Raw genomic sequence first — 72,089 nt, forward strand, 5'->3', positions numbered from 1 at the left:
CCTACCGAAAGTATTGGTCAATCCAAGGTAGAGAATCTGCAAAGACAACATTGAAGACTTACAACAACGCACGTGGCTCAGGAAAAGTCTTTGGATTTGACCTTATTGATCGTGATAGAGAGGAGATCCACCTTTCCACATTTGCTGAATTGGCTGAATCTCTTTATAATCTAATCCAAGTTGGGCAGCTATACATTGTTTCAAATGGCACAGTTAAAGAAGCAAACCCAAACTACAACCACCTAAAGAACAAATGGGAGATTTACTTGTTTGCTGCATCCACTGTCAATCCATGTTTGGTAGATGATCCAACCTTTCCTTATCAGAGCTTTCATTTCAAAACTATTGCTGAAATCAAATCTGCAAGCCCAAATACCAATGTAGATGTCATTGGTGTTGTTACCTCCACCTCACCCGCCTCGAAAATTCAATGAAGAGACGAAACTGAAACACTAAGGAAAACACTCACATTAAAGGACAAGTCGGGTTTTAGCATTGATGTAACACTATGGGGAGATCATTGTGACTCTATAGGACAAAACCTTGCTGAATTGTGCTCTTCTGACAACCCACCAATCCTTGTAATCAAAGGAGGTCGTGTATCTGAATTTAATGGAATCACCATAGGGACAGTCTCAACTAGCACTCTTGTCATAAATCCAAAAATTGAAGAAACTCATCAAATCCATACATGGTTTCGTGAAACAGGCTATAGCTCTTCCTCTCCATCTTTGAGTAGAAACTATGGTGTTGCTTCCAAACGAGCCCTAGCACAAAAGATGATTCATGAAATTACTTGCATGCAAGCCTCCGAGAAAGAAATATGGGTTTTGGTTCGTGCAACTGTGACTGCTCTTCACATGGACGACTTCTATTTTCTTGCATGTCCATTAGATTTCAACGGAAATCAATGCATGAAAAAAGTGTTGCACCATTCTAACAATATTTGGCATTGTACAAAGTGTAATGATGACTTCTTAGAATGTGACTACTGTTACAAACTTAAAATTGAGTTACATGACCACACCGAGCACCTAGAAAATGTCACAGCTTTCAATGACGTAGGAAATGAGCTCATGGGCATCACAAAAAAAGACATGTTCCTTCTTTCTATCGAACCAACTGATCTCCAAGAAATTTGTGGCTAGATTTCAGGTCGACTCTTCCTGCTGACACTTTCCATCAAAACAACAAACTTTAATGGTGTTGAGTGCTTGCAACCTATACTGGTGAAATCATAAGAAATTCAATATGACTCTGCATGCAAGGAGGCCCTCAAGGACATTCAAGCAATGTTCACTGCACAACAACCTGTTATTCGCCGCCTTTGAATTTTCTTCATGGTTGCAAGGAACACTACTGTTTTGTACATGAAGTATCATTTCTACATGGCTTATTCTTCAATAATATTGTAAATTATGTCCATTTTGTTGTGCTACACACTTTCTTTAACAATATTATTTTTCAATTATTCCAAAATATGTATGTTTACCCCTTCACAAGTTACATAATATACATATCAACATCTTTAGAAATTTCAACCCATTAATTTTCCTTTGTTGTTTATATGTCTATAAATTGGTTTCTTGCTTGTTTATCTATTCATGCTATCGTTCAATGGCGTTCAAATAAAAAAAAAAATGAAAAATTGCTTATCTTGCTCTTCTCTTATCAATGATTGATGCCACAATAACGTATATTCTGGCAATATTCTTGTTTAATAATTCCAACATATGTATGCTTACCCCTTAAAATTTTACATAACCTATATATCAGCATCTGAAACAATGTCAAATCATTCTTACTCCCTTGTTTATGTGTATAAATTGCATGTTTGTCCTTTTACCTATTCTTGCTATCGTTCAACGATGTTCAAATAAAAAGATGGAATTCTAAGACTTGTAACACATTTTCTATGCATGAAAAACTCGTTTATGATTCACTCTAAGTTGCTTATGTCTCCAAACTAACGATAATTATTTCTACTTGCTTAGATTTTCCAAGCAACAGTCAAAATACAGATAAAAATGAATGAAAGCGTCTTCTTTATGCACAACACAAAGATACAATAAATGCATGTTGACGACTTCTTTATAAAAACGTAACAACCCTACTACTTCCACTACATCTTTGCCCATCTCAATTGCTCTCCCAACTATGCAAACCAGCTCACCTCACCTTCATCAAAACCAATATAACCCTCCCTTTAATGATGAACGTCATCGCTTTCGACAAAGGATAGATAAACTTTCTACCATGTATGTTTGCAAGAAAAAAATGATACCCGTGTATGAAAACAATAATTTTACACAGTAGTCGTTCTTGCTTTCGTTGTGCATCATCTAAATCTACTAATCGTTTTTCTCACCTGAACAACATGGACCCTAGCGAACAACCATATGTCCTTCAAAATTTAACACAAGTTGAGGAAATGCTCATTAGACGTGTGAATCCCATTCTACAAGTCACTCATGCCCGTGGTGGTAAATACAAATATAATGGCCATACAATCATCTTCCCTCAAGACATCACTATTATTTCCAAATACTTACCTTGAATGGTTTCTGGATTAAACATCCTCATTGTGAAAAGGCATAGTCCTTCTGAAAAGGCTTATGAATCCTTTGTTTGCAAATCATGTGTACTGGAAACACTTGAATACAAAATAACTAATGATCCTTACTGCAAGGATGTCCAATTCAACCCATCTGCAATTTATGCTCTACCAGATCACCCTACATATATTTCTTCTCTTCTTCATAATGCAACCACCTCCTCTTTTGAACCCCACCAAACCAATGTCGATTCTACTTACGATCCTGATGTCATGCTAACTCCATTAGAAATCCAACCTTCTTTTGTTCCAATACTTCCAAATTCATGTACTGAACTTGAGCACATTTGTGCTTATTTGCACTTGACCCATCCAAATTCAACAAGCTCAGTTGACTGGACTATAGTATCTTTATAAGCTATGAATGAATACAACACCAAGGGCCTCTTGTCCATGGCATTCCCCACACTCTTTCCTACAAGCATTTCCATGATCACACAATCAAGAATTACAAAAGTTGATATGCATGCATATGCTTTGCACTTGTTGCACTGCCATGATAACCAATTAGGCCAACATCCAAGATTTCGCTACTACCTTTATAACATTCTAATGCGCCACATTAGCCAAGAAACTGAGACTATTTTTGTGAAGAAATACATTGAGAACAACTTGCCAACAACTGTTTCAGATCTATGACAATGTCTTCATGACTTCCCAGGTTCAAAATCTCCTAAGCAAGTGATGTGTTTCAGCTTAGGCCTATGAGGAACGCTATCTTTCTGGAACAAGTGACAATGTGAACTAACTAACATGATCACACAAATTGGAAGCTCGACATTCTTCTTCACTCTTAGTGCAACTGATACCAAGTGGCATGACTTGCACATGATCATGCCTACCAATGTTCCCTCCAGTTCAAACAACCACTTCCAATGGAGAATTCAAAACATAATTAAAAACCCACATCTAACATCCCAATATATGCATTGAAGATTTACAATTTTCCTCGAAGAAGTCCTACAAAAGGCCTCCATGCAATAGATTATTGGTGCAGGTATTTTTTAATATCCATTTCTCTCTGCATTAATTTATACATTGCAAATATGTTTGAACCAACTTTTACTTTCATATTGTATTCAGATACGAATGGAAACATAGAGCATCCACACACATACATGGCTTCCTTTGGTTGCAAAATGCACCAAATATGTACACTCTTGATTGGAACAATGAATCAGAAGTTGCTGATGCTCAAAAATATTTTGATCACCATGTAACTGCCTGGAATCCGCAACACCCCTAGCATCGCAATCTTGCGCTTTACCATTCAGCAATTCATAACCCATGTCTTCTTGACTCAACATCAATCTTCAGGTCAACCCAGTTTGAAGACTATGAAGAGCTTGTCAACTGTGTTCAACATCACACAAAATGTCATGAATCTTCTTGTCTTCACAAAAAATACAATATTCTTAGTTGGCGATATGGAGTACCATGGGAGTTAAACTCCACATCTTCACTTTTCATTGACGATAAAGGTCGAAAACCTATGTCCCTTCTTGCAATGATGATAGATTGAATATCCACAATGTCGATCTACTTTCTGTCTGGAGAGAAAATGTTGATTATCAACTAGTTCTATCTCGCCGTGCTTTGTTAAACTATATTTAAAAGTATGCAGCAAAAGTAGAAACAAGATTAGAGAGGTACCAGAAAATGCTATCACGTCTCTCGCAAAATTCCACTTTAGAAGCACCTACTGTTACTATCATCTGGAAACTCCTTACAGAAACCATTGCAGATAGAGACATTGGGTCGCAATAAATATGCCATATGTTACAAAAACTACCCCTGTCTCTATGTAGTCGTACATTTGTTTCTTTGAATGTTAACATAACTGTTTTCAAATGTGTTTCTCAAGATACTGAGAATCCCCTTTCGACACCAAACTTTATCCTTGCATACATGAATAGACCTATTTCATTGGAATCATTGCCCCTCCTTGAAGCTGCATGCTCTTGGTCATTTTCTGTCTGTCAAAAACAAAACCAATGGAAACACATATTCCCTCCAATGATTGTACATGTCTTGCCACGATACATTTCCATCCCTTCCTCTAATGATCCTTGTTATGCCACTTTCTGTTGGAGTGAACTACTATTGTATTTCCCTTTCCACACACTCCCCAATGACATTGGTTCAACTGATGAGGAAATAATTGCACACTGGGAACAAAAGAAAGGGACATATACACCATGGCATGTCCATCGAGAAATTGAAAACCCACAAACCCCACATACCAAAGATCAATCTACTTCCAACCCCCCTCCTGACCCCATGCAAATGAATGAATGGAAAATCCTCTCTCAACTCCACCCAGGTTACAATATTGAAATTGATGACCTTGAAATGATTGGCCATCATGACTTTGATGCTAACCACAATTGGTCACATACTTCTATCCCTCTCCACTTGCAAGAAATTGCCATAAATTTCATTGAATTCAACCGCTCAAATATTCAAAACCAACATCATCCTTTTTCCAACCTCCCCCAAGATCACACATTATCTCCCACCCAAAACACAACTTTTACCATTGTTTTTCTCACTTCAAAACCCCTTCACCAAAACCCCCACACAGAATCATCATACAAGGGATAATTGGGATAGAAAAATCTCATTTAATTAAATGTCTACAACATGCATTTATGGAAAACTCACCAACAAACACAAACCCTTTGCTGTTACTTTCACCCACTGGCGTTGCAACTTTCAACATAAATTCCCTTACAATCTGTTCTACCCTTCATATCCCTATCCAATTAATGCATCCTCTTGAAGGGAAGCCACTCCTACACTTGCAAGAGCAACTTCGTCATGTAGAGTACATCCTCATTGATGAAATGAGCTTCATTGGTTCAAAAATTCTTTCTCGCATTGACGATCACCTGAGAGAGGCATTCCCCCTTCATCGAAATGCACCATTCAACAATTGCTCCATTATCCTTGTTAGAGATTTAGGCCAGCTGCCACCTGTGAAAGACATTCCTCTATATGCTGGCACATCACGTGGCACTGCACTTTGGCGCAACTTTGACACATTCATAACACTTTCAACTGTTTTTCGCCAACAAGGGGTTAAAACTTTCCAAGTTTCTTTTCGCCAAATCCTCACAAACCTCAGAAATGGAACACCTACTCTTGAAGATTGGAAACTCCTAATGTCAAGGACAAATTCCTCTCTTACGCATGAAGAGAAACAAACATTTCAAGACTCCATGCACCTATATGCAACGAACAACTTAGTTGCCTTGCATAATAAAACAATTCTTAAAAAATTGAACATGCCAGTAGCACTTTGCTCTGTGGAGCAACAAATGTAGCTGAATTCTACTACACCAAAAGATAAGAATTTGGACACAAAGGTGCTCTTATGCAATGAACAAAAAGTTATACTCACCAACAACTTGTGGGTAAATGCAAACCTTGTCAATGGCGCACTTGGGAAAGTCATTTCAATATTTTATTCACCTAACTCAAAGCCCCTAGAATTTCCATCCTTCATGGTCGTCGACTTCAACCAATACAAAGGAACACCATGGAACATTTCACACCCAACATATGTACCCATTTCCCCCATCACAAGGGGTGCACGCCGACAGATAGAATGGCATGGGCTTTAACGATACACAAATCACAAGGAATGACATTAGACAAAGCAATGGTAGACATTGGCACCAAAGAATGCCAAGGTTTAACATTCATTGCAATTTCAAGAGTACGGTCATTGGCAAACATTCGAATCAATCCAACATTTCCATTCTCACGCATCGCATGCATGCACGAGAATCCATATCTAAAACGTAGACAACAAGAGGAATCACTACTCGCATCAAAATATGTGCAGGAGAATACACTCTAGCCAACCATACACTCTATCTTCCAAATTTACCCACATGGTAAACACCACTTAACCAAATTTCACATAAACTTGCTTGATATTAGATTTAACCTCATATTGTTTTATACTTATTTAAAGATATGTTCACTTTACTTTATTAAAAGAAAATGTTTTCAGGAAACACGTCTATTATCACTTACTATTTCTCCTTTTTAATGGCCAACAGGTATGGATACAGACTACTTACACATGCTATATGAATATTGCTGAGAAATTCAGCAGCAAGAACTTACCTTACAAGATATACAAACGAGGATCCTGCCCCGACAATCATTGCCTCTTTATCGTTTGTGTCCAACTATTGAATTGTTACAGAAGATAAGGAAAATACTGAAAAAACAATTCACATCCATGAAAGGGACGCACATAGGAAAATGCAGGCTCATTTGCAGGAACAACTTTCACATTTTGGCACCACAATAAACATCAATTGGTGTTGCTGATGCCATGCCTCATCATGTATATATGATTAGTTGCTCACTATCAATTAAATCTATATGACATAAAATACTTTTATTGTATATATGTTTAGTTATTAACTTCCAAACACATCTCTATGTATATAGGTCATGTTTCATTGAACTACTACACCATATGTAAAATTTCAAACAAGACATTGCATAGCATGTACAATATTGTTGCTACTTTTATGATAATGCTCATCAACATTGTATATGATTCAACTTTCATTTATTGACTGTTGTATATAAATACTTGTTAATGTTGTTACTTTCAATTATATCACTTTACAGTCAGATTATTCTTATCAAGTACATGATTTGAGTGCGTACCTTGTTCAAAAAGGAAATTGATTAAGATGGTAGGCTAGAGGATCTAAATTTTTTTTGATTAGGTGCAAACCCTGAATAAGCTTCTTAAAGCTCTTGGTAATCACTGTGGAAACTGAACTTTATTTTGTCATCTTGATCTACATTCGCATGAAAGCACACAAATTTTGCAGGTGTACGATGTTATGAAACCAGCTCACAAAAAGATAGAAAAGATAGATAAACGCCTTCAAAATAAGCCTCTTCGAGGGGACAACCTCCTTTACATTACACAAATGAACAATTCTTGGATGATATAAGTGAAAAGACCTCCTTTCTATATATAGGAGTCTAAGGGGTCATAATATAATTAGAGCGGACATAACAGTAATAATGTAAGGGCACAATAATAACAATAGTGGGCTTCTATGGGGCACAATAATAACAATATGGGGACTACATGGGCACAACAATATAATAAGGGGGTTGTACTAATAAAAATAAAGGGTTACACTAGTAGTATAGGGACCTAACATGCCTCTCTCCTTCAAAAAGTGTTGTTCTCAATGCTTGAGTAGTTCTTGATGCTTCTGTATAAATTCTTGTCCTCCCATGTGAAATCTTCAGCAGGTAAGTTCTTCCACTTGATGAGATACTCTGATATTGATCGATTTCATAGTTGTTGGGTTCTTGTTTCCATGACTGCTTCAGGTTCCAATATGATTTTTCCTTCCTCATCAAGTTCCGACAATATTGTTTGAATTGGGAGCTTGTCACTTATAAACTTCTTTAAGCATGAAACATGGAAAACTGGGGGCACTTGGGAAGATGCAGGAAGCTCCAATTTGTATGCCATAGTACCAATCTTTTGCAGCGCCTTGTAAAGACCATAGTACTTTGGTGATAATTTATTATCCTTCTTAGCTTGCTTGAGGGACATTTGTTTGTATGGTTGTATTCGTAAAAATACCCAGTCGCCTATATCAAAACTTCTTTCACTGCGATGTTGATTTTCCTGTTGTTTCATTCGATTCTGTGCCAAAGTGAGGTTATCCTTTAAGAGTTGGAGAACTTTTTGTTGTTGAGTGTCTACCTTAACAACTTCAATAGATACAATATGACCCAAGTATTCCACCTCTTCTACTCCAAAGAAACATTTGAAGGTTTTTGTATATAATTGTTTCTAATCCAATAGTCTGAGCACTCTATCAACATGTTGAACATGATCCTTCCAAGACTTGTTGTAGATTAGTATATCATCAAAAATACTAACACACATTTTCTAAGGACGGGTTTGAAAATGGAATTCATCAAACCTTGGAACGTAGAAGGTGCATTGGTAAGGACAAAAGGCATGACCAAAAATTCATAATGACCCTTATGAGTTCTAAATGTTGTTTTTAGAATGTCTTTAGTCTTCATTCTGATTTGATGATATCCTGCATGAAGGTCCAACTTGTTGAAGTAAATTTCTCTATGAAATTCATCAAATAATTCATCAATGAGAGGAATGGGAAATTTATCTTTAATAGTGAGCTTGTTGAGCTCTCTATAATCTAGACACCTGCACCATGATCCATCCTTCTTGTGCACCAATACTACTGGAGCAGAGAAAGAACTTTGACTAGGTTGAATTATACCAGCCTCTAGCATTTCTGCAACCATACGTTCAATTTCACTCTTTTGTGCAAAGGGATATTTGTAAGGCCTGATGTTTGGAGGAACATTTCCTGGAAAATGAATAGCATGATCATGATCACAAATAGGTGGGATGCATTTAGGAGTCTCAAATACCTTGGAATGATTGTCCAAGACTTTTTGGAGATATGGATAAATAGATGATTTCGACGTGGGAACCTCTAGCGAACATAATTGTGCAATTACGCCTCTTTGTTCTCTCTTTAGAAGTTTTGTCATTCCGTTAGAGACGATTATCTTTCCCAGTTTCCCTGTGATACCCCTTAATTCAACTTCTTTTCCTTCCAAAGAAAATTTCATGAAAAGTTCTTGAAAATTAAAAGCTATTGTACCCAAGGATTGTAGCCATTGGACTCCCAGTACAACATCAACACCACCCATTCGAATGGAAAGCATTGGGCTATTAAATATATATTCTCCCATGGATAACTTGATATTATGGCACTTTCCAAAGAAATTTATGGTTCCTCCACTTGCAACCATCACTTGACACTTTGATGCTGGATATAGGAAGCAATTTAATTCCTTGACTATCTTACAATGAATAAAATTATGGGTACTGCCCGAATCAATCAACACTATTACCTTTTTATTCTTGACATGTCCTTCTATCTTGATAGTTTGAGGAGTGGTACTTTCGGTCAATGCATTACAATATATTGTCGAATTAATTTCTTGATGCTCGATGTGATCTTTTGCTTCTTGAACCTTTTTCTTCTTGATATGTCCTTCTATCTTGAGAGTTTTAGGAGTGGTAATTCTTCCCAATGCTTTACAAGATATGGTCAGATTCATTTCTTCTTTCTCTGAGGTTGGTTCCTGGTGTATATCATCTTCTTTTGACGTTTTTGGATCCTTTTCTTCCTCCTCTTCATAATCAATGTAAAATAATTTCTTCTCAGAACACTTATGACCTTTAATATATTTTTTATCACAATTGTAACAAATCCCTTTTGCTCTTTTTTCTTCCAATTGTTGTGGTGTCAACCTTGTAGGTTGTGGAAGGCTAGGAGAAACAACATTTCCATCTTTATAGTTGTGAGGGGTAGACATCCTTGTTGCCATAATTTTGCTTTCCATTTTTCTTTCCAATCTGAATGCCTTCTCTAATGAATCACGTTCCCAAAGACGAACCTCATGTTGAATGTTATCCTTTAAAGTCCCTATGGAAACATCAATCCTCTGCTTCTCTAGAATATCATTTTCCCTTATATTCAATTTTTGAAAGTCCTTAATGTGCTCTTCCATTGACCACTTTTGTTTGAGATTTATCAATTGGCTAAAGAAGGTGTTGCTCTTTGTATACTCATAATGTGCTATTATTTCCTCTGTGAAAATTGACCACATAACAAGTGGTTTACGAGAACAAAGCCCTTTATACCATAAAAATTGATTCGATTATGAATAATTAGATGCAATACATACCTTTTGTAACAATGTCACACCATGTAGATCAAAATATTTCTCCATCTGTAGTATCCAATTTACTGGATCCTTGCCATCAAACTTCCTCATCTCGCTTTTTCTTGATTTTAGGAGATCAATCTTGAAACGACTATAACTCTGTAATTTCGGATCTTTAAGTTCTGAAATTTCGGCCAGTAATAGCCCTCTGAGTCTTCTTTCTAACTCCACAAGTCTGATCGCAATTGGATTCTCCAAGGAAGAGGTATGCCAAATCTCCCATGGTGACCTGATTATAGACTAGTTCAGTAGAGCGAACTTGTACGAAGTGCCATGTGTCATTGTTTCGACCTTAGTACCTGAAATTGATATACAGAAAACTACATGCCATTCTCTTTTTGAAAATTCTTATGAAATTTCAATCTGATGCTCAAAACCAAAGTTATGACAATTTTCCCCAGGTCACCTGTTTGGAATGTAATTCGGGAGTCTGCAAAAACCCTAACTTCCTCAGATCATATCTCCGAAAATATAGCGAGACAAGCTCTAAAATTCGGATCTGAAGTTCAGAACGATTTCGGCTCAGATGGGTTTTTTTTAAGCTTCTGAAACGTCGCAGAAAAAAATTATTGTGAAAATTCCACGATGGCCTATTTAGAGCAGCGAAACCCTAGAATCAAAAACTTTGAAACCAAATGTTATGAAACCAACTCACAAAAAGATAGAAAAGATAGATAAACGCCTTCAAAATAAACCTCTTCGAGTGGGAAACCTCCTTTACATTACACGAATGAACAATTCTTGGATGATACAAATGATAAGACCTCCTTTCTATATATAGGAGTCTAAGGGGTCATAATATAATCAAAGCCGACATAACAATAATAATGTAAGGGCACAATAATAACAATAGTGGGCTGCTATGAGGCACAATAATAACAATATGAGGACTACATGGGCACGGCAATATAATAATGGGGTTGTACTGATAACAATAAGGGGTTACATTAGTAGTCTAGGGACCTAACATACAATGGATTAACACCTCTAACTGACGAGTCCACTGATATGTTCTATCATCCCCGCTACAAATTTAATGTGAATGTGTAAATTATTTTCATGCTTTTAAAGCTTCCACTTTTAAACTGACTGTTTTGTTGTGAGTAATATCTTAAGTACAACTCCTTGCAAAGTTGTATATATTCAACCACATGGCCAACATGGGCCACTGATCTCTCTAAATTTTGAATTTGAAAGAAGAGCGGAACCAGAGAGTCTTCGATTAGTATTTTCACTTTATTACCCTTCCTTTCTAACTATCTAATTCTTATGTTCCCTACTTAAAGGGTGGGACCATGGAATAGTCTTCAGTTATTTGAGATGCATATGTCAGTGCACAAATGTCAACGATTTAGGTATTTAACGTCTCTGCATATATAGCAGAGTCTACAAGACAAAAAGAATTATGCTATGAGCTCTTTCATTCTTTTCTCAGTGGTAACTCCTTAAGAAAAAGGGAGCATGTAAAGTAAGGAGAAATGGAGACAATCGCCCTAAGATCGGAGTTGACAATGGAAACATAAACATGGCTAACAACTTGGCAGGAATGCTGGAGAGTGAAATAGAACATTGATGCAGTAAATGCATCAATGGGTGTTGCAAAGAGATATGATTGTTCAAGATTTGATGGCCACCAATATTGACAACAAGGCTTTGTCAAGTTTGCTTTCCCTTCCTTTCTGCCCATTTAATTTTGTGATACGTGAATATTGGTTTTATATATCTGCAAGATTCCTTTTGATTTATTTTCCAACTTTTTCTTTTGTTACAATTTCTGTAACATAAAAGCATTACTTGTTATTAACGGTAACATAAAAGCATATTTGTTTTTGAAAGATTTTTCCAATTTACCGGAGACCAATTTTAGGCAAGTAGATAATAGGTTTTAGGGAAATGGTTAAATAATGATGCATAGAATGTTAATGCAAGTCAATAATAATGAAGAGTTATGTTTGGAGGAATTCTTTCATAAAGGTGAGCTATTATTAGGGGATTAGGAGTAGGACTCTGCTCTATTCTTGGATGAAATGTTGATGACCTAGGCTCCTCTAAGAGGAAAAATAAGGAACCCCCATATGGGTTAAACACAAGCCCCCTAGTTTGTCTTGGTTCACCCCAGATGACCTCTTCTCAACTCGTCAATGAAAAGAATATATGAGTACTCACACTTTTGAAAACAACACACTTTTGTATCTGGGTCTTAATATATTAGTTCTGAAAAGTTGTTGCCATTTCAAATAAGGATAGAAAGCTCTCTCTCCATTATTTTATTAAGATCGAGGAGATTTGTGAAAAAGGAGTAATTTGTGATTGGGGATCCAACAATTCCATCTAGATGATCAATCATTTCAGTAATTTATGTAGAGAACCAAACATTGCACATGCCTCATCTCCTTTGTATGTTTTTCTTATTTTTTGAGCTATTGATATTCTATATTTGTTTTTAAATTTGAATAATTTCACTTTGTTTTCAATAAAATGATACTAAGTTCTGGAATTCTGAGACGTTTAACGATCCAAATTTGGGCTCTAACTATGCATTTTTGGAGATTTGAACGCCTATACAAGTTGGAAAACTTCCTCCAACAAATTCGAAAGTTAATTGGTGACACATGATTTGAGTGCCCTTGTTTCAAGTGTTGCTATAATTGGGTTTGAAGGGAATTTTCTTCCATGGAGAGAACACAACTCTATTTTGTTATTTCTTTGTCATTGGATCCCAATGGTATGCTCAATTAATTCAATTCCCAACTCTGTTTATTTTGTTTCATTATGGTTTTTCAAATTAAATTTGAATAAATTCACTTTCTTTTCAGTAAGATAATACTTAGTTCTTGAATTCTAAGATGTTTAAAGCTCCAAATTTGGGATCTAACTATGCATCTTTTGGGATTCGAAGGCCCTACGCAAGTTGGAAAATTCCCTCCAAAAAATATGAAAGTTGTGTGCCTTGTGTGTTGAGTATATGGGCCTTGTGCTCCTATTCAAAAATTATGTTTTTGAGTATCTGGAATGTGTTCTCTGATTTAATTTGTGACACATGATTTGAGTGCCATGGTTTCATATGATGCTATAATTGGGCTTAAAGGGAATTTTCTTCCATGCAGAGAATGTAGTGTTATTTTGTTATCTATTTGTCATTGAATCTCGTTGGAATTAAATGACATGCTCAATTAATGCAATGCCCAGCTCTGTTAATTTTGTTTCATTGTGGTTTTGCGAAGGAAAATTGAATAGTATGGGAAGACTAAGTTGGTTGCTTCTCAATCTAAGTTTTTTTATTCAAATTAATTTATAGGGATGTTTACATGCCAATATTGTTAGGCTAATTATGATATTCCTCTCCCATTCATTTTGAAGCCTATAATCTTCCAAAACTAATAATGTATCTCATCTAAGTTTTCCAAGTACCATTAATGTGATTCAAATTTGGACCTGACATTAATTCTCTCTACAAAAAAGATAAACTCTCTTTGAAAGACAAGAATTTGTTACTATATCTTGCTTGCATTCAATTTATTGTTACAAACAATAAATTACATTTGGCTTGTTATTCAACTTGTGAGATATCAAACTTTCCGTTGTCATCCATTGTCAGGTGAAAACTCTATTTTTCTCACGCAAAAAGTTTGAGAATTGACGATACAATAATAAGATAATATGAATAGTATTATAATAAATCATTGATATTGGTTCCATAAATTTTTCTCACTGATTTCTCACTAGCAATGCCCAAAAAAAACAATTCATTCAATTTTTAATGGTTCTCAACAAAAGAGGTATGTTTCCTCATAGTTCTTAAAATAAATAAATTTATACTTAGTGAACTGATATCAAACTTCTTTTAGGCTTTACCAACATATGAATACAAATCATGTCTACAAATGCATTCCACTTAAACAAAACTATCGACATCTCTTTGCACCTTTTGCGGAAATTGCTAGTTATATTACATGAGAAATGATTCACACGGAGAGGTAGTAAGAGAATGAAGCGGAAGCTATGATCTCACTGTGATGAGGGTTTCTTATTCGTTTCCACCTCGATTTAGGTGACTCCATCATGCTTGGTGATCTTTGAGTTTCATTTTAGTTCTTAAGAGAGTAGTGGTTGTCTTACCTTGGGGCAATCCAATAAATCTCAATCCCTTAGTGTAGATTCAAGGGTTTTTTGGAAAATACTGGGGGGGGGGGGTGAATCAGTATTCCTTAGCAATTATCACTTTTAAATCTTTTCAGAGCATTAGATAATCTTCAATTATTATTAACGTTTATGCAGTAATAACAGTAAATAAAAGAACACATAGGCATAAAGATTTTAGATGGAAAACCCCCTCCGGGTCAAAAACCTCCAAACACTTTTCTAATAAATTCTTTAATCTTCAGCCCCAACTAAAATGAAAGCAACAAATTCCTAGAATTATAGAAAAACATTCTTCTCCAGCTCCCACTGAATGGACGCTCCAATGCCCGAGATTCTTCAGTAGTCAACTGAACAGATGCCCCAACACCTAATGAGATACAACTCACCCTAACACCACCCTACCACCCTGAAGTTTTCACAGGCTTGAACCTGTTGGTGACTTCATGCACCAATCTAACACCATCCTACCATCCTATAGAAGAATAAAAGAAGAATGGACTCCCGTACTAGGGAAAATGGTCCACTTTACAATGATATAGAATGATGTAGAAGAAGAAGACACACAAGACCATAACCCCAACTATGACACAACCCCCTAATGATGATCCTAGACCTCCCAACACTGCCTCTTCAACCCTTGGTAGATAGACACTCATACAAATTTTACAATGACTCTATACAATGATACTTTTACAATGTCTGTATGCAATGCTGCCCACTTGAAGACTTCATGTGGTGAACTTCTTGCTGCTTTTCGGCACCTTGATTGCTTCTCTTGTCATGCTACCCTTTCTCACTCTTTAGAACAGTATATTATGCATTGAGCCTTCTCTTGATGAATATATAATACCTGCAAAAAGTCTTCAAGGAAATACCCATGACATGATAATAGCAAAACTTACCCCATCCTGTAGAGCATATGTCAGTGCTAAACAAAAACAACAAATTAGAATACAAAGAACCTAATGCAATTAAGAGATGAGCATGCATATATAAAATATACTTACCTGTAGCTTACCTCTGCTGCATCATTTTGCTGCACCTTGCTCTTCGCTGCCCTAGAAAGTCTTGGTTCTTTGCACCCCTTGACAACACTTGATTAGTTTTTTCTTTCCATCTAGGAGCACAATATTCAATCTGATGTATCTTTGTGATTTCAGATTCCAATATGTGATCTTCGGTCCTTTAGTATCCCTTTGAGTCTTCTTTCCAATGCCATAGGTCTGATCCAATTTAGACTCTTCAAGACAAAGCTATGCTCAATCTCTCACAATGACCTAATTATGGACTAGTTCATTAGAACGAACTTGTACGACGTGCCACGTGTCACTGTTTCTTCCTTAATCTCTAAAATTGATACAACAAAAACTATAGTCCGTGCACTATCCGCCACTTTTTATAGAATTCCAATCCTCTTCTCAGAGAGAGAGTTATGACGATTTTCCCAAGGTCACTTCTTTGAGATGAAATTTGGCAGCCTGCAAAAACCCTAACTTCCACAGATCATATCTCCAAAAATATAGTGAACCAAGATCTAAAATTCGGTCATGACGTTCATCAGGATTTTGAATCAAATGGGTTTTAATTGCAGAATTTAATACTTCACAGAAATGAAGTTATAGTGAATATGCCACAATCACTACATTTGGAGGATATATGAGATTTCTTTTTATAGAGTTGAAAGTGGCTTCTATAGAGAATGTTGGAGGGATTTTAGGAGCTTAAAAAATTATTAATTAATGACTATTCAATGACCAAAACCAATTATGAGTGCCATGCCACAACCCCATAGGGTTTTAGCCCACTAACTGGGGTTACTAACTTCAAACATGAATATCTCTCAAACCGTGAAGAATTACTTGGCATGCCATATATCAACGGAAACATCTCGACGAGTAGAATCTATCTAGAAGATCCTTGACTAAAAATAGAGTAATTTGTCAAGTCAAAATTCCCTTGCAAGATCAGGGTAGCCCTTGGTGCTGCTTGGGTTGACATCAATGACAACCTCAGATCATCTTTAGATCAACATGGTTTTCTTTGGGTGTTTTTTTTTGGGGGGAGGGGGGGGGGGATTATATCTCTAAAGATAGAAAATGTTTCAAACAGTTAGATGCCATTTCTAAGATGGTCTTAGGTTCTTCTATGTCACCTAGGAATATTTTTATCTTAAAGGAAAGAGGATTAATAGGTAAATTTATAGGACTTTGTGTAATGCCCCACTTAAATCTTATCCTGCAAATTTTATTAATGTTTACCTTATATGAAAATATTGAGAAATATTGGTCTAATATAAAATTCATGATTTCTATTATTCAAATTCACAACTTACCTTCTCAAATTGAATCTTAGGAAGGATATGATCTCCTTCCATTATTTCAAATAATATGTGTATTCATCTCACATTCCCCAATGTACCCTCACATTTGCTAGGGAGAAGACATGGTCCTCTCCAACTCATTATCAATATATATATTCATCTCACATTCCCCAATGTACCCTCACATTTACTAGGGAGAAGACATGGTCCTCTCCAACTCATTATCAATATATATATTCATCTCACATTCTTCAATGTACCCTCACATTTACTAGGGAGAAGATATGATCCTCTCCATATTACATTTCACATTCCCCAATGTACCCTCACATTTACTAGGGAGAAGACATGGTCCTCTCAACTCATTATCATTATATATTTTCATCTCACATTCCCCAATGTACTCTCACATTTACTAGGGAGAACACATGATCCTCTCCATATTACATCTCACATTCCCCAATGTACCCTCACATTTACTTGGGAGAAGACATGGTCCTCTCCATTTAATTATCAATATATATATTCATTTCACATTCCCAAATGTACTTTCAGATTTACTTGGGAGAAGACATGTTCCTCTTCCATTAATTTCCCAATTTTATATTCATGTCACATTTCCAAATGTACTCCCAACTTTACATGGGAGAAGAGAAGTCAACTGTAAGGATGGATGAGAAGTTAATGACATTGATGAGAGGTGGTTGAGATGGAGAAGAGAGGGAGGGTATAAAAATGGGATGGGGAAGGGAGAAAAAGGGGGGAGGTGGGGGCCTTGCTTATGATTTTGGGGGTTGATTGTAATTTTAGGATTTGTTGTGATTTTTGGAGACCTTAGGAACCTGTGGAGGTTTCTTGGGTTGTTGAGAGGAGGGAAATATTGTTCATCTTGGTCTGGATCATTCATCTTGGACACACACATTACATCTGGTTGGACTTGGGCTCGGAGGGCTAGGGAACTTGTGGAGGTTTCCTGGGCTAGGGATTATTTCCTAGTTGGCTGGGAGGTAAATCCAGTTGGGTCAGTTAAGAGGAGCGTTCAACATGAGCAACAGCTCAAAGGCATCTACACCAGTCACTAGTACATGTATTCTTCTATAGATTACTCAGGTAAATTTATTAAAATGAAATGTTCTCCATAAGTTATAAGGACTAGAATGTAAATGGTAAAACTTTATTTGTTTAAAAGTCTTGTAAGAAAAGTAAACTATTGTCTCTTATTGCATTTAAATTCATCAGAAATAGATCTATTAGAAGACCATAGGATAGGGCTCTCACACATGGTATCAGAGCTTTGGTTCAAAATCTGGACCCAAAGCCCACTAAATAGCTATTCCATAATCAAATTTCTTTCTAAATAGTTGAAAATCTAGAAAATTAGAATTTCAAAATGTTTCAACAGTAGTTCAATGGCATAGTGCCTAGGGATATGACAACACATGTTTGTGGAAATCAAGAAATCAAATTTGTTGAGGTGTCAATCTGTCTTGCACAACAAACGAACTCTTGCATTCAGTAAAATGTGTTTAATACCATGAGTGTGTTTAATACAATTATGACTTATTTTATGAAATGTGTTGTCTGAAAAACAATAAATATAAACATTCATAACGTTTTTTTTTAATGGGAAGACAACTTGTTGAGGGTGTACACTGCATATGTTTTTGCTTCTTTTGGGTACAATTTTCCTATGAACTAAATATTACTATACAATTAGAAAATGAATCGAGAGAAGTATAGTACAATCGGTTGAACACACTTGCATGGTAATAGTATCAGTACATGAACCGATTTTGAATATGCTGGAGTTTGTGCTTGAATCCTTATATCCCGGTGCTAGTAGTCATCTTGTAAGCGTATACTTTCCAGATAACTCTGCTTTGTCTTTATCATTCTTATCAGTTTGTTTTTATTCCCCTCAAATTGTGTGGTACTAGTGTGTTAGTGAGCTTTATAATTTGCTCTGCCCCCCACCTCTAGAAAGTGCCATGGGTCATGAGATAGCTGTGAACACAAAATCATGAACTTGTAAACTGTTAGTAACATGGGAAGAACATGGCCGCCTAACACGTTCTGAGCCCTAAACTTTACTAACTCAAAATCAAAACAAAAATCGTGGCCTAACTCGTTTCCATAATTGGTGAAATGGTTTTTTTAGTATTTGCTGGTTTATTTGTAATTGAAATTTCATATCATAGTATTTATCATCAGTTGTGATCTTTGTTTTAGAAATAGGTTTCAATTTTGTGGCTTTGTTGGTAATAGGATGGAAGATTGAATTACTACTCTGGTTGTGGTTGTCTGAGCCGGTTTCGACACCAGTTTTGTCCATTCCTTTCCCTTTATCATTTTAATTCTATCAAACCAGAACTGCATTTGCACATAAAAGGTCAACGCCTACGAGATTCAGGTCCTTTATTTCCTGAACTATTTACCCTGTGCTTCATGTATTTGATCTTTGATGGATTCTAAAAGATCACCATTCCAAAGTTAAGCATATCTTCAGATAATCATACTCCTCTGGGATGTCCTCTTATGATGACTAGAGGAAATGAAAATGAAAATGAAGATGTGAGGGATACTGAGCCCATTTTATCTCGGGAAACTGTTGCTTATAGTGATAATAGGGACAACTCCACAAGTGAGGACGAATTATTATTGGGTGATATAGCCCTTGTACATATGGGTCTTAAAATTACTGGAAGTAGTGACGAAGACAATGAATCAATAAATGTAGACCAACCACAATGCCAGATTTGCCTTGATACTGGAGGTGAATATTTGATTGCACCATGCTGTTGCAGAGGCACCCAAAAGTTTGTGCACAGATCATGTCTTGACTACTGGAGGGCGGCCAAGGAGGGATTTGCTTTTGCCCACTGTACTGAATGTAGGGCAATGTTCTATTTGTGTGCAAATGTACCACCTGATCGATGGTGGTCAAGGTTGAAGTTTCAACTTCTTGTTATAAGAGATCACACAACCATTTTCATTGTCGTTCAAGTGGTTGTTGCACTCCTGGGCATGCTTGTCTACAAATTTTATGGTGAGGAACTTAGAGAAATGTTTGGCTATGAACAACACCCTTATGGCTTCTACTTACTGGCAGGTATGATCTCATTATGAGTATCTATATTAGGCTGAATTGAATAATAGTCTAAGATGCTGGTGCATGACATGTTAAAAAATAAAGAAATAAATACAGTCACGTCTTCAAATAACAAAAGACAGGTAATGAGTCTGGACATTACAACATGAAAAGCCAATTGTAAAATAGAAAGGAATCTTGTGGCTAAATATGCAATATGCTTATCCTTTGTTGAAGAACTGCCGAGATTTAGAGTGGGAGCACAGTTCTATCTTTTTTCCTTGGCCTGTTATCAAGCTCAGGGGGCCACATTTGTTCCTCTTTATAGTCCCTTTTTGCAACTTTCTGACATGAGGGATATCAGTGATCATTCATATAGATAGTTCATTACCTCCTTTTATGTTTAACATTAAATCATATTGCAGTATTCACAACAACTGTAAAGTGTGCCTTGTTAGAGAAAGGGATGTTTACACATTAGTAGAACGAGAAGTTTACACGTTAAGTTCATATTAAGGAGCTGAGTGGCACTACCAAGGAATGCATTGACCAGAACAATTTAATCAGGTCCCAAAGCATTCATTGCGAATGCATTGAATTTTGAAGCCATAATGGAGAAAGATGAACAGCTAAATAGACGCTAAATAGACGAGGGCAATAGAGAGACGGGCCAGGAAATTGTAGTTCTATGATTTGGGTAAACGAGGAGAATTCTAGTTTCCCGTTGCCTGCCATATATATGGAAGCAACGCCGTTGTTATTTTTGTCTGTGGGGTTTTGCTTCAATGCTCACTTTGCAGACCAATTTTTTTTTAAGACGAAGTGATTGATAAGAGGAAGTTGACAAGGTCCTCCTCTACTCTGCTCTACTCCATCAATTGGACAATGTGCATTTTAAGGTTAAATGGGTTGTGCAGGATGTTGGCTAATTAGCTCTAATTGGGAGATGGATGAATGCTGAGATATGCTGAGGCCTTCTAGAAAGGGATTTTTCCACTTAAAATTTAGATTAAGGAGCTTCATGAGAGACTTGTTTCGAGTGGCTGTCGTGGGTGTTTTCAACCATGCTAGGAATTAAAAAGTATAGGTTTTGTTCTGGATTCAAAAAGCATTGAGAGGGACATTGATTTAGCGAATTTGGGGTTTGACATTGTCATTAGGGCTTTCACTGTTATGTAGCTTTTAGTCTTAGTGCATCTGAATTTGAGCTCCTTCATCACCTCCTCCATGGAGAATTTCCAATGCTTTTACACAAAGTTTTTTTTTTGGCATCTCTCTTTGGACATGTTCTGCAACCCACAAGGCTCGAATATAGGCACTTATGAATGCCAGTGTCTGTGAAACATGGGGCACATGATATTCTCCATTGAAATGGTTTGGATTTGGAGGTGTATAAATGGGGGTTCAAATACCAGAGATGGTGTCATATTCTACTTCTTGGATTGGTGACTGAGGAACTGAAGTGCTTCAAGCTCAACAACACGAATGCTAATTATCAAGTTATCAGGACCCATTGACGGATAATTGTAATATGTTCAAGAGGAAATGAGCCCTTGGCTTTCTATTTTTTGTGATTACTTTCGGCCTAAAGTCAGCCACTGCTACACTCTTTTATGTGCATAACTTGAAGTGAGCGGAGCAGACTGTTCGCGGGTCTCTGTTCTTGCTGTGGCTCTCGCCAAATAAGCTGTTTCCATTCATGCACTATTACAATACTGTAATTTCACGGTTTCTTCTCATGTGACTATTCAACTGCTAGTTGAGAGCAAGTGTCAGTATCTTTGCTAAGGACAGGTCCTCCTGGTATCTGCAGCCAAGCAAGAACTTCAGCTTTCTGGTTGGATCGAATTCAAGATGATTTTGGAGACATTTTCATAGCTGAATTAAATGTGAGGTAATTTTCCTTAACGTAGGACTTACAATGCCATCATGTAACATGTTTAATCCATTTCTTCAGTTACTCCATTGTAGCCCTGAATTGAGCTTCTTCATTGTCACCTTTTTCTATGTCCAACATTTTAGAGCATAATGTATAAGATGATAATATTTTGATTAATAATTTTTCCCAGTTTTCTATCAAATGAGAAATTGAGAAGTTTTCATCATTTATAGTTTTAGCTTAGAAACTACCTGGTTTAGCTATTGTTTATACAAGAATTTTGGGATTAAATTGGAGTTCTTGAATCGATACTAAGGAGTAAAAACTAGTAGCTCTATACAAAGTGAAGGATCCTGAAGTGAGAAAATTTATTCAGAAATGCTTGGCCACTATTTCTAGAAGGCTTCTTGTAATGGAGCTCTTAATGGACCCATTTCTCCAAGCTGATGAGCATGGCTTAGAATATTCCTTTTCTGTATTAGATTTCTACAGAGGTGATGTGGGGGAACTCGGCCCATTATTAAGAGAGCCTAACATTGAAGCTTTTCAAAATGTTCATCATAAAGCACGCCAAATCTAATGTTTTGTGCAAGTGTATAACAAGAATGGGATTTCTGCCCCCTATGAAAATTAGAAACACCAAAATGTTGTACATGTGCTCTCATGCTTTAGATGGGATAATATGTCTCACAACATAAATTTCACTATCAAAGGCAAGAAGGGAGAACATAACACAATGTTCTTAAAATATGAATTATGGACACAGAAGGTAATGAATTTTATATTGCACTAGTAAACCATGAACCTGCCAGCAGATCCTAAATCCTAACCCGACTAGCACATTGCATTTTAAGACTATTTATCTTTTCTACTTCTATCAACTAGCCCCTAGTCTATTTTTTTCACCCATGTTAATGTTACAATATTCAATACATCTTGCAAGATGCATCTGCATATATATATCTATTTCTTTTTTGATGTGGAAGAGGATACAACCATGAGTTTTGCTTGCAAAATTGTTGTTGAACTTGACCTTGTTGATTAAGACGTTACAAAGATTACAAATTACATTGATAAAGAAATCCTTGATTTGGTACTTGATTGGAAAGCAAGGGTAGCAATAGATGATGACCACTCTTTTTATGGGCACGACAATTCCACTTACAAAACAAGTGAAACTTGTTGGTGGAATTATAGCGATCACCTCTTTAGTATCTCTTCTTAGGGTTCTTTGATGGAATACCCAAGGTCTCATAACTATGTTGACAAGAAGTCAGAAATAATGCCTTTTACTTGAGTTGAATGTGTAGCCATGCATGATTGCTTTGAAGGAGTGACATTGGAAGTTGATGCAAACAAATTTTTCTTCATATGTGGAAGAGAAATATTGTACAATTTCAATCAAATCATTGGATGTTCTTCATCATGATTAGGTCAATGGAGAGGATCTAGTTTCATCCGTATCTTTAATGTCACATGGTTCAAGGGATAACAATTTTGAATATTCTTGATCACGTCTAATATCCTGAAGCACTGGTAACACAGAGGATGTATTTTGATGAAAACCTACAAATCCTCTAGAAAAGATAGGATATGTAGATAAATTTGGAGAATGTTGGAGCCATGGAATATTTGAAGGGTTTAACCCTATTAATGATTGTCACTGTCTTAGGTCTATCTAGAAACCTATGTTTCGGGCTCAGATGACTATCATCAGTAAATGTTTTATCTAGTAAAGTTGAAGATTCCACTAATAAAGAACCACGATTATTAGCAGTGAAACATTAGAAGGCACTAATGGAACTCTAGAGAAGACATGGGCATTCCCTCTTAGAAAAAAAAATGATTTTAAAAACAAAAGATCTCTCAAACATCTTTAGATGAGAATAAATTTAGTCATGAAATGCATTTTTAAAATTAAAAAGGAAGTCAATGGGCAAGCTGGCAGAGTTGGTATATTAGGAAGGGTTTAGGAGTTTGTAGCCATTAAACAACTTGGTTCTGATGTTTAGGGAAGAAGACTTTCCAGCATTGGCAGTCATATATTATCACTTAAGGATCTAGTAGCTAGTTATGATTTTCTAGGTCTAAGGAAACTTGCAATTCACTAGTTATATATCTGTTAATTGCTCATATAACCACCTGCAGAGATAACTTATTGATATGAAAATATCCCTTCAAGAAGTGATCTTGTTATGAATAAGTATTAAAATAATCCCATTGCATTCTATTAATAATTAGTGATATTTAGTTAGGCTATAGGTCCTTATGTGGATATCTGGCAATTGGAGATATAGAGATAATTAGATTGCACATTTAGTTTCCAAGTCTTCTACCTATTCCACTAAATTCATGTTAGTTAGTTTGGGTTTCATGCTTCTAAAACCAATCCTAGAAATTGACACAAAGAAAAATATCTTCACCCTTTTTTTTTGCAAAGACTGTTTCTTAGCCTGAAGTGCTGCACTTTCTTCTCTAAACAGTTTATTTTCAAGAGCGTCTTGTTGGAAACCTATCATTCGAGAAGTAAAGTTTCATTTTGAGATTCAACCTGACCTTTCAATTATATTTTCATTTTGTGCAAAAACAACCCAACATTTTATAGAAAATACAAAGTTTTGATTGTTAACAAAGGTAAAGTTGAACCCAGCTCAAACATATAGTCATCCAAGTGAAAATCTTAAATTAATGGGAAAGTTTATTAGAAAATAATGTGCTTGGAGTTTCTCAATGGTTTGATTGCATTTTGTAATTTCATAGTTTTGAGAGGCAACTTTTTCTTGTATACAACCCGTAGCTTCTTGAGCCTTTAAATGATAATCCTCCAAAGAAGCACTACAATTTATTCAGATATACCTATTGCCAAATGTAAAAGTAGACAGGTTGAACACTAAACTGCTTTGTTATACATATTATAAATTAATCAGTTTCTTTGTTGACAAATTCAAAGAATGTGCCTCCAGTAATCGTTAAGAAGGTATGCTAGGAGTTCAAATGCACTAGTCAGGACAAAGGCTATCAAATTGTGTTTTAAATTTTAAAATTTAACTATTCTTCTCCTGCACAATGGCTTCATTAAGGAGAACATTGGTAGAATAAAGTAGATTAAAGTGAATGATGCTAATAGATAGGTTAGATTTAATAAAATGTCTAAAGACCTTTTGAGACAATTTTCAAAATGCTCATTTAGAGTCTTAATATTGTTCAATACAGTTAGAAAAGCTGTAATTGCATGATTTACACTTTACACTTATATAGATGATCTTGGTTCTTCAAAAAATGGGTGGCTTTTTTTATTTTATTATTATAGTGGAGTACTATATGATGATGCTTTAGAAATGATGAACTAAATAATGGTCAAAGTTCTGACTTGAAAAAAAGGAGATGGCATTTCGGATCCCAAGTTGGTTATTTTATGTTCGGGTCACTCTAGAAATTTCACTCATCAATTCAGAAGCCTATATTTTTAAGGCTTAGGGCTGGATGCATGTATGAATTCTTACTCTGCTAGCAAAGTGGGAGAACTGTAAGATAAGAGAGTAAACAAGAGACTTATAGCCTACTCATTTCACCACTAGAGATATTTTTATAAATAAATCTTATTCTGTATTCTAGAATCTAGATGCAATTCTGAGTGCATTACCTTCTTCACTACTAATCATAACTGTGACAATGAAAAGATCTACGTATTGGCTCCAAGGCTTGGTCTTCTTGATGTGGAAAGCCAAGACCAAAACTAACCACCAAAATAAATAGGCCTATGTTTATCAATTTGCAGCCCTCTAAATCTGCTTTGATAGTGCATAGAACTGTTGAAGTCCCGAAAATCGGGTCTACAACAAGGGGGATACCGCTCGGTCCAGACCTTGGTTGGCAGCTCCTTTTCCGTTTGGTATAGCGGGTCCGACTGGGGATATGGGACCAGTTTCCCAATATGTGTGTGTGTGTGAGAAAGATGGATATTTCTGTTTCTAACAGTTTCTAAATGGAATACTTCTACTCTAATTCTAATCTAATAATAAGGAAATTATATTCTAATAAACAGAAATATGTAAATCTATACTAACCCGGGGTGAGATCTTTCTTCTATGCGATCTAAAATGATTTCAAACAACAACTGGTAATAAAGATCATTCAGATGTTATGAGAAAAGAGTTCAATAAAGATGAACCACTTCGTATAAAAAGTTAGACGAAACAGTTGTGAAAAATATATCGCATAATGAGCTATTCATACACTAAGCATAAATAAATAGCTATCACCGTACAAAAGTGCCAAATGATAACTCAGGCATTCATACATTAATATATAAATAACTGAACTGAAAATCACTCTAACACAAGGCAGAAATAGTTAAGAGATAGAAATACCATTTATAACTAGTCCTACTCATGAGCTTCAAGTGATAACGATTTATCTCTTCTTGATCAAATATCTACTAAGAGTACAAAAGTGCAACATCAGTAGCAGATATCAAATGCAAACATCAATAAATCATGTTCCATTCATTCATCAAAACCTCCATAGAGGGTACAGAAGTGCATGTTCTGGGGATAAGTTTTTGATAAATTTCAGGACCCTTCTCTAAATGCATGAGAAGGGTTTAAATACTACTAACTAAATCTAAAAATAAATTATTACAAAAATATAGGATGCGGTTTAAATGACCGTCCTCTTTTCAGGAAAATAAAACAAAATTAAACTAAAATTGAATCTAAAATTAAACTACTTCTGTATTTGGTCCTTGAAATCGCACGCATGCAGCATCTGTTTGAGAAGAGTCGGCTGGCCGACTTCTGATTTTAGCTGAGCTGAGAAAATAGAATCGACGAGAGCTGGCGCCATATTTTCGGCCGAATTGATGATGCACTTAATAGTCATCCACTGGCTATGTGGCTTTACCAAGTAAGCCCAGTAATAATCCCAGTTCAACTTGGTTAACCCTTGGATTGCTTGTGCCTTTTCTTGGGCCTTCTGTTTCCAATCTGCCTGTAGTTGTTGTGTGTTAGGTAAATATCCTGGAGTGGTCTCTGTGATCAAATTTGCCCTGTGCAAATTTTCATTTACACAATCAATAATACTGCTTGCTGCCGTGGCTGCTCCTTCTGCTGCTTGCTCTGCCTCTCTGATTTGCTCGTCCCATTTGTTAAAGAGCATTTCTTTATGATTTTCATTTATCCTTGGTGCACCTGCTCTTTTTCCTTCGTCTGTTTCTTGCCAAGCCAAATATTCAGTCACCCGTTTATCAATTAGATCATAGTCACTTCGTAAATCTACCACTTGATTAGTGGTTTTATCACTTATTTCACAATAATAGCTCCACTGTGATATCCGTTGGCCCAATGTTTCTTGCTGATGTAGTAATTGTTCATTCAAGGAAATGGACTCTGTGATAAATTCTGTGAGTTTAGGATTGTCCTTGTGCATCTCCTGTAGATCCTGTAACTGCTTTCCTTTTTCATCCAAACTTTTCTGATATCCTATCTGCATTTGCTGGAAGTCCTGTTGTAACCTCTCAAGCTGTTTCTGTGCTTCATTGTTGGCGTTAGCTTGTTGCAACTGTTGTTGCAATACTTGTATCTGGTCTTCCCTTTCTTTTAGCAATTGCTGTACCTCAGATGCTTTATCAATAGTTGCAGAGGCATATGCTCCTGCGATTTGAGATAGTTTGGTGAGATTTTCAGTAGGATTGCTAGTGGGATCTTGCCACAGGACATCTAATTGTTCTGCGTCTTGAGGGAGCACGTTTTCCAATTTCCTTTTCTTCCTTTGTCTTCTTACTACTGCTTTGTGCTGTGGGCTATAAAATACATCAAGGGGAGGAATTTCTTCTATTTTGAGCATAAGCTCAGAGGATGGGGCAATAGGGATATGCTCCATATCTGAGATATTGCTAACTGTTCTTGTGACTACTTCTTTTGTTACCTGTGCATCGCTCACAGGTGTTTTTATGGTTTGCCCTTCAAGATTGATCAGGTCATTGAAGGTTTCCCATTCTTTATCTAATTCGGTTGTGATTGATGGCTGCTGAATGACGAGAGGGGGAGGATCTCTTTGCGGAGAGGCAATAACCTGTTGCTGTAGAAGTTCCATTGACTGGGCAGTATCTTTTACTGACCCTTCGCTCTTATCCTGTTCACTTACAGATCCTTTATAAGGTTCAGATGTTTCTTTTCCAGATTTGGATTTAGATTCGTTAGTTCCTTAACTTCCACTCAGACTAATGCTTGGAGTTGGTTCCCTTGTGGGTTTTAGGCGTAATTTCTCCAAAGGAACACTGGCCAACCTTCTTTCCCTATATATTTTAAACTTTTGAAATTCTTTTGGAGAGAATTGCAATTGGGCTGCATGCAGAATTTCTTCAAGTGTGCTTTTCTGTTGGAATATATCATCAAATAAATCCTTTTCTCCAGAGAACACCTTTATCTTGACTGCAGTGGTGAAATTCTGGGCAACCTCATTAGGGTCAAATGGTCTTTTTGAAAATTTGAATAACTGTAAACACGTCATATTATTTACTTTTGTGAATGCGTGGCCTACATCAAATAGCGAAAAGGCCCCACAGGCTACAGGAAACTGTGGCCATATAGCCTTCTTTTTGTCCTTCAAATCTTTAGTTAGACTGCCTTCCCCACAGGTTTGATAGGCAATCTCTCGAGCTAATAGTTTATTAGGGATATATAAAGGTAGGACATGAGGAGAAGCAGAACTTCCAAATACCCTGACATAAGTAAACAATTCCTCCCCGAACCATCTTGCGATAGGGAGGATGTCTACCTCTGCTTCAGGAGAGCATCTCGGAGCGTCTTTATCATACAACATTCTGTACAAGGGCAGCATAATTCCATGACAAATCTGGTAAAAGTATGGAGTGAACTTAGAGTCCCATAATTCTTTATGATAGACATGAATAGGTAAGGGGTCTTGAGTTGTCCACTTCCAACCCATTACAGGAAACTTAGAAACATAACATATCGCATCCATTACATACGCTGATAGGTAAAAAGGAGGATAGATTCTCTGAGAGATAGTTCTTTTAGATCGGTAACTTACAATGGCCGTGACTAGATTTTCAAATAAGATTTTGGCCCAATCTACAATTGTGGCATTTGCGGCAGCATCCAATAACAGTGGCCATTCAGATGAAAATTTGTTGATATTTGGCATCCCAAACAATCTACATAGCATGGCAGCAGCAAAGCAATATGGGGAGGTGAGAGAACCAGTACTGTACATACCGTGTTTATCTTTCTTCAGCGATTCGTCCCTCCTAGACCAGTCTTTGGTGGTTTCTGCCAGGTCCTGATTTTCTTTTGCAAATTTTTCCATACACTGCTTGTTATAAGTTTCCTGTGGCTTCGGTAAATGATACATGAGCCTTAAATCCTGTGTAGCAAATGAGCCGATAAGTCCCTGACCATGAGTTTTAAACTCTCTGTTTCTGATTTCTGCGTTGTCCAGTATCCACTTCACCATGTCTGTGTATGGGAGAATTTTGGGCCTTGCTGCTATCCGGTGCAAGAATGAGCAGGCTAGCTCTGTAAGGGATGCTTCAGAAGAACCATTTGAGCCTGCGGTAGCAACTACTTCCATTACTCTGGGATTCTCCTCTTCAAGCAGATTATACATGCCTTCCCATGTAGCAATTCCCGCGTCTCTGTTACAGGCCGTGTCTGTATACAGGGGCGCCATTTCCTTTTCTTCTGAGCTCGGGGCTTTGCTTTTCTTTCCCATTTTACCCTGCGTATTGCTTTGTATTGGCTTCTGTTCTCCGTTCCTGCAATTCACAAGTGAAGCGAAAATGAATGACAAGGAAGGGTGATAGGAAAGTTTTAAATGCCGCAGACACATCAAGTATACCACCTTACGTGAGATGATTTTTTCGATAAGCACGAACCCATATTCCATTAATAACTGACAACTACCTTATTTATTAGCATTAAAGCGCATAACCAGGTGTCAGCTTAAGGAAAATACTTTTCTTGAATAACGTGCCCGAAATATCTGCGATGGAGCGATTTTGTGATTCGCTTTCGCAATATCGCAGATCGCAATCTTGCGAAATGATAACATCGCAAAGTTGACTTCTCGTTACATCGCATTATCGCATTGTCGTTGATATCGCGAGATCGCAATATCACAGTATCACAATATCGCAATATCGCAGGAATATTATGTATGCCAATCTTTGTTAACCTGTTTTCTGCGAAATGCGATCTTGCGATCGGCGCCATCACATATCGGCAAATCAACGAGTTTCGTTGTAAGTTGTGCTGTATGCGATGCGATATTTCATTATCGCACATCGCATTCTCGCAATTTTGGAGTTTGGCTTGTAAGGTGTTCTTTTTTGCGATGCGATATTCCTAAGGAAAGATTTGTGTCTTACCTTATCATAAAACTTAGATTTTTATGAATTTTCAAGGGGGCTTTCTAAGCTTCTGATGGTAATTTTATTCGAAAAAAGAAATTTAAACACTACTTTGATTTTTATTTTTTTTTTTAATTTTTTGCTAAGGGTCCCCACTTATTTAGTATTAGGAATTATACTAAATAAGAAGGGGGGTTGTTTCTGGCCACAACAAGAACCAATGGTAATTTTCCTATTCATCTTTTGTATGTTTAAATATGAATTGTTGTACCTAAGTTCCCATGCTCACACCTTGTTATTAGATGCCAAAAGTACACAATCGTGTGCTAGTTATTAGTTTGTGAAAGAAAGCACGAGTTTTTCCCACACTAGCAAATTCCAGAACAACATATACAAGCTGTTAGTATAATAGTCCTAGCTGTTAGTATAATAGAACAACATATACAAGTTGTTTTGCAGTTCCATGTTATTTATTTATGAACATTATGTAATATTGATGCATTTGGTTTGACACATAAAACTACTTATATGAATCAATTGATAGATTTGATATTGATGATAGAAATGGTTGATGTATGGCCTACATGTATGACTCACTTAGTGATGGATTATCTAGTGCGTAACTTGTCATAATTATTTTGGTTCATATATAGCTCAAGTGGATATGATTTATCTAATGAATGAGGTAGTGAAATTATGATTGTTTCCAGTATGAACCACAAAATTGACACGTGGATACTAGACTTGATGATGTGATGATTATACATCTTGTTGTTATATAAATGCATGAATGAGAGCTAACCTGCAGGGGGAATAAACTATATGATAGCCGAGATCTACTCTTCCATTGAGGGAAGGTCGAGACATCTCATGGGGAAGGTATAATGTACATTGTTATACTACATTTGGTATCTACTTGATATGCACTCTTATACAATGAGTAAAATGCAAATGACAGGTGGCAAGACGACCTGACTGGATTATTCGATGACAAGTCCAACCATCTCTGTAGTGTGGTCCGTGTTAGGGCGTTGACCCTAGTTGTGAAGGAGGGGTGGAGGCATTTCCCACCATGTATCCTCTGAAACCTGGAATCGTGGGAGGGCAGTGGTGGACACGCTCCCCTAGACTTGTGATGACGATTGCCAGTTGCCTGCTAGGGAAGTTAGGTCGACATAGTCGATGCTTCCACCATGTCGGTTTTATCAATGGTTAGTATGGCCGTTGCCACTGATAAAGCAACAGAGGATGGATAGGGTGGGTATGGAAGTAGGTAAGGATGGATAGGGGGATATAGATTAGTTGGAGACAATTGATGGGAAGTAATATCATTGTCTGACTTATCAAATTTTATTGCTATAACTCTCTCTGATTTTCTATGCTTTCGAATTCCTTGTATCTTTTCATTCTAACTTCAGGATGAAGTTTTTTGAAGGAGGGGTGTATGTAATTCCCCACTTAAATCTATCATGCAAATTTTATTAATGTTTACATTATTTGAAAATATTGTGAAATATTGGTCTAATATAAAATTCATGATTTCTATTATTCAAATTCCCAACTTACCTTTTCAAATTGAATCTTAGGAAGGATCTGGTCTCCTTCCATTATTTCAAATAATATGTGTATTCATCTCACATTCCCCAATGTACCCTCACATTTACTAGGGAGAATACATGGTCCTCTCCAACTCATTATCAATATATATATTCATCTCACATTCCCCAATGTACCCTCACATTTACTAGGGAGAAGACATGGTCCTCTCCAACTCATTATCAATATATATATTCATCTCACATTCTCCAATGTACCCTCACATTTACTAGGGAGAAGACATGATCCTCTCCAACTTATTATCAATATATATATTCATCTCACATTCCCCAATGTACCCTCACATTTACTATGGAGAAGACATGATCCTCTCCATATTACATCTCACATTCCCCAATGTACCCTCACATTTACTTGGGAGAAGACATAGTCCTCTCCATTTAATTATCAATATATATATATATATATATATATATATATTCATCTCACATTCCCAAATGTACTTTTAGATTTACTTGGGAGAAGACATGGTCCTCTCCCATTAATTTCCCAATTTTATATTCATGTTACATTTCCAAATGTACTCTCAGCTTTACTTGGAAGAAGAGAATTCAACTGTAAGGATGAATGAGAAGTTAATGACATTAATGAGAGGTGGTTGAGATGGAGAAGAGAGGGAGGGTATAAAAAGGGGATGGGGAAGGGAGAAAAATGGGGGAGGTGGGGGCCTTGCTTATGATTTTGGGGGTTGATTGTAATTTTAGGATTTGTTGTGATTTTTGGAGACCTTAGGAACCTGTGGAGGTTTCTTAGGTTGTTGAGAGGAGGGAAATATTGTTCATCTTGGTCTGGATCATTCATCTTAGACACACACACTACATCTGGTTGGACTTGGACTCGGAGGGCTAGGGAACCTGTGGAGGTTTCCTGGGCTAGGGATTATTTCCTAGTTGGCTGGGAGGTAAATCCAGTTGGGTCAGTCAAGAGGAGCATTTAGCAGGAGCAGCAGCTCAAAGGCATCTCCACCAACCACCGGTACAGGTATTCTTCTATAGATTACTCAGGCAAATTTATTAAAATGAAATGTTCTCCATAAGTTATAAAGATTAGAATGTAAATGGTAAAACTTTTTTTGTTTAAAAGTCTTGTAAGAAAAGTAAACTATTGTCTCTTATTGCATTTAAATTCATCAAAAATAGATCTATTAGAAGACCTTAGGATAGGGCTCTTACAATTTGGCCCATTCCTAACACTTTTTTAAATAAACTACTAGGAATTGGGGTGGTCATAACTTTATTGCAATGTTTTATTGTGGTAAAGGTTTCATTATTTTTATTTTTGAAAGCAAATAAGCTAGGGATTTAATCTTCATATCTAGTCCTTACTTCATGGGCTCTAGGGGAATATTCCTATCTCACTAAATCCTTAATTTCAATATGAACATGGAAATCTATTCAACCCTCGTGTGGGTTATACTTTTTCATCTCCCAATTTTCTTTTGGGGCGAGGATACCTTCAAATCATTATAAACAAGTTGATTTCTTATGTAACCAATGTAGAGCCTAATGGTTGTATTTTCACTCACGCTAGAATATGCGTGGAAGTAGATTTTTATAAGGGATTGCCTGATGTGATTGAACTTGAATTGGAGGTTGGAGACATCTTTAATCTCTTGATTATGAGAAATTTCCTTTTAATTGTAACACTTTCTATAGGTATTAACACTTCGAAAAAAGTTGTCCAATCATAAAAAAATTCTCCATCATTTTCTAAGTTGAATCCAACTCCTTAGAAAAATAATGAGCATGATTTTAAGCAAGTTTCAAGAAAGAAAAAGAATCAGATTCCAAGGGGGTGTCAACCTCCCTCCAAGCTTGAACATCACTCTAATAATATATTTGAATCTCTGCAATCTCAGGGGGAAGTAAAAGAGGTTCAAGATCCCAAGCGACCATTAGCTCTAGTGTAATCAGAGAATACATATTCTTCAAGATAGGATGCAATTTCTGTTTAGGGTTCTTTAGATACTTCTCAAGAGAGGGCCCCGATATTAAAAAATAAGATTCACATGAAAAAAAGGAGAAAGAGAAGGAAAACAATAATGGCTTGTCCTCTCCATCTTTTTTAGAAGCGTTACAAAAAAAAACTTGTGTCCCTCCCCTCTTCTAACATGAGGCAAGAAATATCACAAAGAAAGAAATTCCATCTCTCAACAATCTCTAAACTCCTTTACATTTTGACCAATTCTTGATTATGCTCTATTTTTATATCATTTTGTGTAAGCAATTTGTAAGAATCTACTCTTTTAATAAGGAAGTAGTAAGATTAAGTTTTGGAAGGTTTACAGTTGGATCCTTTCCTTTTTCATTTAGATGGGGGAAGGATTGTTTTTATTTTGTCATCTATTTCTACTTTAAATTTCTAACACAGCCACTCCTTGTATCTCTCTTGTGTGCATTTGCAACAATTTTTTCTATATATATATTATAGTTATTGTTTAAAAAAAATGATTAACATATTTGTGCATATTTGTAACAAGTTTTTCACACACACACATCTTTATTAACCAAAAAGAGTATTTATATTATATAAATTCACAACTGCCTCATGACAAATACATCAAGAATTACATATCAACTTCTTCAAAATTTATATCATTTTCCTCTTATCCAAGAGACATGAATTTTTTTTCCTAAGGATCATATTGCTAAGAAACAAAAATGGTGCTTTTGTAGGTGTATACCTTATAAAATTTCCCCAATAGAACACAACATTTACAAAACATAAAACTACTGATTGATAATAAAGTCCTTGATGACTATGAAGATGATCTAATGAGCTGACTTGCATTGGGTTAAATTAAGTTTTGAGTTATTAGGCTCCATTAAGGGATAATCGCTGGCCTAATTTGGCCATTGATGCACAATTCTCCTACTTTCAATTTGCATCCATCATTAGCGAGCTTATCTGCTTCTTTGTTATGCTCTCGTAATACATGAAAGCATATTATTGATAGAACATGTTTTACCATTTTCCGTGCTCTTTTCATGATATTTTCTAGACATTTTCCTTCGACATTGATCCTTTAACTGAATGATACAAAAATAAGGAGGGCGTCTCCCAAGATTGTGAGCTCTTTTACCTACTTTTCTTTGGCAATTAAGAGACCCTAATAAAGATTGTGAATCTTTGCTTAATTATTTGTCATATGACCAAGTCCCCATGAGTACCTAAACACTTTGTCATCCTTGGGGCCATAAAGAGCCCCTCCCCTTCTTGCCACTCCTGGATTTCATTTGGATGCCCCATCAAAATAGAGAATCTATCCTTGTCTACTATTCTTCCAAGTTATGAATTCTACATATGCCATTCTAAGCTTCTAGCATTCCCCCATATTTTGCGAATTCCAACCTATAATTTGGTCATTATCCATACCTACCAATTTACTAAGCCATACTTGCTTTGGCTGATCCAACTCTTTCATAGGGGAGCTATGATCCTGCTTTTGAGATTCAAATTCAACACACAATGATAATGCTTTAATTGTAGTGCTTTGGGGAGGAGTACACTTGCTACTAAATATTGCATTATTCCTAGAAAGTCAAACTTTCTAGCAAATAATTTTGGGGATGGCTTCCCAATACATTTTTCAGAAGATGTTTTCATATAAGACTACCTTTGTAATTTTTTTCCTAAGAGGAGAAGAATTCTTGCAGAGCAGAGGGCCATTTGACCCTGCCGTGGAGAGGATATGTTGCCTCCATCCATACCTTTTTTGTATACTCACATTCCAAAAAAATATGAGAGATATCTTCCACTTTCTTCTTGCAGAGAGAGCATCTTGAGGGGCCATGGATGCCTCTCTTTCTAAGGTTCTCAGCTGTCAATATTTTCTTATGTGCAAGGAGCCAATTGAAGGAATTCACCTTTGGATTAGCATTAGTCTTCCATATTTTTTGCCAAATGATGAGCTTTGGAGGCACGCTGGACTGAAAGAGAAAATCTACATAGCCTTCCTTAATTGAATAATTTGAAGCATTCCAACTGATTTGATCTTCATCCTCCTTTCTCCAAGGCACACAACCTATCAACTATTCATGGAGATTGGTAGCCAAGTGATGGAGATTTGGTGGAACATTCCTTAAGTTCCAATTCATCCATTTTCCATCTTTGTCCCAATTGGAGATGTCAGTGAATGTAAATTTTCTTTGAGCACAAAAATATTCTCGCAACAACGCTTATATATCTTAATATGTATGTTTTTGTTTTTTGTTTTTAAGTTTGTTTGGATGTTTGATGTTTTTTTTGTAAGTTTGGTAGGACTACATCTTCATCATGTCCAACTTCTCACCCCAATTGGGGGGGATAACACAATATTTGAACACAAGATTTCCGGTTCAATGATACTTCATTTCCACGACCATTGCCAATTGAGCTACCCCAAGCGAACATTTGAATGTTTGAATTTTATTATTGTTATTATTTGTTATTTGGTTGTGTGAAGCTTTTGTTTTTAAGTTTATAATTTGTTTTAAATTTTATTTATTTTTTAATATTTTTTAAATCGTAAATTCTATATTAGTTTTTAAATTTATTTTTATTAATTTATTGATTTTTTTAATAATAATAATAATATATATGCTTTAAAAAGATGTTATTGATATAGTTTCTTTATTATTTGGGATTTGGTATTAAGAATTTGATTTCAAAGATACTAGTTATCAAGTTATAATTTCAAATATATATATATATATATATATATATATATATATATATATATATATATATATATATATTATTATTTATTTATTTATTTATTTTTATTTTTATTTTCTGGAAAAAATATTGTAATTTTATTTATAAAACAAAATTACATTTTTCAGATGCTCAAGAGCATTCAGTCATAACAATCTAAAAATTAGAGCTCATACAACCATTTATCAAAGATAAAAAATGATAAAAAATTACAAGATGAGGCTAAATGTGAAGTCACTTAGCTACCCTTTCTTCCTTTTTTCTTTTCTACTTTCCGCCAGCCTCCTTGATTTGGAGTAGCAGTTATGATTGCTAATTGATTCTCTTCTGCATTCATTGGGGTATCCTTGTATGAGTCCTAGCTCTTAGATACATGGAATCGTTTAAACCTCCCACCTCCTTTTGAGGGGGGTCTTCTTATCGTGCTGCATTGGGATTGCAATTTCGGTTGCTTCATGAGCTCTTTAGCTTGGTACCATTGTTCGTCCTTGTTAACCTCCTTCGTCTACTGATGTGTCTTCTGGATTATGATTTTCCACATCAGTGGGAGTACTTGTTTCCTCTTCGTCTTCTTCTTCTGAAAGGCACTGCTCCGGAACAACTGCCATCCCTTTGGCTTTTTGATTTGTTTCTTTTTCCTTTTTGGATCTCTCTTTTCTTGAGGACACATATGTTGTAAGTGTCCTATTTGAAGACAATATATGACATCTAAAAGCCATATTTTCAAAATTTAAGAACTAGATCCAATGAAAACAATTATTAATAAGGTGAATGCAATCAGGTAGACCTTTACTAAGGTCTACCTCCACACAAATTCTAGAAAAAGTAAAAATTCCTTCTATAGTTCTGTCCAGATTTGTCTTAATGTACTTCCCTAGTGTATTCTTGATTCCTTCTTTATGATGCCAAAAATGGAGAGGGATATTATGCAATCTGACCCACACCAACATTTTGGAAACCACGATTATATTGACATCAAAACCTGAGAACCATGGGGTCATGAAATAAACTGCACTGCCCAAAAACATGACCCCTCCTTTAAGGCGAGGTCCATGTCCTGCAATGTTTCAAATTTTACAATGAAAATTCCCTTGGAACATAAGTGAATATCACACTTTGGAGTCTAAGTAGAAAATATCCACTGAAATAGATCCATTAGTTTTGGTTAAAAACCATTAAATCTATATATAACTGTGTGGGATTGGAAAGTTGTGCCAATTTCATTTACCTCTAAAAGATCTACTGCCATTTTTAAAGCGTGATTCCTCTGTTCCACGATGTAGGGGCATAGAACATTTAGGATTTGATCAGATTTGTTTTGTGTCTCATCTTTTCTTTTGACAACTTCCTTAAATGAGATTGATCCCTTGGAAAAGCTTGTTCCAGGAAAACCTCCTCGCAACCTCAGATTTAAGATAAGAGATGAATCCCTTTCGATGCCATATTCTTGCAGCCAGAGAGCATTCGTCAAAGCTTTCTCCACATAAATCATGCTTTGTAACTTCTTCGGGATTCCCAACTTGTCTTGAACCTTCTCCTTCAGTTCTTGTATCAGATCCTTTGCCCTGGCCCTTATGGAGGTCGATTTCCCATCTGGGCTTTTAACAAAAAAAAAATTGGAAAGATACTCCCTTGTCCAGATCTATTTGACAACTCTTGCAAACGTTTAGTTTTTGAGATATATCCCCCAACTTCCACGTTTTATCATGAATATGGGGAAAGTTTTCCAGATTTGTAGAATGATATGCTAGATCCATTAGAGTATTATATAGATATGGTGTTCTCAGTATTTATTCACCAGATGTGTGGAGCTGTTTGACTGAGCTACATCAAAAAAGGCTTCGTTCTACTGAACCGTGCCTTCGGACCTCTACAAAGTAACAACCCTTCATTACGTCTTTCAATTTAAACACTCTAGCCGCCATCGACTTGCTTTGTAGAAAACTGACTGTGTACGACTAGAAAAACATGAGAGCCATTATGCTCTAAACCATACCTCTGATGGAGAAGTTGATGATTTGATCCATAACTGCCAAGGGCTTCAAAGAGAAGCTATAACCCCCAACAATGACGTGATACTCGCAGGTGACAATCCTCTCCAGAAAATTCTTCGCGCATAACAGATCCGTGTTATACTCTTGACATAGGAACATATCACCTTATTTGAATATGCCTTGGCATCGAAAGTGTACTGGAGCTTAACGTTCGCGCTAAAAAATTCTCTGCTAAAAAACAACAACAACGAACCATCCTTCTCCCCACACAACCTCTCACTTTCTCTTTTCATCCTAATTTCAAATACTTGCAATTTTAGGGAGGTTATAATTTTAAAAACTTTATATTTATCCTTAAAAAAGGGTTTGTTAAATTTTTATTCAAATGGTGACTTTAAGGTTTTATTTTCAATTATATGAATGGTCAAGTTTGGAGACTTCAAATAATTTGTAGCTCTAATTTTAGAAATAAAAATTGCGATGCTCTTAACACCACTTTTCAATTTATAGGTTGATTTGAAGGCTTTTGTTCACAATATTATAATGATATTAAGGCAATTATGGCAAATGATGGTAATTTCAGCTACAAAAGAAAAAAAATGGTGATAACTTTTAAAATATGGATTAAATATGAACATTTAAGACAAAGTTCTTGTTTTTGAGGTTACAATTCTCATCGAATCAATAATTACATTATAATCAAAGAGGAAATAATAGTAATTATATAAAATATTTTAACCAAATAATTACTTAATTAATTAACCAAAACAATTATTTAAAACAAAGATTTTAACATTTATAAATATTAAAATTATAACATTAAAAAAGTAACACACGCAGGCGTAGTCTAACGTATAGACAAAATAAATTTTTTCACTGATTTCAGTAAATCAATTTCAAGTAAGAATGCTATTTTTTGTTGTTTAAAATGCATTTTTGAATGCATAAATGGAATCAACACCTTGGAAAACTCCTCGGGGCACTCAAATTCTACAGAATAAACAACTTAAACTCAAGTTCTTAAAACTCTATGCCAAATTTTGGTTAAAATTAAATAGAACAAATGTCGTGAAAACAACCATTTCCTCTATAACTTAAATTGCACATATAAATACTTCATGTTTTGTATTTTCAAAGCATATTTATTCTTATTGATATTTTATTTTAAATAATGATTTCTGCTTGAAGTACTTGGATATGATTTACCATTTATTCAAGCCTAAATTGTTATTTATGCATCCTACATTGGAAATTTCAGAACGAGAATCAAGAAATGTTCTTTTTGCCTTTTCATGAAAGACATTGTATATATAGACAATAATTATTGTCATGTCACATATTCGAGAAGCCACGAGGATTCTTCATTCCCCATAAGTGATATGAACTATGGAGGACTAAAAGAGTTAGTTTAGCCAAAAAGTGATAATAAAACCATTAGGAGTAAGTGATAAATGTCCAAACTATGAAGATAAATGTCGAAACAATGAGGAGTAAGTAATACATTTTCTTTTGTAGAGATAATATTAGTGTAACTATATAAACTAGCATTTGCACCGAGAGGGGAAAAGCAACGCTGATAGGATATTCAAACCCGAGTTCCATATTAATGTTGATTAATCAAAATATCTCGTTTGTCTGTCTAATGGGAACTTAGGGGTCTTTGTTAATAATCAACCAAATATAGCATAGTTTCATTGTTTACGGAAACTATATTATAATAGAAACATAGGAGGGGCTATAGCTTTTAAACAATGTGAAACCATATTACAATGGATGCTGGGAGGTCCCACATGCCACTTCATCACTGTACTCCCACACATTGCAACGACATGGATATCAGAGATTTTTGAAGTTGTGCACAAGGAAAAATTCTAATATTTCAACAATGCCGATATTGCGATATCACGTATCGCTATTACTTGATCTGACCTCCATTGCAGCGGATGTGATATTTCAATAAAACCATTTTGATAAACCAATCGGGTCCATAACATAACATAATCAAATCTTTGGTCTTATTGGAGGATCTTATCGCAGGTTTTAACATGACATGCTTGCAAAACTTGCGATAGGAAAGTTCTGATGCACAGATGCGATATTATATTTTAAAACGTTATAATAAGGGCAGTCGGGTCCGTAGAGCATATCGAAATCGGAGATTAGAATTTGTCGAAGGATCTTATGAGAGGAACCATTCGAAAAGCTCCAATAAAGGGTAGATGTGATTTAGTAATTAAATCGTTATTAAAACAAGTCGAATCCGCAAAGCATATCACAATCAGATATTATGCCTCATCGAAGAATCTATTCGAAGGTTCTATTCCAAAAGCTCCGATAAAGGGCAGATGCGATCGAACAATTAAATTCGTTATTAGATCACATCGGGTTTGCATATCAAAATTTGGAGCAAATCACATATTGGAGATCAGAGTTTTTGGGTAGAGACACATAACAAAATGCCGATATGATTTCTCCAATTTGGTTCTGGATATTTAGCCGATATCGTTTCTCTTTTCTCCTTCGATAATAGTGTTTCTGCCCTTTGGTTATTTCTCTTAGGCATATGCAGGCTTCTCTTTGGATCGGCTCCTCCTTGGCTTGTCGCTCTTATTCTTGACTTCCGATGGTTTCTATGGCATAGTTTCATTGTTTACAGAAACTATCCTCTGATCCTCGCCAATCCTCCAACCCCGCCAATCCTCTGATCCTCTGATATTTGTCTCGCCTTCATCCTCTCATCTCTGATATACTACCCGCTTCTATATCACAATTGTTATATCAAGGTTTTCTAATCGACAATTATCCTTTCAAATCCCTGATATAAAAACGTCGATGTGAAACCTTCGATAATTCTTCTCGCCTATAATTCTAAACTTCTATGCGCTATAAGCCTATAATAGGTAAACAATATCACAAGATTCAATTGTGTGACAATGAATTTTCGGCAATAAAGTTTTCTGATATGTTGACACGTAATGTGACCCATGTGAATTTATGCTTTATCAATAAATAGCCAAGTGTGTAGAATTAATGGTTTTCGATAGAATAAACGCCTTCATTATTACTAACAATGTCCTTAGATTTCGCTCATAGAAGTCTTGGATGATTGCGTAATCAGTTATTTGCTAAGTTATTCGCTCTAAATGTTAGCTACTCCTCACTCTTGTGTTTCTCTTGATAGGCCAGTACTGACAAGCATAATTCAACAAAAATGTATCGACTGACGAAACCTACAAAGAAACCTATTGTTCAACAACAATCAGTCACTCCGCCCCCTGAGGTTGCAGAATTGCCTGCATTATTTACCGATACCACATGCACCTTGGACCCTGGAACCTCCACCTGGGAGGCCATGTATCACATTTTTGAAGATGAAGGGCCGAGGGTAACAAAAAGAGTAGGCACAACCGAAGATTCATTCCTAGTTTTCGATACTACATATAGTGATCTGGCCAATTCGTTCCTCCATAGAATTGGTGCTCGATTGAACATCCTGCCTTACATGGATGTGATCAGATGGGTTTTTGACCATCTAAACATAGCTGAGAGAAACTATATGATGAACAGGAGCATGGTCATCGGCTCTTTCACCACCAAAGATTTGACTCAGGTGTACCGGTTGCCAACAACTCAGAAGAAATATGATAAGGACTTCATTGAGAAATTCATGAAGGAAAAATAGGATCAATCTGAAGTTATCAAAGGATGGAGAAGAGATTCCAACAAGCACAAGCAAGAGGATAAGGGTATGTACTCTATAGCTTCTCTTGTTGGTCCCTATTGTTATGCTGCTGCCATGATATGTAGATTATTTGGTTATGCCAATACCCAAAAGTTTTCAGACCAGTGGGTACCCCTAATTGATGCAACCTACAATAGCTATGTTATGGAATGGGGGATTGTTCTATCCAATAATTTAAGTATCAAAATCCTAGATTATAGGAAGAAACACAATTTTTCTGAAAACATTGTTCTCCCATTTTACATGAGTGCCTATGTAATGGATGCTATTTGCTTCACTTCTGATTTCCCATCCATGGGATGGAAATGGACCATACAGGACCCTATGCCTATCCACATCTATCATAGTATTCTCTGGGAGTCAAAATATCAGCCCCATTTCTACAAAATTTGCCATGGAGTTGTACTTCCAATCCACCAGTTTGTCTTTAATGAAAAATGCCCTAGAATTTCACCTGAAGCCAACAACCACCTCTTATCAGTTGGAAGATGGTTTGGAGAAGAGTCCTTTACCTATGTTTGGGTTTTTGGTAGCCTTGCGCACCCACATGTGTTACCCCTATATATTCCCGACAAGCTCCTAGCCTGGGAAATAGCCTATCAGACTGTAGGAAATGGCCTATCTAAGGTCATGAAAGATAACAAAAAGACAATGTGGCCTACCTTTCCCTTCGTTGTGGTGTCTATTCCCTTGATAATTTCAATCATGCTGCTAAAGAAATGGAGGACATCGAGCTTATTAACTTGAACCAACCATTCCGAATCGGCAGTTCGAACCCATTGATACTGCCAAGAATGTTACCTCTCAAGAAAAACTCAAGCAATTCACAAATGAGCCTGATAAGTTTGATGACCTACTTGAGTCAGCCTCTAACTATGCAAAGGTTGAGAGAGATGCAACAACACAGTTTAATCCTGTAGAATTAATTCAATTCAATCTACATGACTAAAAGAATCCCCCACTTGCCCACATAGTTATTAAAAATCAATAAATAGAGCACAGAGCAGGACAAAGGGGTAAGCACATCACAAGCCTTAGATGTAGCTCATACTAAAGAGACAGAGGATTCTTCTTCATCACAGGCAGAGGAAGTTCTAACAAACAAGAATTTGGAATAAACGTGGGAATAGTTTGCCAAACATTTTGACCCCAAAAATCTACAAACTCTTAGAAACATAGAGAAGACCTCGTTCAATGTTGAGGCTTCAAAGGAAACTATGGACACTCATGATTTGGAGATAATCCCAGTATTTTTGACCTCTAAGGTTGTTTTGCAAATAGAGGAGATTCCTCATCTTGATGTATTCTACAGTCTAAAGCGTAAGGCAATGGTAAAAAAACAAAGGAAAATGATAAGAATTGAACAAAGCGAGACTTTGGTCCCTGGCAATGCCTCCTTTCAAGTACTATGGAAAGACACCCATGCCACCCTGAATGAGGGCATAGGAAGACTATCACAGTATGCAGGGGCTTATGCCAGTGTAACAATTGATAAGGCCCCAGAAGTGCAACAACTCCTCAAGGAGAAGGATGAGAAAATAATGCAGCTTGAACAAAGTTTGGAAAGTGAAAATCATGGAGTCGCTCAACAATGGCAAGCTCAACTTGCATAATTGAAACCAATTTCGTTAACCTGAAGATTCAATATGAATCTGACATGAAGAGTCAGGATTCCCAAGTACAAGAGCTGCAACACAAAATTGAGAAACTAAAGGCCAATCCAGAAATAACAGAGTTCAAGAAAGAAGCAGCAGAGCTAAACAATCTACTTGTTCAACAACACGTTGTATTTTGTCAAAATTTGGCCATTATCCAAGACCTATGACAATCGAGTGATTCACTTGTAGATCAACTGGCCGATCTGAGGACATATTACAAAGAAGTAGAGGAAAAAAATTCCAACTTCGTCGATTGGCAGGACAATTCTAAGGGTCAATCGGCTAATCTCCCCAAAATAGAAGAATCTCAAAAAGACATTCCCTTTCAAGAATGGGAGATTAATCTTAAACATGCAGAGATGTTAATCTATATTGCTAAGGACATATCAAATAACATCACAAAATCAATCAGCGATAGCCTATTGCAGGCTAATCTCATTTCGGATTGCCCTGAAGATACCTTGCCCGATGTAAAATTGCTAACAAAGACTTGGCAAGAATCATAAAAGAAGAAGGCTGAGGGAATAAAGGCCTTATCAAAGATTGACTTGGAATTCCATTGGCATTTCCTAGTCAAACCTCATAGTCAGTGGTTGATGCTGAGGTGTCTTGTAAATACCACCAGTCATCTTCTTCCAACACTCAACAACGCATTATTCACTGCTTCGATGTGCATTGATCCTCCTCATCCACCTCACTGAAGCCGATGACAGACATATGCGAGCTTCGACAGCGAATGACAAAGCAGTCCTCCTCCTAGTGATGATCAAAGTTTCTACAACAACAAGCTTTATTATCTTGTATTTTATTTTAAGTGTGGTTTGTTTAAGCCACCCAACATTTTGTGGAACTTTTCTATATTTGAGTTTTAATTTCAAAGTATAATTCCCCTTCAATGTTATGAAGAAGGGGTTCTGAATTTTGCAAGAAAGCTTTTGGTTTGCACTACTGTAGTTGAAATAAGTCTTAATAGAAAGAAGAACCACTCTGACTTTACTTACGAGAAAATTTAATATGTATCGGGGACTAGTATCTATATATTGATGCTATGTTTATGAGTTGAATTATTTATTTTCAAATTTTCTATAGATGTTATTGCACATGATTGAAAAGTTATTACTATCGATGTGTTTTAATTGAAATCTTCTAAGTGTATAGGCAAACAACCATATCTTATATGTGCAATGAAATATATCAACTAATTTAATTAAATTAGTTATCATTACACATTTTATATTCATGAATGGTTTGATGATCTACATTTTCATATTACGAGTGAAATATTTAAGTCACATATATAGAATATATATTGTCCTGGGATTGATATAATAAGGCCATTAATTATATTCATTTTTGTTTTGCATACATCCATCAACCTTCACACCTATATATCTTTTATCCACTTTCATATATATATTTTAAGGGAAATTGGTCCTATCAACCCAGTCGGAGCCACCATATCAAATAGAAAAGGCACTGCTCTAAGTTCCCGACTAGGTGGTTTTCCCCGATGTTGAGGCTGAGATTTTCAAACCTTTTTGGAACTAGATGGAGGGGCTTGAGACTGTGAATATGAGCATACATACCTCATTTACCTTTAGAAAAGGTAAATGAAAAGAGCTCCAATCTCTTGATCTGCTTCATATGGAGGGGCTTCTTTCAACAACTTTCTTGATTGAAAAGAGCTCCAATCCCTTGATCTGCTTCATATGTCATCATAACATCATCCATGAATTCCACATGTTGGAGTTCTTGATCAAACACTTGCTTCCATTCTAGATCGGTGAATCCCCCAATGAGGATTCCATCAGAGAATCTTGAGGATCTTGCATATCCCTTATCCAAGCTTTGATGTATGATGAGCCTTGTCCTGGATGACTTATTTCTTTCCTTTAGTTTCCAATGAGGTTCTTAAGAGCTATATCCTTCATAGTTGATTGTCAGACATTGTTCATGTTTCCTATGGTGATGTCACGAGCTCTTACTTTTAATGATTTTCCTCTTCCTTGGACTTCCTTCTTTGAGATTTCTCCACTTCTTTGGTGAAATGGACTTCCTCTCTATCTTTCTTGTTATTTCCCTTCTTAAGCTTAGGACAATATTTCATGTAATGTTTATAGCATTGCACCTTAGCTATGAGGACCAATTTTTCTAGACTTCCCTTTCCTTCCTGCAAATGTTTGAATCCTTTCATTTTAACCTTCAACACTTTTTTCCCTCAACCTGTCATTTTCTATCTTGCATAGAAACCACAAGTTGTTGAATGGAATAGCTTTATTATGCTCATAGATCTTATTCACCAGTTAGTGCATTTAGAACATAGGAGATCATTTCCTTATTGGAAATCATCTCTCCCAGATTTTGTATTTGAGATCTTATGAAGATATCGTTTCATCCTTTGATACCTTCAATTTGTGTATATCAGATCTAAGTGACATGACCTTCTTTATTGCATCTTCAGAGAATAGTTCTACCAACTTATCATATATATCTCTTTGATGTCTCCAATATTGCTATATGAGGGGGCCTTTCATAAGAATCCCTTTCCATGTATTCAAAGGAGACCTTTTCATTGATATGTTCAATGACTTCACCTTCTTCAAGGACTATGTCTATCCTCCTTTTCCATGCAAGGAATTCTGATCACCCAACCAACTTATAGATCTCCTTGCAAAACAAAGTCATTTTACCAAATTTTATTATAGAATGAAAGATACTTACTTGACAAGTGAAGATGAAATATTCAACATGATCACTTTGATGGTGGTTGAAGAAGATGTATTAGTGCTCCTTTTGGATGATCATCTTCCAAATGAAAAAAAAATCCCTTCTTCAAGAAAGGATCTTTCTCCTTTTATGATGTCAATGCCTTTAGATCTAGCTTCTTTTGTTGATGGTGATTGACGAGGATGTTTTTATGCTTCCTTAGATGATCTTCTTGAAGGATAAGGATGTCACCCTTGCTTCAATGAGAGGGAACTTGTCTTATAGCTTTTGAAGATGATGACAATTCCTTCTAGCCTTCTCGGTGGTGAATGAGTGCAGAACGGAAATGCTTCTAGGATATCCAAGATGATGTGATCTTAGTCCTAGAAATACTTCTCTATACTTTGGGCTGCCTTTCTTTGTAGATCTCTTCATGTTGATGAGGGTCTTTGTGGTCTTTTGCTAAAGACTATAGGATCCAACACTCTTGCAGGTGTAGACTTCTAGTTTCCTTTATTTGTAGATCTATTCACCTTGAGTAGAAATAAGGCTTTGGCCTCGATTATTTGATGATACCAAGACTTCTTAAATATACTTCCTTCCTTGATCTAGGGCTTGATTCTACAATGTAGATCGTTCAACTTGCTTTGATATCCTTCAATTTTCACTTTGATACCTTTCTCTAGATTCGATCCTTGAGTGTCCCTTGATAAGATGCATTTCCTTGACTTTGACACCTTAGCTCTGATACCATGTTGAGAAATCTAGGGCATTATACTTAGGTGATTTCTCTACTCCTCCCTCAATTTCTAGTCCTAATATTGCTAAGCCTCCTCCTCCATCTCAAACCCTTGCAGTCTTTGATACCATTGAGTATAAAATTGTGGAGTACATGAATAAGGTTAAAGGCAACATCTACCTATATGAAGTTAGCAAGGTGAAACAATAACATAAATTCTTACTTAAGGAGTTAAATGCAATTCTGCAAGAGCTTCAAAAGGAAAAGGTGAGCCTCCTAATGTCTCTTCAGATAAATTTGACCCTTCAAATGCTATTCTAAACATAGACAAATCAAATTATCATACTCCCCCCTTTCTCTTGACTTTTGAAATTTTTAACAAAAATGTTCATAATTGTTTGGTAGATTTGGGTGCATCATATAATATCATGCCTTATGCAGTTTTCCTTAAGCTGAATATATCACCCCTGAAATCTGGTCTACAAAATATTCAATTAGATTGTTCAAAGGTCATAGTTTTAGGGGAAATGAATTCTATCTTAATTAGACTATCTTCAAACTCTAAATTTTGTCAGATAATTGATATATTAGCAGTTGACATTCCTGAGTTTTATGGTCTTATTTTGAGTAAAGGTTGGTCTGAAAATCTACATGGTTATTTTGCAATTGATTGCTCACACATGTGGCTTACCTATAATGGCAAACCAAATCAAATTCGTGTCGCTAGAGAGAAGAATATGAAACATTAAGTCACCGATTTTGATGAAGAAAACGAACCAGTGGCATTTTTAAATAACATCCTTGGAAACTATTCTTTTGAATTTTTCTTCAGACATTTTCTAACACAAACTTCTCCATTTTTAGTGGATTATGTATCATCTCAAATAGAAAAATTTATCTAAATGTATTAATGTTGTAGACAACATTGTAAATAAGCTTGATAATTTATTTTGGAATCTTTATTTTGATGGTTCAAAATCCAACAAAGATGTAGGAGCTTATTGCATCTTGGTAATTCCTGCATGAAAATTAGAATTTGACTCTACTAATAACATTGCCGAGTATGAAGCATTGGTGCAGGGCTTACAAAAGGCCATTAGTCTTGACATCAAATACCTTAAAGTGTTTGTTGATTCAGAGATTGTCAGTGAACAAGTTAGAAACACCCTCCATTGCGTTTCTGTTAAATTGGCAACTAGGGCCAAACTCCATGTGGGTCGGCTTATTTATGGCAACTGATATTTTTATTGGATCCCTCTCGTCGAGAGGTGTAGGATTGATCCAAAGATCATCCGATTCCGATAAGTATTTATTGAGATATGAATTTATTTTGTTTATGTAATTATTATCAAGCCGACCAGCTCTTATGTAGGCTCTAGAAGCCCAACCGACGTGTCTATTCATCATCCTTGTTGTGGTATAGATAGATGAGGATTTGGAGTCATTAGTATAACACATTCTCCATGTGAACTCTCCTCTCCACGTCTTGGGTTTTTGGAGAAGGAGAAGACACAAAAGAGAATACGTTGGATACCCTAGCTGCAGTAGAAAGAGCAGCAGTCCATACGCTATAATGAAAGCCACCCACGCTGTAATGGTGACCTTATCCACGCAACCATACGTTGAGATGCACGCCGAAATGAAATATCTATACACTGCTCATTGGAAGACCTAGCTGCAGTAAATACATATACGCTGCTCGTTGTATATATATGCATTGCTAGCCACAATAAATACATATACGCTGTTCATTGAATATATATATTGCTCGTTGGAAGACCTAGCCGCAATCAATACATATATGCTGCTCGTTGATTATATATATACACGCAGAGGTCCTGTACACATTGCAGAGGTTATGTATATACACAGAGGTCCTGTACACATCGCGGAGGTTATATATATATATACACGCAGAGGTCCTGTACACATTGCGGAGGTTATATATATACACAGAGGTCCTGTACACATCGCGGAGGTTATATATATACACGCAGAGGTCCTGTACACATTGCGGAGGTTATATATATACACAGAGGTCCTGTACACATCGCGGAGGTTATATATATACACGCATAGGTCCTGTACACATTGCAGAGGTTATGTATATATACAGAGGTCCTGTACACATCGCGGAGGTTATATATATACACGCAGAGGTCCTGTACACATCGCAGAGGTTATATATATACACAGAGGTCCTGTACACATCGCAGAGGTTATATATATACACGTAGAGGATGCCAAAGACTCTTATATATACTCACAGATGTCTCTTATGTATATTCGCTGAAGCCACAGAGGTTTTTCGCTTTGGTATATGGTCTCGCATTCGTCTCTCTAATGTGGTATGGCATTCGCATGATATCCCTGGTTATAATGGCATATGATTACATCCCTCAATGGCATATGATCACAATACTGTGATGGTATATGATATTGCTCTGGTGTGAAAACTGATACAAAGATGTATGGCATCAACGTTATATGACAGGGTCTCAATATGTATGATCTTGCTCCAGTTGTATATAGGGTCTTAATATGTATGTGGTCTTGATATGTATGGTCTTTATATATACGCTGGACTGTACATACGATGGGCAGTAATCGCTGGACAATATACGCTACAGTACATAAGTTATATATATACATTGGACACATATATATAACGCAGTCTTGGGCAGCAACATGATATATTGTGGATGGGTTGTGCAACGAATACATGGAGCATGGGCAGCAGCATGATGGGCAGCATTATGAGATCATGTGCATGGGTAGCACAATGATACATTAGCAGGGGCAGTAGCGTGATGATGATGCACCTTAGTTTGAACAACATTATGATGGATAAGATCATGGACATGGGCAGCATGATAATCATGATTAGTGCAACATGATGCAGTATGCAGTGGTGTAGCTTGAGAACCTGATGTAGGATGATGATAGGTGAAGGAGTCACCTTGGAGGATCAGTTGAAGCAGAATGTCTTCAACTGATCTCATCGTTATAGAAGATGATCTATGCTCAGATCTAGACAAGTCAAAGTGTTGACTTCTGTTGTAAATGTACTCTCTCTCTCTTTCTCTACTGAACTTTGAAGATAAAAGAAGAATTGATCAAGGGTTTCCCCACACATTGTGGGGTTTGTCCCTGGCTCGCGCCATATCTTGTGTCCTCTTGTCTTGGCTTGTCTTCTACGATTTTATATTTATGTTCTATCTGCAGTTTATTGTAATGTTGATGTGATTGCTAACTGTGAAAATTTAAATAAATTGCTCTAGCATAGAACATACCTAAACTTAACATGGTATCAGAGCTGAGGTGAAGACAATGCCCAAGCAAGAGTGAAAGAGAAATCACCGAAGACAGTTGGGACAAGACAGAAGGATCAATAGGTTCCTCATAATTCACCTAGGGTGAAGTCAAAGCAGAGAATATTATTAGAATGGAACAGCGGAAGATTCTGATGGTCCATCTTAAGATCACTTCATTGGGAAGTTCGGATCTAAGGGTGGAAAGAAAGGCGGATGCCTTGTTGAAATAAGTTCGGCCGTTATGCGAAGGAGTGTCCAAATGGCAGAGACACATCTCTTGATGAAGATAACAATAATTCCTGGGACATCTTCAATAATCAAAAGAATGACTAGTAATGCAGGTCATCAAGGAAATGGTCGACTCTCCACGAAAGCAAGGAACCCCAAAATCTCTTTTATGTACCTGATCGAACTTGATGCCCATCTCGGAAATGGAAGTCAAAGGTTACAGGGTGGCACTTATCGATGGAAAGGTACGTGTTTGAAGATAGATCTTTTAAAGATGCTTTTGAGTTCAGGGTTGTATCATGTTGCAGGAAGTCCACTGGGAACCATGTCCATTGACTCAGCATCAGAGGTCTATAAGTCAGATGGTGACTAGGATGCCTGAATTCAAAAGGAAGCATGAAGGTACATGTCTGAAATGTACCGAAGGAAAATATTATAAGGGGACCATTCCCCTCATGCAGTAGGTTCACAGGTTTGGAACAACCCGAGGAGTTTGAGAATCATGATCAAGGAATCTCATGTGTACAGGTGGAAGAAAGCCCTCTATGGCTTGAAGAAAAACACCTCGGGCATAGTATGAGAGGATTGATAGCTATCTAATGCAGCTGAGATTCACTAGGAGTGAAACCGATCCAAACCATTACTCGAAGGTTGTGGATGATAAAACTCTCATTCCGGTACCTATGTCTGACAGGTACAGACCCTCTCATTTATAGGAGACAGAGGGAGTTGGATTTTGAATGTGGGAAGATAAGCTGCAAGCTTGTGACTGCCTCGAGGATCTTAACTTTCAGAAGTTATATGGTGATGATGTCAGACCAGATTTGGGAATGCCTCTGAGTTTCATAAACTCATTCGCGTTGATGTTCTTGGAGAACCTTCGTGATGTTCTTGGAGAACCTTCGTCCGGACATCTGTGTTGCAGTTAGCATGGTGAGCTCATATTTGATTGAGCCTCACTAGATTGGTGCCAAGAATCTTCTAAGATATCTTTAGGACACAATCTCTCATGAATTGATACATTGCCGGAAGTATGAAGCCACATGATTATTCGAATGATGAGTGGGCAGGCAGTATGGAGGATCATTAGAGCACTTCCTAGTGTTGTTTCTCTTTGGAATCTACCTCGATATCCTGGATGAGTAGGAAGCAGAAGTCGGTGACTTTGAGCACCACCAAGGCAGAATACATTGCTGATAGTATGGCCTTCTGTGAGGCAGTCTGGTTGCTGAAGCTCTTCAGTGAGCTGTTTGTACACATGATGAATATCACTGTGATTCTCTGTGACAACCAGAGATGAATCCCGTATTTGACAATTGCTCCCGCAGATAGACATCAAATACTGCCTTATCTGGGATATGGTAAGTCGATGATCAAGGAGGCTCCATCGCACTGAGATGATGTACAGGACAGAGCCCTGAGGAAAGATCAAATTTGTGATTTTCCCGAACGACTTGGAGTCGTCGAGAGACCTTTGTAAAAGGGTCCTGCATGTTGCATACATTGAGCTCTGGGAGCTTTGGGGGGCTTGCAGTTCTAATGGAGCAACATACGACCACAGGGTGACTCACCCTCCCCTGGTGGTGCGCACTGGAACAAGATGATTCACTCTCTTGTGGGACAAGATGATTCGCTCTCTTATGTAGCAGGATGATTGGTTCTCCTGTGAGGCCTGGATTGATGTGTTCTCCATGGTAGCCTGGATTGATGTGTTCTCCATGGCGATTGTAGCAGGATTGATGTGTTCTCCTGTGAGGACAGGATTGATTAAGTTCTCCTGTCGAGGCATCCTACCCATGCAGTCTGGGACTCATGGGAAGTACCTCTCATCTGATCAATGAGCAGGGAAATGAAGTTAGGGACCATAGTAGTACCAATGGACGCATCGTTGTATCTACCGTACTCCCTACGCTAGGATGTCCTCCATTGATCTGGGATCAATGATACTGGTCTGGGACCAGTGGAGGAGTTGTACATACTATGACGCTGACTTCGGGTCGGCTGAGACTGGTCTGGGACCAGTGGTACATACTCCGAGACTAACTTTGTGTCAGTGCAGTACTGGTCTAGGACCAGTGAGAGTGGTACATTCTATGACGCTGACTTCAGACCCGCTGAGACTGGTCTGGGACCAGTGGTACACTCTCTGAGACTGTGATACTGGTCTGGGACCAGTAGTAGGAGTGGTACCTACTATGACGCTGACTTTGGGTCGGTTGAGACTGGTCTGGGACTAGTGGTAAACACTCTGAGTCTGACTTTGGGTCAGTGGAGAATGGTATGAGACATTCTTGATCAATTCTTCTTCTTCATAGTTTAGCAGCGTTAAGCAAGCTGAGTAGAGCAGAGCTAGCAGAGCCAATAATGTAGAGCAAAGCTAGCAGAGCTGAGCAGAGTTGAGCAGAGTTTAGCAGAGTAGAGCTAGCAGAGCCAGCAGCGCTGAGCAGAGCAGAGCTAGCAGAGCCAACAGCGCAGAGCAGAGCTAGCAGAGCTAAGCAGAGATAGCAGAGCCAGCAGCACAGAGCAGAGCAGAGCTAGCAGAGCCAGCAGCGCCGAGCAGAGCTAGCAGAGCCAACAGCACTGAGCAGAGTAGAGCAAAGCCAGCAGAGCTGATCAGAGTAGAGCAAAGCCAGCAGAGCTGAGAAGAGTTGGGCAGAACAGTGTAGGGCACTGATGGCAGAGATAGTACAATCGAACTTATGGATCAATGGATGGAGTTCTCCCTAGTTGAGAGGGAGTGTTGAATTGGCAACTAGGGCCAAACTCCATGTGGGTCAGCTTATTTATGGCAACTGATATTTTTATTGGATCCCTCTCGTCGAGAGGTGTAGGATTGATCCAAAGATCATCCGATTCCGATAAGTATTTATTGAGATATGAATTTATTTTGTTTATGTAATTATTATCAAGCCGACCAGCTCTTATGTAGGCTCTAGAAGCCCAACCGACGTGTCTATTCATCATCCTCGTTGTGGTATAAATAGATGAGGATTTGGAGTCATTAGTATAACACATTCTCCATGTGAACTCTCCTCTCCACGTCTTGGGTTTTTGGAGAAGGAGAAGACACAAAAGAGAATACGTTGGATACCCTAGCTGTAGTAGAAAGAGCAGCAGTCCATACGCTATAATGAAAGCCATCCACGCTGTAATGGTGACCTTATCCACGCAACCATACGTTGAGATGCACGCCGAAATGAAATATCTATACACTGCTCGTTGGAAGACCTAGCTGCAGTAAATACATATACGCTGCTCGTTGTATATATATGCATTGCCAGCCACAGTAAATACATATACGTTGTTCATTGAATATATATATTGCTCGTTGGAAGACCTAGCCGCAATCAATACATATACGCTGCTCGTTGATTATATATATACACGCAGAGGTCCTGTACACATTGCGGAGGTTATGTATATACACAGAGGTCCTGTACACATCGCGGAGGTTATATATATATACACGCAGAGGTCTTGTACACATTGCGGAGGTTATATATATACACAGAGGTCCTGTACACATCGCGGAGGTTATATATATATACACGCAGAGGTCTTGTACACATTACGGAGGTTATATATATACACAGAGGTCCTGTACACATCGTGGAGGTTATATATATACACACAGAGGTCCTGTACACATTGCAGAGGTTATGTATATATACAGAGGTCCTGTACACATCGCGGAGGTTATATATATACACGCAGAGGTCCTGTACACATCGCAGAGGTTATATATATACACAAAGGTCCTGTACACATCGCAGAGGTTATATATATACACGTAGAGGATGCCAAAGACTCTTATATATACTCACAGATGTCTCTTATGTATATTCGCTGAAGCCGCAGAGGTTTTTCGCTTTGGTATATGGTCTTGCATTCGTCTCTCTAATGTGGTATGGAATTTGCATGATATCCCTGGTTATAATGGCATATGATTACATCCCTCAATGGCATATGATCACAATACTGTGATGGTATATGATATTGCTCTGGTGTGAAAACTGATACAAAGATGTATGGCATCAACGTTATATGACAGGGTCTCAATATGTATGATCTTGCTCCAGTTGTATATAGGGTCTTAATATGTATGTGGTATTGATATGTATGGTCTTTATATATACACTGGACTGTACATACGATGGGCAGTAATCGCTGGACAATATACGCTACAGTACATAAGTTATATATATGCACTGGACACATATATATAACGCAGTCTTGGGCAGCAACATGATATATTGTGGATGGGCTGTGCAACGAATACATGGAGCATGGGCAGCAGCATGATGGGCAGCATTATGAGATCATGTGCATGGGTAGCACAATGATACATTAGTAGGGGCAGTAGTGTGATGATGATGCACCTTAGTTTGAACAGCATTATGATGGATAAGATCATGGACATGGGCAGCATGATAATCATGATTAGTGCAACATGATGCAGTATGCAGTGGTGTAGATTGAGAACCTGATGTAGGATGACGATAGGTGAAGGAGTCACCTTGGAGGATCAGTTGAAGCAGAATGTCTTCAACTGATCTCATCGTTATAGAAGATGATCTATGCTCAGATCTAGACAAGTCAAAGTGTTGACTTCTGTTGTAAATGTACTCTCTCTCTCTTTCTCTGCTGAACTTTGAAGATAAAAGAAGAATTGATCAAGGGTTTCCCCACACATTGTGCGGTTTGTCCCTGGCTCGTGCCATATCTTGTGTCCTCTTGTCTTGGCTTGTCTTCTACGATTTTATATTTATGTTCTATCTGCAGTTTATTGTAATGTTGATGTGATTGCTAATTGTGAAAATTTAAATAAATTGCTCTAGCATAGAACATACCTAAACTTAACAGTTTCTAGTCATCTTAGGCATTATCAGTCTTTGATTCAAGACCTCACTACTCATTTTAGTGCATTTGACATAGCTCCCATCCCAAGGATACAAAATGCTAGTGTCGACCTCCTAACAAATCTTTCTTCTAAACTCATTCCACTCGAGGATTTTAGCCTTGATAGATTTTCAATTGAATTAATTTTTCGCCCTTCCATTCTAGATAATGTAACAAATTGGTGCATGTTTAATGATGATGATGATGATATTTTGAGTTTCTTAACAAAAGAAGGTTCTTACTCCGATCAAGTAATTGACGAAGATGAGCATGACAAGATGCAAAATAGGTCCTCCAATGAAAATAATTTACCCAAACCTATAGTTAAGTTGGAAGATTTATATGAATTAAAGGATAGATTCAAAAGAACCACCAGTTGCAAAACTCGGAGTTCTACCTTAAGATATGAGTTAGTCAACATAGGATCTGAACAAAAACCTCATAACATTAACTTGGGCCTTGCAATCTCAACATATGAAAGATCTGCTTTGATTCATTTGTTGAAAATGTACAAGGATGTTTTTGCATGGGATTATGATGATCTAAAAAGCTACAATACACCGACCATCCATGACACTATTTTGATGCTTCTAGATGTCAATCCTATTCAACATATGCTAAGTTAGATTCACCCTAACTTGGAAGCTCAAATTAAGACTGAACTTAACAAGATTCTTAAAGCTAAAATCATTTTTCTAGTCAGAAATTCCAAGTGGGTCTCAAATCTTATGCCTATGAGAAAGAAGAATGGAGACATTCACATTTGTATTGAATTTAGGAATTTAATAAATCTTGTGAAAAGGACAATTTTCCCTTACCCCCAATGGAGAAAATTTTACAATCTGTTGCTGGTTCTTAATTGATATCCTTTTTAGATGGTTTTCCAGGATATAATCAAATAATTTTACATGCAGATGATAGACTGAATACCACATTCAAGACCAAGTGGGGGACATATGCCTATCAAAAAATGCCTTTCGGATTTATTAATGTTGGAGCTACCTTCCAAAGAGCTATGGATATTGATTTCATAGGTTCGATTAACAAATCAATTGTAGTGTATCTTGATGACAATACAATTTATTACAAACAAAGGAAGAATCATTTGCATGATTAGAAGAAAATATTTGAAAGATGTAGGAAGTTTGGAATCTCTTTGAGTCCCATAAAGTCATTTTTTGCTCTTGATGAAGGAAAACTTCTAGGTTTTATTGTCTCCAAAGAAGGGATATGTATAGATCCTGATAGAATCAAGGAAATATCTGAAATTTCTTTACCTCATAACAAAAAGTCCATGCAATACTTCCTTGGGAAAATTAATTTTGTCAAAATATTTATCCCATACTTCTTTCAAATTGTACTTCCCTTAGAAGTTATGATCAATAAGAAGTCAATATTTAAATGGGGACTCACTGAAAGAAAATCATTTGAGGTAATAAAACAAGCAATCATTGATTCCCCCTTGTCATCAACCCCTGATTTTACTAAACATTTTATTCTTTATACTTTTGCTTCCCAACAATCTTATGCAGCGGTCTTAACTGAACCTAATGAACAACAAATTGAGGCTCCAATTTCATTCTTTAGTTAAAATCTACAGGGAGATGAGCTCAATTACTAAGAGGTTGAGAAGCAAGCTTTTGCAATATTTAAATCCATAAAGCATTTCAGTCCTTTCCTCGTGAAGACATACACTGAAGTAATTGTTCCTTTCGCTGCTGTTAGGCAATTACCGACTAAGAAATAATTAGGAGAGAAAAGAGGCAATTGGGTCACTGCCCTGTAGGAATATGATCTTGATATTAAACCAACTAAAATTGTCAGAGGACAAGGTTTTTGCAAGTTGATTATTGGAGCTGATGACAACTCAGTTAATGAAGATTCAAGTAATAATGTTCAAATCATAGAGGTATTTCCCATTGACAATGAATCTCAATATGTTGATCTCATTTTTTATTCAAAAAATAATTATGCTCCACTGGAACTTAATTACAAGAAGAAAAGAGGTCTCAAACTAAAGGCTAATCAATATCAACTTTTTAATGATGTCTTATTTATAATAAATTATGTTTCTGTTTTGTTAAGATGTCTAGAAAAGTCTAAGCTGAAAATGTCTCAGAGGGGATACATGATGGACTAGCTGGAGGACACTATGGTGGAGACACAAATGCTTGCAAAAGCATACATGCCAGTTATTATTGGCAGAATTTATTCAGGGACACTCATGCTTATGCTAGAAAGTGTAAATTATGTGAAACTGTTGATGGAAGACAAAAGAAACCAACCTTACCTTTACAACCGATTGTTCCTAACTCTTCCAAGCAACATAAATACATCTTGACTGCTATTGATTACTTTACCAAGTGGGTGGAGTCTATACCCTTGAGGTGGCCAATTCTGAGAACATTATTGAATTCATTTATCGATTGATTATTACCAGGTTTGGTCTTCCTCATGCTTTAATTTTTGATAATGAATCATATTTTTCAGGTAACACCATTATTGAATTTTCCTTGAGAAAATATTTTAAATTGAAGTATTATGAAAATTAGTATCCACAAGGAAATGACTTAGCATAATCTACTAACAAAAACCTTATTAGAATAATCAAATGAACAACTGACCAAAATCAGGGAAATTTCCATAAATCTCTAGTCTTTACATTATGGGCTGACATAATTACCCAGAAGGCCTCTATAGGCACTTCTCCTTTTCAATTACTATATGGTAAAGAACCTATTTTTACCACCTAATCTAGCTATACCATCACTAGCCCTAGTGCATCCATTGAAGAAAAACCTTCCTCTGCTCTTCAACTAAGAATGTCTCAAATCCTTAAACTGGGGGAAGAAAGAGATAAAGATAGATAGGTCCATGCCCATCACCAAAAATTGGTTAAGTTTGCATTTGATGCAATTTCGATTCAAAATAAAATTTTTGAAATTGGCAATTGTGATGCAGGTAAATTCTAAGTGCGGACACAAACAATTCCTCTAGCCCAAGAGAGTGGGTCTAGTCACAAACAAACAATCTATGTAAGATCTCCTTAAGCTAGAATCAATTAAGAGGACCTGCCTCTTAGAATACTATTCTGCTTGGTGATGATCCTGCTTCCTCGCTCCAGCTATCTTTCATTTCCTTATCTCGAACACCTGAAACAAGAAAACAACAACAAACAACAAACATAACAACATACAATATTGTATTCAACCTACTTAACAGGTCAAGGAACATTAAGCCAGAAAGATGTAAAATGACACTTCATGTAGGAAATCAATTGATAGTTACATCTATATAAATCAGAAAGAAATTACAACTGGTGCCTTGACGTCGCTGGTCTCCTCCAACGTATCCAGGTTCCCACACTTCTGCTAACACTTGATGGACAACCCCAACAATAGAAGTTTTAAGGCCTCTTTCCCTGTAGTCTAAAACCACACCAAAGCACACTATTCTCCCTCAAACATACACTAGAAAACTTCAAACTATAGATGTCTTGTTGATTATTCTAACTCCAAACTAAAAAATAGCTTTTGCTTGGGAAAAAGAGAGGTTTATATAGCTTGGATGGATGGGAGATGGTTCCTCTTCTCATGGGAGAAGGTCTTATATCTTGGATTAGTTCCATCCTAATAGGGGAAAGGAGCCCAAATTGACCTCCTCGGCTCCATCCGGTCTAACCATTTACCAGACTTCTGTTACGAAGCTTCTAGAGCTGGAAGCTTCAGCCCCATATTTAAAAAACTTTCCAAAAGAGGATCGGCGTGATTGAGAAAGGGCTCAGTCGATCCGATCAACATTGGTGACATTTTTAATCCCTGCATATCGGCACGAAGAGGACGTGGGTCATTAGCACCGGTCTTGTAAACTGGGGTAAACAGAAGATTTTTGGGAAATGATGCAAAAGGGAATTGTTCTGCTCATGAAGAGGGACATAATGGGAGTTTCTTCATGAGAGGAAAGCATGTGGGGTTCACTATAGAGGTCCTCCAGGATCGTGGACAGGGAGTACAGGGATAGTGACAAAATGCTGTGTAACAGATGCCCCCTAAAGCATGAAGGTCAAACTAGAGTGAGGAGTGAAATGCTTTACAAGTGCGTGTGGCGAACTGGAGTCCGTCATCGCAGAACTTGCAAGAAAGCATAGATACATATACATCACTGAAAATCTGAAAAATGATACATGGATCGTGGTATGGACACAGACATCTAGAGAATGATCATATAAATGGATCCAAGGCATGGGGGCAACCATCCAATAGAGAGGGTCATAATGAAACTAAGGTATGTTCGCAACCATCCAACAATGAGAAGAATCACATATAACAACTCATGGTATGGTCGCAACCATCCATCTGAAAGAGACATGTATATCATCATGATCATGTCACATCACCTTGCAACTTGGATGTTTGTAATCTGAGCCCAGGGTCTTGCACTCCAACACGACCTGATCAAAGTACAAATCCTAACATGCGAATGAATCTGTTGAAGTCGAACATGCTAACAAGTCGCTTGATTATCGGTCAATGATGTGAATCATTAGCAAGCAGGAGAGAAACCACAAATAATGACAATGTCTCTCAAGGTACTAGCAGCATAGTTTACGGAATGTGAATAAAGGAACTGATGTTGAACACCCTTGAAATCACCCGATCGAAAGCCAATGATGTGAACTTGTCGTCGAGTGCAAAGAACTTGCCATTAGGGACTGCAATATCTAAGATACTGGAAGGGAGTCTCTTGGCCAGCTTCCTGGATAATGAGATGAATTTGACAGGAAGTGATGGTGTCGAAGGAGGGCCATGATGTATCCCACATCATCGACACAAGACAAAGGGATGCAAATGATTTAAGATGGTACAGAGAATCAGGATTAAGTGTAACTGCAGAAGGACGAACTCTTGAACATATTGGCGACACGATTCCATAGTTTGGTAGATGTTGGATCCATAGGATCAGTGGTCATGATGACGTGGAAAAAATCAAATGGAAGGAAAAAATGAACGAACCAACCTAGGAAGGTCAATGATGAAAGGAGGATATCCCAATCCAACAGGAAGCAAAAAGTGTCATGTTCAAGGGTGAGCTTCTGACACAACTGATCGAATTTCCAAATTTCCCCCACCATTTCTGGTAGGTACCCCAATTATTTTTTATCGCAAGATTGAAGGGAATAGCATGTGCTTGCATTGTAAGTTCATCCTTCGAACGAATCTGACCTAGTAAGTTTAATGAGCCCTAGGAAGGAGAAGCTCATGTTCGTCATGGTGACGAATCCGATGTCGTTTAATGCTTTAATGAGTTCGACAAAGGTGTAACTCGGTATCTTTTTCATATTTAGAGAGTTTGAAAAAGACATGGAAAAGAAAACTCCACATGGTCCCTTTTCATACATTTGTGTCTCTCGAGCCCGAAAAGGTAGAAAACGATACTTGAGAGAACCGCTTGACCATTTCAGTCAAGGAGTACCTTTTTCGTAAATAGTTTATCCCAGCCTGAAAAGGGGGTAAATTTATACTAGGTAAATGACGTTTTGCATCCTTTAACGAGTTCAAAACGACAAGAGCTTGGCAATCTTTTCGTGTTTAAAAGGTCGGAAAAGAGTTGAAAGCAGACCCCCCATTTTATTCTCTTGAAAAATACTCGACGATCTTTTCATTTGAGTTTTACGAGCCAAGAAAAGAGCTTAAACGAGACTTGAGTATCATTGTTAACAATCTGTCACCTGTCGCTGCACAAGAAAGGTAAATGCATCATACAGTTCTGAGGCAAAATAGGTCAAAAACACTTTTAAAACCCTAATATTTTCATGAAAAATGAATAAAAGGGGGGAAAAAGTAATTATTTTTTACCATTTACCATTTTACGTTTGTGTGAAGAGTTTTTTACCCATTTTTGCCCTAATTTTGCTGGAGCAGATTACGGGAGATTTGAGAGGTCATTTGCCGAGCCGTCGGTTGTAGGTAAGAGACAAGACCTTAAGATCCATTTTCAGATTGTTTTTACCTATTTTTATCCATTTTTTGGATTTCATGGGAATGATTTGGCAAAAATATTTTTCCCTTGATCAGCGAAATTTCCAGGCATGGATCCGCATTGACTGGGGGGTTAAGAAAACCGCTAATTGCACTATTAGTGCCACTATTTTTAAAACAATCGCATCGGTGCCATGAGCAAAGAAAAAACATGTTTTTTTCTCAATTCGACCGCTTGAATCCAAATTTTTTCGTCAAAAGATGATCATTGACTTGATTAAATGGTTTTTGCAGGAAGAAAATCATTGACAATGGTGGATTGGAAAGAACGAGAGCATTAGGATATAGATACTTAAGCAATAAATGATCCAAATTTCTTGAAGGCTTTGAGGAACCGTGGGCTCCTCAAGTTCTTTCTCACACCAGGGATGCGGGTTCAACCTAAGCTGCTACAGTACCTGATTAGTCTCTAGGACATAAATCAAGAAATTTTCATCATCGGTGACCAAGAGCTAGAGTTGGAGACTTTAGACATTTATTTCATCACAGGACTGTCCCGGAGAGGGGAACCAGTCAACCTATATGGGTTGAGGCTGATTGGGGCAAGTGTGTCCATGCTACTTGCTGAACATTTCTCAGAAGCTCTCAAATCCAAAAGTGGTAAGATCGAGATCGCAATTGTCAGGGATCTTGTGTTGAGAGTGTTATTGTTGACCATCAACAGAATGGCTGGGTCACAAGCGCCTCATGAGACTAATGAGTCAAATTTTCTGTACGCTATCAAGTGCACAACACCCACTATTTTTAACTGGGTGGAATATATGAAAATCAACATGAAGCACCAGCTATCAAAAGCTAAGGCGGGAAACCTGAAGCAATTTTGCTTTGGGTCTATGCTAGTGACCTTCTTCCTGGAGCGGGTTCCACTGTTCCAATACCAGCTGACTGAGGTGGATCCGTCGATGCCACGAGACCCATGGATGGTCCATTGGAGCGAGTTGATGCCTAGGGTTACGAGGGGGGGCCAACAGATGTCCTATAAGCTCGCATTTTTCTCATGGCTACGACGATAGCTGATCATAGTGGAGGATTGGACTTACAGTGGTACCGACTTCCACGGAGATCCAGATATGTTGCTCCTAGAGGGGGAGGACTTTGACGATGAAGGTAAAAAACAAACAATTTTTTAATATTTTTGATGTTTTATTGTTTTTTAAATATATGTATTTGTGACATTTCAATTTTATGAATGCAGATGTTGGACCAGAATGCCCTGCCAGGATGTCCCTGATTGCTAGGCATATTGCTCGTCAGTTCGATGTCGCTCCTTATCAGGAAGGAAGTGATAATGAGGAAGAGATCACATGGAACCTCGAGGGATTGACCCACGGTATCCCAGAGTATGCCCAGGTGGGTGATATCCCGTGCCAGTACTAGAGGCACACGGTGGGAGTATCAGACCAGATCTGCCGACTGCTGACTCATGTAGTTTGAGCAGTTACATGCTACCATGAGCATCATGCTGATTAGTGCATAGGCCTAGCATTCCACATTTTTTGAGGCTTGCGAGCCATGGATGTTTTTGAACACACATATTTTTTTTGGGGTTTTGATGTATGACAAACATTATTGGCATATATATATATATATATATGCTATATTTCCCTTCTTACTATGATACAAATGATTTTATTTTTTATTTTTTACATGTTTCACAAATGTCTATCCAACACATAATTAGCTAATGCATCTGTCAATGTATTCATACGTCTAGGAATATGATGATATGTAATGTAATCAAAATTTCTCTCCAATAGACAAATACATAGATACATTCTCAATACATGAGGGTTTCTAACGAAATATTTCCCACTGAGTTGAAGAACAACAAGCTCTGAATCAAGGTTGACAACCAAATCCCAAATGCCAAGAGCGATAGCTTCTGACAACAATTCGATAACTATGCTATACTCAGCAATGTTATTAGTTGTTTGACCTAGACAAATATCTTGAAGATCAATCAACTCACCATGGGGGTCATAAATGGTCCATGCTGTGGATGATAAATTCCAGGTAGTTCTGCAAGCACCATCAGTGAAACCGATGTGAGGAGACACTGACATTTGCAAAGTAGGCAAAAACATAATAAGCAGGAAAGCTGCTTGCAAAACAACACACCAAACCACACTGCACAAAAATGAATGACACACTTATTAAACAAAAGTAACCATGAAAGATGATCTAAGCATAGTACTTTGTGAGAGTCTCCATGCTCGGACTCAGGTAATCACTCAACACAGATGACCACCGGAGTTTTACCATTGACATGACGCATAAGCATTGAAAAATAGAGTAGAACTCATACAAGGATTTTCCCCCATGCCCCTTGGGCGAGGGAGGGTTACGAGTCAGATGAAAACCCCATTGCAATAATGGGTAATCGGTAAAAACTCGGGGAGGGAGAAAAAAACTGAAACCATGAGGGGATAAAGGGGCCCTCAGTTGAAAGATCTTGATAATGGCAGGCGAAACTAACATGTCAATAGGCAGCGGAGAAGAGAACTGATCAAGACACATAGACATGACCGTCGGGCCAAAACTAAGCCACAAGGATTGAGGAAACACGTCGATAGATGAACTTGAAACAAGATGATCAGAGGGTACGGAACATGAGGCTGAAACAACATCCACGTAATTAATTTCGGTGGGACTTAACAACATTACCTCACCCCATGTATCAACAAGATCCGGAGAGGGAATGACCCAAGGATCAAACTTGATCGAAATCATGTTAACAGAGGCAACATGAGGAGGTGGGAGTGGAAAGATACCCATCAGAGCAGGATCTTTAAAGAGTCTTGCCCCCACACTCTCATAAGGAGCACCGGTGTGCTTGACATATGGAACATTGCCATCCGAGGAGGAAGAGGCAAAGAAGGATAGTTGGTCAACTATGACTATCTTCCCTTGATGGGGAAAACGAATCACGCAGAACAAGGAGGAGGCTACAACATGCATGGCATGGGTCCAACACCGTCCAAGTAGAAGATTATAATTGAGATTAGCATCAATAATCTCTACTTCAACGTGCATTGTCTTGCCCTCCAAAGTAATGGAAAGGTTGGGTAAGACATCGAATGGTTGCAAATCGTGCCCGTCAAAAGCTTCCAAAGTGTTAGGGGACTGGTTCAGAGTAGGAGAACCAATTGCCTTCCAACAAGAGATAGACATGATGCAGGTGGAAGCACCTTCATCAATGATGGTCCTGTGAATGGTTTTCTCATTGATGATGACCTGAATGAGAAAGGAAATTTGATGAGGAAAACGTGGAACGTGGTTTTCCAAGTCAAAACAAATAAGATTAGAATCAGTAGGATCAATACCCCCAATAGCTGACAGTAATGATTTCCGCTGAGAAGGATAGATTTGAAGGACCTCGAGAGTAGACATAGCTGATGGTGCTTGAGCCAAATCCTCAACAATGTATAATGCTGAGCGGCTCGAGCATTTGGATTGTATGAGGACTTTCGTATCACACCTCAAGAAGGTGGTCGAACAACAGAATCAGGATTAGGTCGCTCTATATGGAGAGGATGAGAACTTGACGTGGTAGAAGAAGAAGAGGAACCTTCTTTTTCTTTCCCTGTTGTCGGAGTAGGAGTTTGATAAACTTTTGTTCTGGTAGCCACGTTAATCAATGTACTCATCATGAAAACTTGTGAACCTGAGGAAGAAGATGACTAAGGCTGGTCTACCATTTGGGTCTGCTAGGATGGAAAGGGCTCTTTCAGGATAGTTGGGGTCCCTTTGAGAAACCAACTAACTTCAGATCATCTGGGACAATCATTAGTATAGTGATCTTCCTCACAAATGAGGCATGGATACTTAGGCTTTCGTTGGGAAGCATCACCAATAGACGACTTAGGAGGACCCTGTTTTGGGGCATCGACTTTACCCTTTCCTTTGCCTTTCTGCTTACCTTTCAAGGATTTTTCCACTGCGGTAGACTGGACAACATGGACCTCTAAGGTTTTACCAGTTCCAGGTGAATTCTGAGAGGGACTATTAGATGTAGTGTTTGAGGCCGACTTCTGTTTGGAAGAAGATTTGCTGGGGCTTGGGACACTAAGCCAATTACTCCATCAACAGGAGGTGTAGCATGTGACTTTGATGATGTTGGATCAAATGATGACCTCAGAGCATCAGGTAATAACTCATATAAAGTTCCAGACTAAGAGTAAATGAGATCTAAGTACTAGGCATGAGCAATGGCTTGCTCCTCCGCGACACACCCACCCATAGCGATATTGCAAGAAATTGGAGCGACGAATGATTTTATGAACCATTCAGTCAGTAATTGATCAACAATATCGAATTTGATTAGGCGACGCCTACGTCTCCATTCATGGATGTGATCAGAGATGTGGGTCGCAGTGTTTTGCTTGAGCGATGTAAGCAAATAGGTGTCGGTTTCATAGTGAACTAACAATTGGAAATGCGTGAGGAAAGCCATGGCTAAAGAGTTGAAGTCATAATAAGTACTTCAAGGGAGCTCGATGTACCACTTGGCTGCAGCACCTGTGAGAATTCATTGGAAAAGATGGAGATGAATAGAATCGTCAATGTAGGAATTTGAAGAGCACCAGAGGTGATATGTCATCACATGGGCTTGAGGATCTTCTTTTGCTTTCCCATCGAACTTCAGACAATCGCTCGGGATCTTGGATGGGACCGGAGGCTAGTATGGTGAATGAAGAATTGGATCATTCATGAGTTGAGACACATCTGACAACTCTAGTGTAGCCAAGAATGACAATTGAGTATTGAAAGGCATTGGAGGTCGATAAGCGGGTCCAACTGGAGGAGCCCATCCCTGTTGGTAAGGATTTTGTCCCCATAGTGGAGGGTTTTGTCCATATGGCATTTGATTTTTCCCCCACTGTAGGTTACCTTGCCTGTAGGGAGGATTCTGACCTTGAAAGCCTTGAAATTGTCCAGCCATAGGTTGTTGATAAGCAACATACGGGTTAAAAGGTTGTTGAGCTTATTGACCTTAGACATATGGGTTTTTCACATGCTGTCCATGGACATATAGGTTTTGAACCTGTTGGCCCTGGACATAAGGATTTTAGACCTGTTGTCCTTGGACAAAAGGATTTTGAACCTGTTTCCCTTAGACATGAGGATTTTGGGCCTGCTACTGTAGGAATTGACCCTGACCTTGTCCTTGCAAAGGTTGACCATGTTGATATGTATATAAGGGTTTTTGCTGCCCGAGTTGGCCTTGCTTTTGCGAGGGCTGACCTTGCGGCTGCAAAAGCTATCCCTACGACTGCAGAGGTTGGCCTTACGAAGACATAGGTTGGGAGGCTTGCTGAACATATTGCATTTGTGGCTACATGGTTTGCTACAATTGTTGCAAGGGTTGCCCCTGTGGTTGTTGCAATGGTCCCTGTTGCTGCATCATCGGCCCCTGCTGCGACATGGATGGCCCTTGCTACAATGAAGGTTTGCCTTGTTGCTACAGAGGTTGTCATTACTACTGCAAGGGTACTTGGACAATTCCTGGATTGAAACCTTGAAAAATTCCGAACAATATCTGGCCATAGCCACCAAGAATGGTGGTCGGACCAGGCTGAACGTATTGTCCTGGTTGAAGGACATAAGGTGGATTTACCATTCCTTGGGAACCATATGGAATATAAGGAGTTTGGTATTGAACCTGAGCCTCATAAGGCTAATGATATTGGAAATTTCCTGACCCAGACGGACCAACGAGATTTTAGACCTGTTGGTACTAGACATTGCTTGATCCAGCAGGACCAACATGGTTTTTAATAGCACCAAAAGAAGGCTGGTTCACCCCAACCATGTGAGCCCATGAGCTACTCACATTAGTTGTGCCCGACACCATAGAGACATTCAGATTCTTCCCCCAGGTGGTGGGACAACCTGTGCACTTACTGGAGGGACTGAAGGACTGATAGAAGCAAGAATTGAGACTATCGATTGCACCAAATGTGTTAGGAAACCAGCTCACAAAAAGATAGAAGAAGGAGATAAATGCCTTAGAATTAAGCCTCTTTGAGGGGGCAACCTCCTTTACATTACACAAATGAATAATTCTTGGAAAATACAAATGACAAGACCTCCTTTCTATATATAGGAGTATAAGGAGTCATAATTTAATCAGAGCCGACATAGCAATAATAATGTAAAGGCACAATAATAACAATAGTGGGCTTCTATGGGGCATAATAATAACAATATGGGGACTACATGGGCAGAACAATATAATAAGGGGGTTGTACTAATAACAATAAGGGGTTACACTAGTAGTATAGGGACCTAACGTGCCCCTCTCTTTCAAAAAGTGTTGTCCTCAATGCTTGAGTAGTTCTTGATGCTTCTGTATGAAATTCTTGTCCTCCCATGTGGAATCTTCAGCTGGTAAGTTCTTCCACTTGATGAGATACTCTGAAATTGATCGATTTTGTAGCTGTCAGGTTAATTTTCTTGTGACTACTGCAGGTTTCAATATGATTTTTCCTTCCTCGTAAAGTTTTGGCAATATTGTTTGAACTGGGATCTTTTGCAACTTTTGAATGAGTGGCCACACTTCTTCATCCTTCTTCCATTCATCCCTTGCTTCATTTATCCAATCTAGTTGGAAAATAGAAATAGCACAAAACAATGCATTCACATCCTCATCCTTTCTTGAGAGTGCATATGCAACAACATTTTTCTTCCCTTTTTTGTAGATGATTTCAAAGTCATAACCCAACATATTTGTGACCCATTTTTCTGTTATTTTTAAGGCTACCATGATCCATTTTTACCTTGAAGTGTCTTCCAATTAGGTAAGGTTTCCATTTCTTAAGTGCATGTAGTATTTCCAACATTTCCTTGTCATAAATAGCTTACTTAAGATGTAGCCGTAAAAATACCCAATCACCTACTTCAATACTTCTTTCACTATGATGTTGATTTCCCTGTTGTTTCATTTGATTTTGTACCAAAGTGGCGTTATCCTTTAAAAGTTGGAGAACTTGTTGTTGATGCTCGATGTGATATTTCACTTCTTGAATCTTTTTTCTTCTTGATATGTCATTCTATCTTGAGAGTTTGAGGAGTGGTAATTTCTTCCAATGCATTACAAGATATGGTTGGATTCATTTCTTGATGCTTGATGTGATCTTTCACTTCTTGAACATTTTTCTTCTTGATATGTCCTTCTATATTGATAGTTTGAGGAGTGGTAATTCCGGCCAATGCATTAAAAGATATGGTCGGATTCATTTCTTCCTTCTTGATGTGATCTTTCACTTCTTGAACCTTTTTCTTCTTGATATGTCCTTCTGTCTTGAGAGTTTGAGGAGTGGTAATTCTTGTCAATGCTTTACAAGATATGATTGGATTCATTTCTTCTTTCTCTGTGGTTGGTTCCTGGTGTATATCCTCTTCTTTTGATGTTTCTTGATCCTTTTCTTCCTCCTCTTCACAATCAATGTAAAATAATTTCTTCTCAGCATGCTTATTACTTTTAATGTATTTGTTATCACAATTGTAACGAAGTCCTTTGCTCTTTTTTCTTCCAATTGTTGTGGTGTCACCCTTGTAGGTTTTGGAAGGCTAGGAGAAACAAAACTTCCATCCTTATAGTTGTGAGGGGTAGAATTCCTTGTTGCCATAATTTTGCTTTCCACTTTTCTTGCCAACTTGAATGCCTTCTCTAATGAATCAGGTTCCCAAAGACGAACTTCATGTTGAATGTTATCCTTTAAAGTCCCTATGGAGACATCAATCCTCTACTTCTCTGGAATATCATTTTCCCTTATATTCAATTTTTGAAAGTCCTCAATGTGCTATGCCATTGAACACTTTTGTTTGAGATTTATCAATTGGCTAAAGAAGGTGTTTCTCTTTGTATCCTCATAATGTGTTATCATTTCCTCCGTGAAAATTGACCACGTAACAAGTGGTTTACGAGAACAAATCCCTTTATACCATAAAAATTGATCCGATTCTAAATATGAAGATGAAATACGTACCTTTTGTAATAGTCGTACACCATGTAGATCAAAATATTTCTCCATCTGTAGTATCCAATTTATTGGATCCTTGCCATCAAACTTCCTCATCTTGTTTTTTCTTGATTTTAGGAGCTCGATCTTAAAATGACTGTAACTCTGTGCTCTCTAATCTTTAAGTTCTGAAATTTTGGCCTGTAATATCCCTCTGAGTCCTCTTTCTAACTCCACAAGTCTGATCGCAATTGGATTCCTGAAGAAATATTTATTCCCAATATCCCACAATGACCTAATTATAAACTAGTTCAGTAGAGTGAACTTGTAGGACGTGCCACATATCACTGTTTCAACCTTAGGTTCTGAAATGTATACCCAAAGAAAATACAGTCCGTCCTCTTTTTCTAACTTCTTACAAAATTTTAATCTAATGCTCAGAGAGAAAGTTATGACACTTTTCCCAATGTCACCTGTTTAGGATGTAATTCGGGAGTCTGCAAAAACCTTAAATTCCTAAGATCATATATCCGAAAATATAGCGAGCCAAGATCTCAAATTTGGACCTGAGGTTTAGACCAATTTCTTCTTAAATGGGTTTTCTTTTTAGCCTTTGAAACTTCGTAGAGAAAACGTTATAGCGAAAATTCCACAATGACCTATTTTAGATGAAATTCTGGAACTTCCAAAAACTCTAACTTCCTCAGATCATATCTCCGAAAATATAGCGAGACAAGATCTGAAATTTGGACCCGAGGTGTAGAACGATTTCATCTCAAATGGATTTTTCTTTTAGCGTCTGAAACATCATAAAAAAAAATTATAGCGAAAATTCCACGATGACCTGTTTGGAGTAGCGAAACCTAGAATCCAAAGCTCTGATACCAAATGTTAGGAAACCAGCTCACAAAAAGATAGAAGAAAGAGATAAATGCCTTAGAATTAAGCCTCTTCAAGGGGGAAACCTTCTTTTCATTACATAAATGAATAATTCTTGGATGATACAAATGACAAGACTTCCTTTCTATATATAGGAGTCTAAGGGGTCATAATATAATCAGAGCCGACATAGCAATAATAATGTAAGGGCACAATAATAACAATAGTGGGCTTCTATGAGGCACAATAATAACAATATGGGGACTACATGGGCAGAACAATATAATAAGGGGGTTGTACTAATAACAATAAGGGGTTACACTAGTAGTATAGGGACCTAGAAAAATGGGTGACTTCGACTAATGAGACAAGAGGGTTCAGTATGGTGGGTTGCATCGGGACTAAAGTAGTTGCAGAAATCACCATTTGTTGGGGGGTTAGATTCCGAATGAACGAACCTGTGGTAGGCATAGCGGCAGATGCCCAAACAATATTATGATAAAGTGAAGAGGCACTAGGTGTACCTGGGACCAACTGTGCTAAAGTCACATAATGAGGTAAGTCCCGATAAACGCTGATGGGAATGCTTCCCGTGTAGGGGAAACCTTTAGGAGGAAACCGGTCTTCTTCCTCTTCAACAATGTGTGGAGTGAAAACCTCTGAGTGAACCGAAGAGAAGATTGGAATTTTGTCTGCGGGTTCCATGGGTGGAAACAAGCGATGATGAACGACCGAAGATGTTTGAGGGGATAATTCCAAAGGAATACCAGGCTGATTGTACGGACTATACGGACGTTGCGGTGATATCACAACAGGGTCGAACAAAGGATTCAGAGGATAAACAACCAGTCTAAGCTAACCGTCAGTAGTCGGCTGGCTCTCGAAAGTCTGGATAGGGTTATCTGGAGATTCCAGACCAATATTAGAAAGTGACCTAGTATCTGAGAGGGGTGGAGGACAAGATGACAAAGGTTGGATGCTCAGAACAATTCCAAGTTCAACACCTTGGTCCTCAAGTGACTACGTTAATTCAGGAAATGGCTCCTCAGACAATATTTTAGATGGAGGATAGGTAGAGGAACTAGGTGAACCAGATGGTTCAGCCATGATGGCTTCATCTCAAATAATAGGAAAAGAGAGATAAATTCCAAGGTTTTAAATGTACTTTAAAATGGATACTCATGATTCAGTCTAGAAGAGACTAACAGGGATGTTATGAGATCGTGGGAAACAATTTTTTAAGATGCATACACAAATTGGTGCTCTTTCATGTTTTAAGAGTCAAGAAAGAAGCAAAAGTGACTCTATCACTTTCTATTTGAAGCGAGCTCGAAAGGACAAGTACTCGGATGATCTTTTAAGTTTAAA

The 72,089-nt window shown here is 37.5% G+C and overlaps 1 protein-coding gene and 1 pseudogene across 1 annotated transcript; both read left to right on the plus strand.

Annotated features, from left to right (window-relative positions):
• The first annotated feature begins 19,177 nt into the window (after window positions 1–19,177).
• Window positions 19,178–20,036, plus strand: LOC149190842 (uncharacterized). Its single transcript, XM_089410602.1, has one exon. It carries the CDS (start codon window positions 19,446–19,448, stop codon window positions 20,034–20,036), a length of 591 nt encoding a protein of 196 aa, XP_089266728.1. The 5' UTR covers window positions 19,178–19,445.
• Window positions 20,037–21,394: 1,358 nt separating this feature from the next.
• LOC149190843 (uncharacterized) lies at window positions 21,395–23,988 on the plus strand (annotated as a pseudogene).
• Window positions 23,989–72,089: the final 48,101 nt, after the last annotated feature.

Source organism: Pinus tabuliformis, chromosome 3_1 (genome assembly GCF_031772625.1).
Source record: "Pinus tabuliformis cultivar Carrire ecotype Pingquan chromosome 3_1, CPIR1, whole genome shotgun sequence".
Taxonomy (NCBI): Eukaryota; Viridiplantae; Streptophyta; class Pinopsida; order Pinales; family Pinaceae; genus Pinus; species Pinus tabuliformis.

Bases quoted from the DNA above. Each gene is read 5' to 3' on its own strand.
- LOC149190842 (XM_089410602.1), top strand. From the start codon at position 19,446: ATGATGACTAGAGGAAATGAAAATGAAAATGAAGATGTGAGGGATACT.